This window comes from Plectropomus leopardus, unplaced genomic scaffold, assembly GCF_026936395.1.
Source record: "Plectropomus leopardus strain MGB_pleo_1.0 unplaced genomic scaffold, ASM2693639v1 Contig25, whole genome shotgun sequence".
NCBI lineage: Eukaryota > Metazoa > Chordata > Actinopteri > Perciformes > Serranidae > Plectropomus > Plectropomus leopardus.
This window is the reverse complement of record NW_028274699.1, coordinates 11457-83545: the sequence shown is the minus strand read 5'-3', so window position 1 is coordinate 83545 and position 72089 is coordinate 11457. Positions and strand designations below refer to the sequence as shown.

Sequence of the window (72089 nt, the reverse complement as noted above, 5' to 3'; positions counted from 1 at the left end):
ACCTCTGAGAGGAGACGTTCTGCAGCATCTGCACGAAGGCCATCAAGGGATCTCGAAATGCAGGGCTAGAGCCAAGGAGTCAGTCTGGTGGCCCGGCATCGCAGCACAGATAGGCCAAATGGTGGACAAGTGTGAAACATGTCAAAAATACAGACTACAGAACCGTGAACCACTGTTACCCACTCCACTTCCACACCGCCCATGGCAGAAGGTAGGCATGGATCTGTTTGAGTGGTCAAAGAAACAGTACCTTTTGATCATTGACTTTTTCTCAAGATATATTGAAGTAGCACAACTCAAATACATGTCGGCAGAGGTCACTATCAGTGCTGTTAAAGAGGCCTTTGCTAGACATGGAACTGCAGAGACTGTGATATCAGATAACGGGCCGCAGTTTTAATCAGAACAGTTCAAGCAGTTTGCGAAGGAGTACCAGTTCAGGCACATCACGAGCAGCCCCTGGTACCCCCAGGCCAAAGGGGAGGCTAAACATACTGTTCATATCATCAAGGACTTGTGGGGAAAAGGACAATGACTTCAACAGAGCACTGCTGGTGTACAGAGGCATCCCGGTGGAACATGGATTCTCACCAGCTCAGGTGCTAATGGGAGATACCTGCACACCTCTACCTCAGCCCACACCCAAGCTGGATCCTAAGTGGCTGGACTTGCAAGGTTTACAAAAGAAGGATGAGGAGGGGAGGTGAGTGCAGGCAAAACACTACAACCTGAACCACCGTACCAGAAAACTTCCAAAACTTAACAACTGGGACAGAAAGTTTGGATTATTACAGAAGGAACTACAGGAGCAGTAGTTAGACCTGCCAGTAATCCCAGATTTTACATGGTTGAGACTGATAGAGGTTTTCTAAGAAGAAACAGGAGTCACCTTAGAGCTACAGATTTCTTTCCACGGTTTGGTCAAGTTGTAAGACCTCCTTATAGGCTAGATTGGTGAAATAGAGGACACCTGTTTGTTCAAGTGACAAAACGAATGTTCAAAATGCTGTTTATGAAGTTCTGGGACAGTTTGTGTTTATGGTGTTAACAGAAAGAAAACGGAGAAGCATTACAATGTTTATGTTGAAATGAGTATACAGTACATTAATGTTCATACAAGCTGTCAAATGCTTTATTGTTGTTTGGTTGAAAATGAGTATTACTTTAGCTAAAAGGAGGAGGTGTAATGGTAGGATTGTTACACTAGACGTCCCATAATGCTTTCTTTCATCTCACCTTCCTCCTTTATCCTTCTTTCATTCCCTCCTCCTTCTCTCTTTCCTTCCTCCTTTGATACCCCCCTCTTTCCTTCATCCCTTTCCTTCTTTATTTCATCCTTCTTTCCTTTCCTCCCTTCCTCTCTTTTTTCCTTCTTCCCTAACAACAGGAGAGTTAATTTGATATAAAAGGTCATATTTTTGTTTGTTTATTCTCAGACCTGCTGTGCTTTCCTATGGACTATGGGACCAGGTCAGAGTTGACTGTGGGAGAGAGTTTTACCTGATGTTATTCATCCAGGAAATGCTGGCAGAGCACAGACACAATCTTCAAAGGCAGCCCTACATTCAGACACCTTCTACAAGGGTAAGTGTGTCAAGCTGTCCTGGTGTCTTGGAATTGATGCATACTTCTAATGAGAGCATGCAGACTGACACTGTCCTTAAAACCCACACAGAACCATGTGATAGAGAGAATGTGGGTTGAGGTGAATCTGTGAGTCAACTACCCATTGAAGACGGCTTTGGTACAGCTGTTGGACCAGGAAGAACTGGATATGGAGGACAACTTATCAAAGTATTGCGTATCAAACCTCACCTGCCAGATGGCTAGGATTGGCCTCACAAATGTCGTAGAAGCATGGAATGCACACAGCATCCCTGGTATGATTCTGCTAGAGATCCAATTATGTTTTCAGCTCCCATCCAATCCCAGAATTTGGATCTCTGCCAATACTGACACAAGAGCTTTTTTTTTCTTGAATATAGAAGAGTTTTGCAGTTCAACTGTATTCTCAAAAACAGATGGGCCTCGAAACATCTGAACAAGAATAAAATAACACAAAATTACGTTCAAATTCAGTATTGACAACTCAAATTTCTAAAATGCTGATGATTGCTCAAACAATTTTGCCATTCAAGTTTTGACCCATCACTGTAATTCCTTCAATCTCACTACTCATTGCCCTGTCTTGCAGGTAAGGGAATCCCAAATGAGCTGGCTAAAGAAGGGTGTCCTGCCAAACTTCCCGAGGATCTCCTGCCTGTTGGTGGTGTTGCAGCTGATCTGTATCAGCAGGAGTTGGGATCCGCCTTGAAAAGAGAATCCATTTTGGGATGTGTCCCTTTCACCTCTGAAGAAGCTCAACAAATGGCTGAAACTGAGTTTAATTCCCACTTTGACTTGCTGTCACTACACCAAAATGTGGTTCACAATAACTATGGCCCTTTCAAAGATGCAGTTAAGTGTCTTATTGCAATCACCAGAAGATGTGTGTGACCTGTTACAGTGAAATGCATTGTGAATTTTTTCTTTAGAAAAGTATTTATTTCACACAGTAAACGCTCTGTTAAACAGTACACTGAACTGTACATAAAGTGCACTACAAATTTTAAAATAAACAAATGGCACTTACAATCTCACAGTTCTCAAAGTTCTTTTTGTTCATGTAACCAGGTTGTGCTCAAAATCAGATATACTGTACAGACTGTAGCATCTGAATCGGTTTTAACTATTCCCTTTATAAACTTACATGGAGGACAGCTTAGAGGTAGCTGATGTGATTTAACATTTAGTGCAGATCCAGAATAGGTTACTCCTCTTCATGGAAAGCTGCAGACACTGTGTACAAGACAGCAGAAAGACCCTTGACCTGGTTGAGCTTGGAGGCAAACCCATCTTGTCTGCATTTCAGACAGAGATCTGAAGTTAACAGCCAATGCTCCACACATGTACGGCATCCAAGCAGAGACTCACAGCAGGTGGAAAACATGGGCTCCTTCATCACAGCTGTAAGGTTTAAACAAAGAAAACATATGCAGAAAACAGATATGAATGGTTACTTTGAATAAAAATAAGAATATTATCTGAAGGCTGTATTGTGTTCTGTTGTGTATTGTTACATAATCATACCTCGACAAACCATACAGGTGAAGGCATCCTTAATAGGGTGCAGAGAGGCAGCAGCTACTGCTGCACTTTTGGCCTTGACAAGCTCAGACAGCTGGTTTATTGTTGAGGTGATGACAGGGAGGCTCTCAGCAGCTTGCTTCAGGTGCTCAATGTTACTAATGACTTCTTCTAGGCTTGAACTGTCTTGAGATTTTGAACTACCTTGGGACCTTCGACTTAACAGAAAAATAACAGACTCAAGATTTCTCAATGGTGCACACCAACAAATGTTTGAAAAATCTTTCTGAATATTTACTCATTAAAGGCATCAACTTAGGAGTTTTCCAGACAAAATACAGTAAGTTTGGCAAACTGCCTCAAATCATAATGACTTCATACAGGATCAACACAAACAAATTCTACCAAAATAGGTTTAAATACTAACTAGGGCTGCGAGCTTAGAGGCTGAAATCTGGTATGGTGGCGTGTGTGTGTGTTTGTGGATGCAGGAACCTGAAATTTGGCATGAAGGTCAAGTGTGTGAAGTCGAAATGGCTAAAAGGGGTGTTGGAAATTTCAAAATGTAGGGTGGCTGAGCAGGCTGGGCTGGCCCTACCATCCTGCATTTCAGAAATGTGCATATCATGTGGTTGCAGCTATTGCAAATTAACACTTGCTTTGTTTAAAATGATATGATTTCATCTTCACATCAAATGTTGTATGACCTTACTTTGGCTCTTCTTCCATTCTGTAACTCCACAAAGTCATAGTCAGTGATGGCATAGACTTTCCTGGAGTTTGAGATCCAGTACTTGGAACCTAAAGAGTCAGACAACATTAACTTCACTTAATGTATTTCAAATCTTTAAAGTTCATTAAAACACACACACACACACAATTTCTGATCATACAACTTACTTCTTATGCCTTCGCAGTCCAAGATTTCATTTCCTTGGCTGTCTGTTAGGGTAAGTGACTCATCAGAGTTTATGGCAGCCTGCACCTTTGCAGTTCTTCCTTCAACATTTGCCTCAGCTTCCGAAAAGCGAATGGCCATTGTCATGGAAGTACTGAGCTTGCCATTCACTATTTCACCAATATGGACTGACCTGGGTATAAATCACAGATGGTTCAAAATCACTATTGAGTTCATCCCTAAAGAAAATCTGGTTAAATGTCTGACTTGAAGGCAGTGTTCTTTTTTGTAACAGTAAATATATCATAGGATAAAAGTTTAGCAGCAGGGATCAGCTGCATATTGTATGTACTGTAGCTATGGAATGATTTTGCTGGGATCTTGGCACCAGCTCGTGGAATTCCATGTGAAGTTTCACTTTCATTAGACGTAGAAGCAGAAGATGATGAGGCTCGGTGCATGAAGTGAAAAGAGGGACAGCAGCAATGGGTGGAGGTGCTCTGCTTGCAGGTGGCTGGCTTTGCTCTGGCTCTCCATGGAGCTCATAATGCATGCGATTGTTAAGATCGAAGGTGGAAAAATGCCCGCTGCCTCTGGCAGAATGGCTCTGTTTGCATCATCTGTAATGTACAGACTACTGGCACTGACCTGTTTAACCGGATAGAATGAAAAATGCAATTTATTAAAAGTAACACAAATGCTACGTACCACGTCATTACAGTGTAACATGTTCACACATAAGATAAAATGTATCCCCAAGGTACTTTTGTTTTGTTTTTTTCCCTTTTTTTTGAACAATTAGAAACACAAACTCTCAATGAGGACAGTAAACACAGATTGAAATCAAATACAGCACAAGAAACAAAAAGGTCATTCATGCAAGGACAACTAAATACCGCACCACAACGAAGTAAAGTGCATCCAGGCTACTGTGGGAATTCAACCTATCAGAAGACAAGCCTAAACAGTAGCCTATATAGATGAGGACATTTCAATACTTATGACTTTGACTCCCAAAAATATCTATGTATATTTACACTGTTATCTATGAAGTTGACTTTTTTTCTCCAAATCTGTATGACGTTTCTCATGAAAGGAGACAGACTTGTGATACCATCACCTCTGAGAGGAGACGTTCTGCAGCGTCTGCACGAAGGCCATCAAGGGATCTCGAAATGCAGGGCTCGAGCCAAGGAGTCAGTCTGGTGGCCCGGCATCGCAGCACAGATAGGCCAAATGGTGGACAAGTGTGAAACATGTCAAAAATACAGACTACACAACCGTGAACCACTGTTACCCACTCCACTTCCACACCGCCCATGGCAGAAGGTAGGCATGGATCTGTTTGAGTGGTCAAAGAAACAGTACCTTTTGATCATTGACTTTTTCTCAAGATATATTGAAGTAGCACAACTCAAATACATGTCGGCAGAGGTCACTATCAGTGCTGTTAAAGAGGCCTTTGCTAGACATGGAACTGCAGAGACTGTGATATCAGATAACGGGCCGCAGTTTTCATCAGAACAGTTCAAGCAGTTTGCGAAGGAGTACCAGTTCAGGCACATCACGAGCAGCCCCTGGTACCCCAGGCCAAAGGGAGGCTAAACATACTGTTCATATCATCAAGGACTTGTGGGAAAAAGGACAATGACTTCAACAGAGCACTGCTGGTGTACAGAGGCATCCCGGTGGAACATGGATCCTCGCCAGCTCAGCTGCTAATGGGGAGAAACCTGCACACCTCTCTACCTCAGCCCACACCCAAGCTGCATCCTAAGTGACCAGACTTGCAAGGTTTACGAAAGAAGGATGAGGAGGGGAGGTGAGGGCAGGCAAAACAATACAACCTGAACCACCATACCAGACCACTTCCAAAACTAACAACTGGGACAGAAAGTTTGGATTATTACAGAAGGAACTACAGGAGCAGTAGTTAGACCTGCCAGTAATCCCAGATCTTACATGGTTGAGACTGACAGGTTTTCTAAGAAGAAACAGGAGTCACCTTAGAGCTACAGATTTCTTTCCACGGTTTGGTCAAGTTGTAAGACCTCCTTATAGGCTAGATTGGTGAAATAGAGGACACCTGTTTGTTTAAGTGATAAAACAAATGTTCAAAATGCTGTTTATGCAGTTCTGAGACAGTTTGTGTTTATGGTGTTAACAGAAAGAAAACGGAGAAGCATTACAATGTTTATGTTGAAATGAGTATACAGTACATTAATGTTCATACAAGCTGTCAAATGCTTTATTGTTGTTTGGTTGAAAATGAGTATGACTTTAGCTAAAAGGAGGAGGTGTAATGGTAGGATTGTTACACTAGACGTCCCATAATGCTTTGTGCCCTACGGGGGCACTCCTGGTTTTGGATGAATACAGACATTCTGACAGAAGTCCAGCGAGTCCCATGACATTCTTATACAGTCACATAAGGTTCCATCAAAAGTTGATAGGGCAGATATTTGAATGAAACATCACCACCAAGAGTGTCAGCGATCAGCTCAAGGTCATCTAGAGTCACCAAAGCCACCAGGGCACCTCAAGGGGCGACCTCGCATGGGTTTTAGGTCTGATAAATGCACGCATCCCCAGGGGTCAGCACTTGTTGGCATGTATTGCTCTGGAATTGCCACAGTTATCCAGGAAAAGTTGGAGCGATCAAAGGAACCATAACTGATTTAATGAGCCATTCACAGTGTCACTGTACTGGCCATGTGTATTTAAACTTGAATGGCTTAACCTTTGAGACAAGCATATGCTACTGGCAGGATCAACCAAGTCGCCCTCTGGCCAGGCAAGGGTGCTCTGAGGTCACCCTGTCTCTATCTGGCAGAGGAGCCAGAGAAGCCAAGTCTTGGCCATTTTGGTTTCATTATGCACCAGCTGGATGTGGTCAGTTTCCCAGCAAGAGCTCATGCTTCCCAGATCTCCATCGCGCAGGCAATGGAGACTGGCATAGGACAAATGGGACTTCTTGATTCTGCTTAGGATGGGGCCTGCATGGCAGGAGCGTGGAGGGGTGTTACACCTCACACGCTAAACCCTCCCAGCCATAGAGGTGAACCCGCTGGCCAAAGGAACCGCCGCCCAAACTCCGCGCTAGGCCGGTCGGGCGGGGCCCTCCAAAGACAGGTCACATATGACAGTCGGTCAGTATGACCACAAATAGGTGGTGGTGGTGGTGGTGGTGGTGCTGGTGCCACAGCTTAACCGAGACTGCCTCCCTGATATTGTGCAGGTACGAGCCCTAAAGACCCGGAGCTGAGAAATGCAGATTGCATGGTGTTCAGCTAACAGTCTATGGGTATGTCATTATGGAGCAGTGCATCTGCGGAGTTAACAACCCTGTCAACGTGCAATATTATGCTGTTTTGGCCATTATACTGACTTTCCTCGTCTCTGTCCCTGAGACACCATCTCGCACCCCTGGTACACTGCAGAGAGATTTGTACCCTGGTACACCGCAGACCGTTTCTTCCCGTGGAGAGTTTCTTGCCCTGGTACACCGCAGAGAGTTTCTCAGAGCAGCAGAGGCGTTCCAGAGCTCTCTGTCGAGAAAGTACCATCGAAAGTTGATAGGGCAGACATTACATTATATATTGTAATGTCTGTTAATATTATCAAATGTAATCATTAACCATTTTCAAATATATTTTTCCTTATTGAAAGACTGACTGAGGAGCTGGAGCGTCATCACTTGATTGTGACTGGAGCTCCTCAAAATTCTCTTATTTGGGGAAGACTCTGCACATATGGTGAGGCTTCCCCAAATGAGTGAATTGGAGCCCTAAATGTTAAGACTGTAGGTTAGGGGATTCCTTCCTTCAGACAGCTTTAAAACCTGTCAATATATTTTATGAACGCCCAGGACCTGTAGATGTGATTTAATATTTAAATGGGCATGGTACTCCCTTCTAGTGAGATTTTTCATGACAAATGGACATGCTTTCTAAATTTACCATCACAAATTTGAATAGTCTGCCCATAGTTTTAGGGTCCAGCTTCATTCAGAAAGCTTTAAAACCTGTCTATATTTATATTTTCTGAAAGCCCACCACCTGTAGATGTGATTTAAATTAAAATATTTCATGGTAAACCCTCCTAGTGAGATTATTTATTTCAGAAATCTCAATAGTCAGAATGTAGTTTTAGACTAATCCTTCATTGAGAAAAACTTTTAAACCTGTCTCTACTAATATTTCCTGAGAGCCCAGGACCTGGGTGGGTGGGGAGTTACCTGTTAATGTGAAATGTGGGTGGGGCTGTAAGGTGCACAGTACAAATACAGGAGAAACTTGGTCACTCACACAGACCTAGAGTCAGACCTCTAGCTGTAAACTACACTGCACCAGAGATTTTCATTTTCTTGCTACTGAAATGGCTCCAAGGTAAGTAACATTAATACTTGCTTAGATACTGGATTGTAAAAATAGGTGAAGATGGTTCTGCCTTTTATTTGTCAAGGAAACCTACATCCAGACACTATCTGCTGTGCCCATTGTGTCTGCTTTTGCAAAGTTCAGAGTGCATGCTTAGCTTTTGAGTTAGACCAACTGTGTTTTTCAGATTGTATATTTCATGCACCTTAATTAGTGCATGTTAAGTAAACTATTTTTATTCTTATATTAACCACACTATCCTTACTGTCTTTTTGTCCAGGAAACCTTCAAACCGACACTGCCTGCTGTGCCCAAAGTGTATGAGGACTCAGGAGGCCCTCTCAGTCCATCTGCGGAGGACTTGCATGAAGAACAGCACTGAAGCAGCCATTGAAGCTGTGGTGAAAAAGGCCAAGTTAGACGTTGTTGACCTCCTGAAGAATGGCAGGTCTTTTAATTATAAAGTCCTCAGACAAATTCTGGCAGATGCATGCCCATTGCAAAGGTAGGTGGCTTTACTTCCATCTTACCTCCTCCTTCCTCACTGATCATGGCCCCACTACCCATTTTCAAATCATTTGTTATGATATTTCTTTGAGTTTTAGTTTCACAAAGTTTATTTCATTAACCATTTCCAAAAACCTGAGGCATGAGGATGAGGCACTGCATACAGAGTGCAAGCATTTCATTGATTTCATTGGTTCTCTGCAGAAAGTCACATCCAAGCAAGTCAGCAAAGAGATCGCCCGGAAGAGGTAAATTTAAGTGTTTGTCCCCATGTAAATGGATTACACTACAGAACTGGCAGTCCTCTCTCTCCCTGCTGCAATATGATTTCTTAACACAGTTGATTTTTTTTTTTTTCTCATAGGTATAACATGTTGATTGTGAGCAACAATTAACACCGGGTGACTGCCGAGCTGTGCTGGTGAGGCCAAGCCGCACTTTTGGAGATTATGAAAGAGCTGTCTGACAGTTGTTCTGGCACCCTGGAGCCTGCCCAGGCCATCTTTGTGGTGTACTACCTCGATGCAATAATCATCCTGCATCACCTCCAACGACCGGGCGTGGTGGCGTCTCAACCATAGAAAGATAATCCAGAATACGTAAACCAAAAGCGAACATGCAAAACAACCCAAACATAAAGCAAAAAAATAAAGCAACAACTATCAGAAGTAACTAAACCCCAATACACATGCAACACAATAGTAAAGAAAAGAAACTAGATAAGATTGACAAGAGCCAATGTTGATGATGACCGCAAAACTTTATGAAAAGCACACAGAACCATGCAGCACTGCACATACCGGGATCGGCGAGCAGCGATCGGGTCATGAGGCGATCAGGTGAAGCTACTGGTGGAAGCTTCGAGGAAAGAGAGCTCCCAGGGCACAACCACCCACCTTTATAGACTGCGCCCCCAGCAGAGACATGCTGACCCTGCGGCACTAATTAAGACACCGCACAGCTACAGCCATACTGCTACATTCTACCCCCATCAATTGCGTCGTCGCCCCGACGATGAACAACTAATCCAAAGGATCACCCAACTAGCTCCACGGCCTAAAGAGTGCGTTAACAGTGTTCGGCACTGAGCCAGAAGGATTTTCAACCCCAGATGCTGCGGCCCCTACAGGCCTCGGGAGGTGATGGATGTTGGGGTGCTGGCCAGCATTCGACCTTGTCGACCGTCGTAATCCACTGTCACCAGAATAACGGTTGGTGGAACAGTCAGAGAAACAGAGGTAAGTCTGCCGCTCCAATGGAGGGAGCGTCCAAACTACAGTAGGAACAAAACACAGAGGAGGGAGTCGCTGCTACTGCGCCGCGTGGTCATCTGCACGACCATCACTTCAGAGGGAAGAGTATGCCTTTGATTGCACATATATATATTATTTTTTCTAGGTCATATGACATATCTTTTGACATTAAATGGAGAGTAATTGCTGTTTATAAGATTTTTTTTTTTAATGGATATTTTTAACTTTTGATCATAGATAGATTTGGTCTCATACCCGCTAACCGTAGACAGTACTGTCCACTGTGACTAACCTTCGCCGGTGTGTCCGTCCTGCCGACAACAACTCATCCTCTGATGGAGGCCGGAAGGTCAGAAGTCACTGGTGGCCGATTACCTGACTCATTCGAGTGCGACTGCTGAGAAGCATTTCCGCATGAAGCGACGTGACCTCACTGTGAAGACTTCTCAGCTGTTGAGCACGATGAGCAAAGTTTCAAGGTGAGCATGTTTTATATTTGCCAACACAATGCAAACATAACCAAACACACCATAATCTATATTTAGACAATCTGAGAGTCTAATGTTTTTCTTATAATCTCAGTAATTTCTTTTGTTTCATGTAGTGCTGAGGCTTCTGGGGAAGGTACTGGATGTGAGCTTTCTGATGCCTGTTCCAGCCATGCTGTCCAAGACTCACCAACCAAACAGCCAGTGATCTGTCTGCCAAGGCTCCCTGCTGATAATGAGAAGGTCAAATTCTTCACCGCATTTGAAACCCTACTGAAAGCGTACCCTCTGTCACTGTCTGGGAAAGGGCCACACGTGAAACACCGGCAGGATGTGTCTGCAGAATCTGAGCGGAAACTTTACACATACTGGAGGAGGAAGCAGTTTGAAAAGCGTGTTGAACATGTCCGCTGTAAGTAGTTTTCTTACCATATTTCACATTATTTTCAAGCAAAAATGATTGCTATTCAAAGTTTTCAATGATTGTATTCATGACTAACAAAACTTTTGTTATTTATTTTGACAGCACAATTCAGTCGGCGATGCGCCAACAAGAGATCGTCTCGAGGCTTGGATAAAGAAGCAGGGATGGAAAAACACTGGCTGCATCGCTGATGAAGTACTATGGGGTAAGGTTACTGTCAAAAGTTTCATGCGTGTACACATAAAAATCGTGCACGTATTAAAAAAATGTGTGCGTGTTAGTCTGTAGTTGTGCATAAATAAAAATTGTAAACTCTTAGATTATAGATAGATTATCTAAGATTATTATAGATTATGCAGTGTATAAATTATCTGTGAGATGCAACTCATAAAGTTACAACTTTCCAATATTGCAAATACGGATTGCAGTTTACGGACGTACGCTTTCTTCAGAATGAACACGAATCTGACAAGTGTGAAATAACTGTCAAAACTACGTCACAAGGTCACAGGCATTCAAGAGCACCAAAGCCTTCCGGTACTTCACCTCAGGATGGTTAATGATCTGAAAGTATTTCATCTCGATGACAACAAACTTTCCTCCATCACAGGAAGGTTCAGCAGTTAATTAAGCAATATTACATGAAAGTGTATTGTTTTGGCCCAGTTTGAGTCTGACTAATACCTGCAGTCTGAATACCTGGGGTCTGATTAATAACTGCAATCAGTTATTTCAGTAATCATGTCAGTAATGTAAACATAATATCTTAAACCACATGTTGTGACCTAGTGAACCTATTACTATTACTATTTGTATACGTACCTTGCAGGGGAAGGATTCACAAAGCCTCAGTGTCACACCAACACACCCCTGGATTACAGTGCATGAAGATGGGACTGCATATTGATACAACATATATACAGAATATTGACCACATGTTGACATTTGGTCCTACAGATGGCGCTGTGTCTGCTTTGTGACATCACATGAAACCCATGGATTAAGAATATTTGACCAGAATAAGCAAATAAGATAATAGTAATAATAATAAGCAATGAATTTGACATAAAAAGTTATAATTATGGTTTTCTTATTCAAAATTATGATAAAATGTGATTAATGTAAAGATTCGAAATTATGAGACAAACTCAAAAATATACAATAAAAAGTCATTATTATTTGAAAAAGGCAATGAATGAGATAAAACATTAAAAATGCGTTTGACATCCCTGTGTGAACAGTACCCCAGTGGGTGATACTGGTTAATAAAAGATATTTGTGTTGCTTATTTGGACGTCTGCATCAACTGTCCTTCGCATACCAACAGATGTTGTGGAGTGTCTTCTGAGTCTTCAGACAAAAATTACCGCAGCCCTTTCTCCAGAGAAACCCCTTGCTCTTATTACAGAAGTGAGCAGTGGAGGGGGGGCGGCCCAGATTAAAGGTTTCTGAAGACCTGCTCACCCAGCTGATTGACAGTGTCGTGTATTGCACACCTGCTGGGAGTCAGTGAATCTACAATCTTCAGACGCATGCGTGAACTTGGGTTGTCAACAAGAGCTTCTTACAGCACCATGTCTGACACAGAGCTTGACAATGCTGTGTTGTCAATAAAAAACAGACTACCAAATGTGGGATACAGAATAGTAAAAGGTTGCCTGCAAGCAGATGGACACAGAGTTCAGTGGGAACGCATCAAAGAGTCGTTGCACAGAGTTGACGCCGCTGGAGTTCTGGAAAGACACAAATCACAAGCTAATAAGGTAACTTATTTTTTAAAAAAGTGAACATTACTGCAGCTTTAATTGAAAACACATAGAGAAAGTTATGAGGAACATTTTTCTTTCCAGGTACAACCTCTGCCTTCCTGATCAGTTTGTTCAGTCTGTTTGCATCCTTTGCCTTGATGCCTGCCCCCCCAGCACACCACAGCAAAGAAGATGGTGCTCACAACAACAGACTGATAAAACATCAGGAGCATCCTGTTGCAGACATTGAAGGACCTGAGTCTCCTCAGGAAGTAAAGCCGACTCAGGCCCTTCTTGTAGGCTGCCTCAGTGTTGGTGGACCACTCCAGTTTGTTGTCCAGAAGGACGCCCAGGTACTTGTATGATGTGACAATTTCCACATCAGTCCCACTGATGCAGACAGGAGAGGGTGGGGGCCTGTTCCTCCTGAAGTCCACCACCATCTCTTTAGTCTTTGTCACATTCAGCTGCAGGTGATTCTCCCCACACCACCTGACAAAGCGGTCCACCAGGTCCCTGTACTCGTCCCTGTGCAGTACTTGAAGTCAGCAGTGTAGGCGGTGAAGAGGAAGGGGGACAGCACCGTTCCCTGGGGGGCCCGGCGTTGCTGGTCAGTCGCTCAGACACGCAGCTCTGCAGTTTCACAAACTGCGGTCTGCCTGTCAGGGAGTCACCCATCCATGTGACCAGGGGCGTCCACCTGCATGTCCTCCAGTTTGGCCTTCAACAGTCTGGGCTGGATGGTATTAAAGGCACTGGAGAAGTCGAAGAACAGGACGCGACAACTGTTTTGTAGACAATTTTGATAGTATTTTGGAGTTTGTTTGTGCAAACATGGGTTTACATCTTGCCAGATTAGCAGTTCACAGTCAGACATGCTAACAAACAGCACGTTTACAATGAATAACTCCAGACCGCAGCAACACACAGCCTTCAACAGCGATGACAGAGATCATTACAGTACCGAGGTGATTCCTGGTGACTGACTGCAGCAGCTTCATTACTGAACTGAGAGCTAACTGCAGCTAAATGCAGCCGTCGTCGCTGACATTAGTTAGCGCCGACAGCTAAATGTAGCCGCTGTCGCTAATGTTAGTTAGCTCTGTGAGCACTCCTCTTTCCTGACTCAGCTCTGAGTTGTCCGGAGCCAAACTCGGCAAGAAATCCTCCTCGGCTCTGTATTACCTTGTCATCAAGATCAGAGCCAGCGCTGCAGCTACATGACAAACATACCTAGCCATTTCCTGGCGCATTGACACTCCGGAGCCATTGCGCTGGGGACACCTTGCTTGTGGACCTGGCAGCTGAGATGTCTGTGATTGACCTCTCTGTCCCTCAGCAGGCTGTGATGTATTTCCCTGTGTAACTGGCCTGACATTCCCTGCAGAACTTAACCTGCTGGTCAACATGGACACTAGACTGTGTGCCGTGTTGAGTATATCGGCTAACTGCACCTAGCACAAAGAAACCGATGAAGTTACGTAATTAGAAACAAAGACTACATCAACGAAAGTAAAGCCGCTTCATTGCCGACTCTGTAATTTTTGCGGATATCATGTTAGAACAAAGTCAAAAGTGATTAACATTACCTGACTCCTTGCTGTGTCCACGCTGTTTCGCCATCTTGGCGCCATGAACCCACGATCGAATTTCTGACACCTACGCAGTTTGTGGAATCGATGTTATCTTCCACTCGATACATAATGCCTGTGACCTTGTGACGTAGTTTTGACAGTTATTTCACACTTGTCAGATTCGTATTCATTCTGAAGAAAGCGTACGTCCGTACACTGCAATCCATATTTGTAATTTTGGAAAGTTGTAACTTTATGAGTTGCATTCTCACAGATAATTTATACACTGCAAAATCTATAATAATCTTAGATAATCTATATATAATCTAAGAGTTTACAATTTTTTTATTTATGCACAACTACAGACTGCGTGCATACGTTACACGATTTTTATGGGTACACGCATGAAACTTTTGACAGTAACCTTACCCCATAGTTACAGTTCTAGAATGTTATGATGTAACTGTAGAATGTTAATATTCTAGAATGTTGCTGTTACCCTACATCTACATACAAACACCTTCACATGCATACACCCTGCATCCATGTTGGACGGGGGATCGGCAGGGGCAGGGTGGGGTTTCACTGCCTCCGTCCCTGGCCCTGCAGGGCTGGACGGGGGTCTGTGGTCTGGGGAGTGGCGTCAGTTCTGCTCTTGGGGGTGTCGCCGGTGGCTCTGGGTTGGTGGTCGGCCTCTCTGTGCGGGACTGGGCTGGGTGGTTGCTTGGACCCTGCTGCTGTGTGGCAGTTGCCCTGCCGGTGGTTTGGGTAGCTCTGGGATGGTCTGGACCCTGTCTGACCCTGTGAAGGGTTTGGATTCTGGCTGGGCTGGGGCCTGCTCTCCCTGGTCTCCCTGGGGTTTCGCCCCTGGCTGGGGTGGGGTGGGGGGCGCTGTGGCCCCGCCGTCTTCCCACGGGGTATATGGGTTGGCCTGGGGGCGGTGGGCTGGGTTGTCATGGTGGGCCGTGGCCCGCCCCGTTGGGGCCGAGGGTTGGGGGGCCTCTGGCCTCTCTGGTGTGGCGGGCTCCCGCTTGGGTCAGGGCGGTCTCGGGTTGGTGGGGCCCTGTGGCTGTGGGCACAGATCGTGCCGGGGTTGGTGGCCCCTTGGGCTGGTCCCGGGGGCCTCCTGTCCCTTGTCCCTCTGGCTTCCCCCGGCCGGGGGGGTGTTGCCTCTGTGCTCCCTTGCTTGTTCCCCCTTGGGTGGGGCGCGTGGCTGTCTCTGGGGCACGTGGTGTTGGGTCTATCATGTTCTGGACGGCATTTGCGTGCTCTGGTGGCTTGGGTCTTGGCCTGCTTGCCCCTGGGAGTTTTGGGGGTGTTGTTACGCCCCCCCGTCAACTCCAAATCTACTACATCCAATGACAAACCCTCACACACAGACACACACAGACACAGACACACACACACACACACACACGCGCACACACACACACACACACACACACACAGCACACAACTGTTATACAATCACACACGTACAACAGTTACAAATATGGATGTTATCCATGTCAGGGTTATGCTGGGTAAGATATGCAGTCTGTGTTTTTTGTGGGGGGTGCTTTTATTTGTTTGTTTAATTTTTTTTTATTATTTTCTTTATTCTATTTTTATTTCTATCTCTAAAAACTTAATTATTTATTATTATAATTTCCTTATCGTAGCGATAAGAATCCCGGCGTTAACGCAGCACGTTAACGGCGTTAATTGCCCAGCACTATATGATGTAACTGTAGAATGTTACAGTTCTACAATGTTGATGTAACTGTAGAATGTCACAGTTCTACATATTTTATGATGTATCTGTAGAATGTTACAGTTCCAGAATGTTATGATGTCAGTGTAGAATGTTACAGTTCTAGAATGTTATGATGTAACTGTAGAATGTTACAGTTCAAGAATGTTGATGTTACTGTAGAATGTCACAGTTCTAGAATGTTGATGTACCTGAAGAATGTTACAGTTCTAGAATGTTATGATGTTACTGTGGAATGTTAAAGTTCTAGAATGTTATGATGTAACTAGAATGTCACAGTTGTAGAATGTTGCTGTTACTGTAGAATGTTACAGTTCTAGAATGTTATGCTATAACCGTGGAATGTAAAAGTGATAGAATGTTATGATGTAAGTGTAGAATGTTAAAGTTCTAGAATGTAATGATGTAACTAGAATGTTACAGTTGTAGAATGTTGCTGTTACTGTAGAATGTTACAGTTCTACAATGTTGTGATGTAACTGTAGAATGTTACAGTTCTAGACTGTTCATGTGACTGTAGAATATTACAGTTTTAGAATGTTGGACTGTAACTGTAGAATGTTACAGTTCTAGAAAGTTATGATGTATCTTTAGAATGTTACAGTTCTAGAATGTTGATGTTACTGTAGAATGTCACAGTTCTAGAATGTTGATGTAACTGAAGAATGTTGCAGTTCTAGAATGTTATGATGTAACTGTGGAACGTAAAAGTAATAGAATGTTATGATGTAAGTGTCGAATGTTAAAGTTCTAGAATGTTATGATGTAACTGTAGAATGTTAATATTCTAGAATGTTGCTGTTAAGCTACATCTACATACACAATGTTACAGTTGTAGAATGTTGCTTTCACTGTAGAACGTTACAGTTCTAGAATGTTATGATGTATCTTTATAATGTTACAGTTGTAGAATGTTGATGTAACTGTAGAATCTTATAGTTCTAGACTGTTCATGTGACTGTAGAATATTACCGTTTTAGAATGTTGGAATGTAACTGTAGAATGTAAAAGTAATAGAATGCAAACAAACAATGCATTACTGTTTGTCGTACTGTGTTCATTCAGATCACACAGAAACTTGACCATGCCTTCATGCCGGTTCCCATCAACATGATCTTGTAGCTCAGCAGAATCTCCAGGGCCACAAGCACCAGTGTCATCATCTTACCCCACATCCTAAACATAATCAAAAGGATCAGTTAATTGGTGTTTGTATTGAATAAACAGTTTAGAAAAAAGAACACCTCAATGTGCTTTGAATCAAAGCAAAGCAACAAAGTAAAACACTAAACTCTGACTAGGCAGCTGTGATCTATTCTGCCCTCCTGTTCATTCATATTGTGTCTGTGTGTGTCTGTGTGTGTGTGTGTGTGTGTGTGTGTGTGTGTGTGTGTGTGTGTGTGTGGCGAGGGGTTCTTTTGTTTCTTTATTTGTTTTTATTATTTACTTTATTCTATTTTATTTTTTTTCTCTCTCTAATTATTTATTTATTTTTCTTTTCCTCTTTTTACTCACTCGTTTCCTGCCTGCTTCCACCGTTAATACTGTTGTAAATTCTTGCAGCTGTCATTATTGGTCCGTGTACGTCATGACCATTCATTTTCCTATTTTGAGATTTCAAAATAAAAACGAAAAATAAACCGTTTCCCGTTTTTTTCTGTGATAATACAAAATGAAAAGCGGAAAACGGGCCGTAATACATTATCCATTATCCGTTATCCGATTTAATTAGGTGTGTTTGTAAATGGAAATCACAATTAAAATACACCCGTGGAAAACTTATTCTCGATTTCCTGTTCATTTTGGTTCCGTGACCGGAAGTTGTACCACGAGCTAGCCAGAAAGAGAGGGCACGTCATCAGAGGGCGTCAGAAAACTCAGACCCACCGGGCTCACACTTTTAAATATGTCTCTGGATGGATATGCAGATTTTCTTGTGGAAAATAGAAGAAATGGAATGTCCTGTTGTGATGTCGCTACTGCGTTATGTACCCAGTTTGGAAGGAGACGGGGTTTTTCAGAGAGGAATGTGTGGAGGTGGTGCGCTGAGCACGGGCTTGTCAGGGACTTTTGTCCTGATAGCCAACTTGCAGTTGAAGTCGCTCAAGGTATTGCTGAGGTAAGACTGTTTTTTTTTTAATTATCCACCGTACATGATCACAGTTTTTTTTTTAAAGTGTATAAATGAATGATACCCTATAAAAACTTGATCACAGGTAAGCATAGAAACACGTAGGCTATCACATGGTTGTGCTCAAGGGTGTAGGTGTAGATAATAAGCTAGCTTTTGAAGACTGACTTTGTGCCATCTTTTCTTGGATGAATAATGCAATATAAAACTCTCACCTGCTCCCATAGTCCATAACGTTACAAAGGAAAGCACAACAGGACTGACACTAATGTTTTAATTGTCATAATCATCACAATCTTTCCATGCAGTTTGTGACTCTATGTATTATGCATTCTATAGAGTTCAAATGATGACTGGACATCTCTCCACAAAAGGAGTTAAAGCTTCAGAGGGCAGAGTGGGCAAAATTTTGAGAAGTGTTCATCAACCCTATCACACTGAAAGACAGCGAGTAAGATCAATTAGTGTTGTCCTTTTCTGCATTTTAATCAAACATGGACTCTACCATTACAGGATTTTTAAAATGTATTTATTTTTTATATTTTAGGGTGCCAAAAATCTGAAACCTGTAGCCTACAATGCTGAATATATGGGCCACAAGCTGCATGTCGATCAAAATGAAAAGCTTGTTATGTTTGGGGTGACCCGTGTTATGGCTATCGATGGTTTCAGTAAGAAGGTTGTCAGTCACTCCACCATGCCAGTAAAGAACAACATCATCATTTATGAAGAAGTGTACAGGTAAAATAATCTAACTAGTGTTTTATTGCTATAGTGTAACTATTGCTATCATTCAATTTTGACAAAAATATTTTTTTGTGCCTTTGTTTTAGAAATGGTCACTTTAGGGATCTATGGGTTAATACTGTTTGACTCTCCTGTTGTCCTCTTGGGTCAAATTGACCCAATCTATTTTGACTGTTCTTTCCTTCCTCCATCCTCCTTCCCCTGCATCCCTTTTTCCTCCTTTCATACCTCCTTCTCCCTTCCCTCCCGCCTTCTTCTTTCTATCCTTTCTTTTTTCCTTCTTTCCTTCTTGCTTCATTTCTTTCATCTCACCTTCCTCCTTTATCCTTCTTTCATTCCCTCCTCCTTCTCTCTTTCCTTCCTCCTTTGATACCCCCCTCTTTCCTTCATCCCTTTCCTTCTTTATTTCATCCTTCTTTCCTTTCCTCCCTTCCTCTCTTTTTTCCTTCTTCCCCTAACAACAGGAGAGTTAATTTGATATAAAAGGTCATATTTTTGTTTGTTTATTCTCAGACCTGCTGTGCTTTCCTATGGACTATGGGACCAGGTCAGAGTTGACTGTGGGAGAGAGTTTTACCTGATGTTATTCATCCAGGAAATGCTGGCAGAGCACAGACACAATCTTCAAAGGCAGCCCTACATTCAGACACCTTCTACAAGGGTAAGTGTGTCAAGCTGTCCTGGTGTCTTGGAATTGATGCATACTTCTAATGAGAGCATGCAGACTGACACTGTCCTTAAAACCCACACAGAACCATGTGATAGAGAGAATGTGGGTTGAGGTGAATCTGTGAGTCAACTACCCATTGAAGACGGCTTTGGTACAGCTGTTGGACCAGGAAGAACTGGATATGGAGGACAACTTATCAAAGTATTGCGTATCAAACCTCACCTGCCAGATGGCTAGGATTGGCCTCACAAATGTCGTAGAAGCATGGAATGCACACAGCATCCCTGGTATGATTCTGCTAGAGATCCAATTATGTTTTCAGCTCCCATCCAATCCCAGAATTTGGATCTCTGCCAATACTGACACAAGAGCTTTTTTTTTTTTTCTTGAATATAGAAGAGTTTTGCAGTTCAACTGTATTCTCAAAAACAGATGGGCCTCGAAACATCTGAACAAGAATAAAATAACACAAAATTACGTTCAAATTCAGTATTGACAACTCAAATTTCTAAAATGCTGATGATTGCTCAAACAATTTTGCCATTCAAGTTTTGACCCATCACTGTAATTCCTTCAGTCTCACTACTCATTGCCCTGTCTTGCAGGTAAGGGAATCCCAAATGAGCTGGCTAAAGAAGGGTGTCCTGCCAAACTTCCCGAGGATCTCCTGCCTGTTGGTGGTGTTGCAGCTGATCTGTATCAGCAGGAGTTGGGATCCGCCTTGAAAAGAGAATCCATTTTTGGATGTGTCCTTTCACCTCTCAAGAAGCTCAACAAATGGCTGAAACTGAGTTTAATTCCCACTTTGACTTGCTGTCACTACACCAAAATGTGGTTCACAATAACTATGGCCCTTTCAAAGATGCAGTTAAGTGTCTTATTGCAATCACCAGAAGATGTGTGTGACCTGTTACAGTGAAATGCATTGTGAATTTTTTCTTTAGAAAAGTATTTATTTCACACAGTAAACGCTCTGTTAAACAGTACACTGAACTGTACATAAAGTGCACTACAAATTTTAAAATAAACAAATGGCACTTACAATCTCACAGTTCTCAAAGTTCTTTTTTGTTCATGTAACCAGGCTGTGCTCAAAATCAGATATACTGTACAGACTGTAGCATCTGAATCGGTTTTAACTATTCCCTTTATAAACTTACATGGAGGACAGCTTAGAGGTAGCTGATGTGATTTAACATTTAGTGCAGATCCAGAATAGGTTACTCCTCTTCATGGAAAGCTGCAGACACTGTGTACAAGACAGCAGAAAGACCCTTGACCTGGTTGAGCTTGGAGGCAAACCCATCTTGTCTGCATTTCAGACAGAGATCTGAAGTTAACAGCCAATGCTCCACACATGTACGGCATCCAAGCAGAGACTCACAGCAGGTGGAAAACATGGGCTCCTTCATCACAGCTGTAAGGTTTAAACAAAGAAAACATATGCAGAAAACAGATATGAATGGTTACTTTGAATAAAAAATAAGAATATTATCTGAAGGCTGTATTGTGTTCTGTTGTGTATTGTTACATAATCATACCTCGACAAACCATACAGGTGAAGGCATCCTTAATAGGGTGCAGAGAGGCAGCAGCTACTGCTGCACTTTTGGCCTTGACAAGCTCAGACAGCTGGTTTATTGTTGAGGTGATGTCAGGGAGGCTCTCAGCAGCTTGCTTCAGGTGCTCAATGTTACTAATGACTTCTTCTAGGCTTGAACTGTCTTGAGATTTTGAACTACCTTGGGACCTTCGACTTAACAGAAAAATAACAGACTCAAGATTTCTCAATGGTGCACACCAACAAATGTTTGAAAATCTTTCTGAATATTTACTCATTAAAGGCATCAACTTAGGAGTTTTCCAGACAAAATACAGTAAGTTTGGCAAACTGCCTCAAATCATAATGACTTCATACAGGATCAACACAAACAAATTCTACCAAAATAGGTTTAAATACTAACTAGGGCTGCGAGCTTAGAGGCTGAAATCTGGTATGGTGGCGTGTGTGTGTGTTTGTGGATGCAGGAACCTGAAATTTGGCATGAAGGTCAAGTGTGTGAAGTCGAAATGGCTAAAAGGGGTGTTGGAAATTTCAAAATGTAGGGTGGCTGAGCAGGCTGGGCTGGCCCTACCATCCTGCATTTCAGAAATGTGCATATCATGTGGTTGCAGCTATTGCAAATTAACACTTGCTTTGTTTAAAATGATATGATTTCATCTTCACATCAAATGTTGTATGACCTTACTTTGGCTCTTCTTCCATTCTGTAACTCCACAAAGTCATAGTCAGTGATGGCATAGACTTTCCTGGAGTTTGAGATCCAGTACTTGGAACCTAAAGAGTCAGACAACATTAACTTCACTTAATGTATTTCAAATCTTTAAAGTTCATTAAAAAACACACAAACAATTTCTGATCATACAACTTACTTCTTATGCCTTCGCAGTCCAAGATTTCATTTCCTTGGCTGTCTGTTAGGGTAAGTGACTCATCAGAGTTTATGGCAGCCTGCACCTTTGCAGTTCTTCCTTCAACATTTGCCTCAGCTTCCGAAAAGCGAATGGCCATTGTCATGGAAGTACTGAGCTTGCCATTCACTATTTCACCAATATGGACTGACCTGGGTATAAATCACAGATGGTTCAAAATCACTATTGAGTTCATCCTTAAAGAAAATCTGGTTAAATGTCTGACTTGAAGGCAGTGTTCTTTTTTGTAACAGTAAATATATCATAGGATAAAAGTTTAGCAGCAGGGATCAGCTGCATATTGTATGTACTGTAGCTATGGAATGATTTTGCTGGGATCTTGGCACCAGCTCGTGGAATTCCATGTGAAGTTGCACTTTCATTAGACGTAGAAGCAGAAGATGATGAGGCTCGGTGCATGAAGTGAAAAGAGGGGACAGCAGCAATGGGTGGAGGTGCTCTGCTTGCAGGTGGCTGGCTTTGCTCTGGCTCTCCATGGAGCTCATAATGCATGCGATTGTTAAGATCGAAGGTGGAAAAATGCCCCGCTGCCTCTGGCAGAATGGCTCTGTTTGCATCATCTGTAATGTACAGACTACTGGCACTGACCTGTTTAACCGGATAGAATGAAAAATGCAATTTATTAAAAGTAACACAAATGCTACGGCCACGTCATTACAGTGTAACATGTTCACACATAAGATAAAATGTATCCCCAAGTTACTTTTGTTTGGTTTTTCCCTTTTTTGAACAATTAGAAACACAAACTCTCAATGAGGGCAGTAAACACAGATTGAAATCAAATACAGCACAAGAAACAAAAAAGGTCATTCATGCAAGGACAACTAAATACCGCACCACAACAAATTAAAGTGCATCCAGGCTACAGTGGAATTCAACCTATCAGAAGACAAGCCTAAACAGTAGCCTATATAGATGAGGACATTTCAATACTTATGACTTTGACTCCCAAAAATATCTATGTATATTTACACTGTTATCTATGAAGTTGACTTTTTTTCTCCAAATCTGTATGACGTTTCTCATGAAAGGAGACAGACTTGTGATACCATCACCTCTGAGAGGAGACGTTCTGCAGCATCTGCACGAAGGCCATCAAGGGATCTCGAAATGCAGGGCTAGAGCCAAGGAGTCAGTCTGGTGGCCCGGCATCGCAGCACAGATAGGCCAAATGGTGGACAAGTGTGAAACATGTCAAAAATACAGACTACAGAACCGTGAACCACTGTTACCCACTCCACTTCCACACCGCCCATGGCAGAAGGTAGGCATGGATCTGTTTGAGTGGTCAAAGAAACAGTACCTTTTGATCATTGACTTTTCTCAAGATATATTGAAGTAGCACAACTCAAATACATGTCGGCAGAGGTCACTATCAGTGCTGTTAAAGAGGCCTTTGCTAGACATGGAACTGCAGAGACTGTGATATCAGATAACGGGCCGCAGTTTTAATCAGAACAGTTCAAGCAGTTTGCGAAGGAGTACCAGTTCAGGCACATCACGAGCAGCCCCTGGTACCCCCAGGCCAAAGGGGAGGCTAAACATACTGTTCATATCATCAAGGACTTGTGGGGAAAAAGGACAATGACTTCAACAGAGCACTGCTGGTGTACAGAGGCATCCCGGTGGAACATGGATTCTCACCAGCTCAGGTGCTAATGGGAGATACCTGCACACCTCTACCTCAGCCCACACCCAAGCTGGATCCTAAGTGGCTGGACTTGCAAGGTTTACAAAAGAAGGATGAGGAGGGGAGGTGAGTGCAGGCAAAACACTACAACCTGAACCACCGTACCAGAAAACTTCCAAAACTTAACAACTGGGACAGAAAGTTTGGATTATTACAGAAGGAACTACAGGAGCAGTAGTTAGACCTGCCAGTAATCCCAGATTTTACATGGTTGAGACTGATAGAGGTTTTCTAAGAAGAAACAGGAGTCACCTTAGAGCTACAGATTTCTTTCCACGGTTTGGTCAAGTTGTAAGACCTCCTTATAGGCTAGATTGGTGAAATAGAGGACACCTGTTTGTTCAAGTGACAAAACGAATGTTCAAAATGCTGTTTATGAAGTTCTGGGACAGTTTGTGTTTATGGTGTTAACAGAAAGAAAACGGAGAAGCATTACAATGTTTATGTTGAAATGAGTATACAGTACATTAATGTTCATACAAGCTGTCAAATGCTTTATTGTTGTTTGGTTGAAAATGAGTATGACTTTAGCTAAAAGGAGGAGGTGTAATGGTAGGATTGTTACACTAGACGTCCCATAATGCTTTCTTTCATCTCACCTTCCTCCTTTATCCTTCTTTCATTCCCTCCTCCTTCTCTCTTTCCTTCCTCCTTTGATACCCCCCTCTTTCCTTCATCCCTTTCCTTCTTTATTTCATCCTTCTTTCCTTTCCTCCCTTCCTCTCTTTTTTCCTTCTTCCCCTAACAACAGGAGAGTTAATTTGATATAAAAGGTCATATTTTTGTTTGTTTATTCTCAGACCTGCTGTGCTTTCCTATGGACTATGGGACCAGGTCAGAGTTGACTGTGGGAGAGTTTTACCTGATGTTATTCATCCAGGAAATGCTGGCAGAGCACAGACACAATCTTCAAAGGCAGCCCTACATTCAGACACCTTCTACAAGGGTAAGTGTGTCAAGCTGTCCTGGTGTCTTGGAATTGATGCATACTTCTAATGAGAGCATGCAGACTGACACTGTCCTTAAAACCCACACAGAACCATGTGATAGAGAGAATGTGGGTTGAGGTGAATCTGTGAGTCAACTACCCATTGAAGACGGCTTTGGTACAGCTGTTGGACCAGGAAGAACTGGATATGGAGGACAACTTATCAAAGTATTGCGTATCAAACCTCACCTGCCAGATGGCTAGGATTGGCCTCACAAATGTCGTAGAAGCATGGAATGCACACAGCATCCCTGGTATGATTCTGCTAGAGATCCAATTATGTTTTCAGCTCCCATCCAATCCCAGAATTTGGATCTCTGCCAATACTGACACAAGAGCTTTTTTTTTTTTTCTTGAATATAGAAGAGTTTTGCAGTTCAACTGTATTCTCAAAAACAGATGGGCCTCGAAACATCTGAACAAGAATAAAATAACACAAAATTACGTTCAAATTCAGTATTGACAACTCAAATTTCTAAAATGCTGATGATTGCTCAAACAATTTTGCCATTCAAGTTTTGACCCATCACTGTAATTCCTTCAGTCTCACTACTCATTGCCCTGTCTTGCAGGTAAGGGAATCCCAAATGAGCTGGCTAAAGAAGGTGTCCTGCCAAACTTCCCGAGGATCTCCTGCCTGTTGGTGGTGTTGCAGCTTATCTGTATCAGCAGGAGTTGGGATCCATTTGAAAAGAGAATCCATTTTTGGATGTGTCCCTTTCACCTCTCAAGAAGCTCAACAAATGGCTGAAACTGAGTTTAATTCCCACTTTGACTTGCTGTCACTACACCAAAATGTGGTTCACAATAACTATGGCCCTTTCAAAGATGCAGTTAAGTGTCTTATTGCAATCACCAGAAGATGTGTGTGACCTGTTACAGTGAAATGCATTGTGAATTTTTTTCTTTAGAAAAGTATTTATTTCACACAGTAAACGCTCTGTTAAACAGTACACTGAACTGTACATAAAGTGCACTACAAATTTTAAAATAAACAAATGGCACTTACAATCTCACAGTTCTCAAAGTTCTTTTTTGTTCATGTAACCAGGCTGTGCTCAAAATCAGATATACTGTACAGACTGTAGCATCTGAATCGGTTTTAACTATTCCCTTTATAAACTTACATGGAGGACAGCTTAGAGGTAGCTGATGTGATTTAACATTTAGTGCAGATCCAGAATAGGTTACTCCTCTTCATGGAAAGCTGCAGACACTGTGTACAAGACAGCAGAAAGACCCTTGACCTGGTTGAGCTTGGAGGCAAACCCATCTTGTCTGCATTTCAGACAGAGATCTGAAGTTAACAGCCAATGCTCCACACATGTACGGCATCCAAGCAGAGACTCACAGCAGGTGGAAAACATGGGCTCCTTCATCACAGCTGTAAGGTTTAAACAAAGAAAACATATGCAGAAAACAGATATGAATGGTTACTTTGAATAAAAATAAGAATATTATCTGAAGGCTGTATTGTGTTCTGTTGTGTATTGTTACATAATCATACCTCGACAAACCATACAGGTGAAGGCATCCTTAATAGGGTGCAGAGAGGCAGCAGCTACTGCTGCACTTTTGGCCTTGACAAGCTCAGACAGCTGGTTTATTGTTGAGGTGATGTCAGGGAGGCTCTCAGCAGCTTGCTTCAGGTGCTCAATGTTACTAATGACTTCTTCTAGGCTTGAACTGTCTTGAGATTTTGAACTACCTTGGGACCTTCGACTTAACAGAAAAATAACAGACTCAAGATTTCTCAATGGTGCACACCAACAAATGTTTGAAAATCTTTCTGAATATTTACTCATTAAAGGCATCAACTTAGGAGTTTTCCAGACAAAATACAGTAAGTTTGGCAAACTGCCTCAAATCATAATGACTTCATACAGGATCAACACAAACAAATTCTACCAAAATAGGTTTAAATACTAACTAGGGCTGCGAGCTTAGAGGCTGAAATCTGGTATGGTGGCGTGTGTGTGTGTTTGTGGATGCAGGAACCTGAAATTTGGCATGAAGGTCAAGTGTGTGAAGTCGAAATGGCTAAAAGGGGGTGTTGGAAATTTCAAAATGTAGGGTGGCTGAGCAGGCTGGGCTGGCCCTACCATCCTGCATTTCAGAAATGTGCATATCATGTGGTTGCAGCTATTGCAAATTAACACTTGCTTTGTTTAAAATGATATGATTTCATCTTCACATCAAATGTTGTATGACCTTACTTTGGCTCTTCTTCCATTCTGTAACTCCACAAAGTCATAGTCAGTGATGGCATAGACTTTCCTGGAGTTTGAGATCCAGTACTTGGAACCTAAAGAGTCAGACAACATTAACTTCACTTAATGTATTTCAAATCTTTAAAGTTCATTAAAAAACACACAAACAATTTCTGATCATACAACTTACTTCTTATGCCTTCGCAGTCCAAGATTTCATTTCCTTGGCTGTCTGTTAGGGTAAGTGACTCATCAGAGTTTATGGCAGCCTGCACCTTTGCAGTTCTTCCTTCAACATTTGCCTCAGCTTCCGAACAGCGTAATGGCCATTGTCATGGAAGTACTGAGCTTGCCATTCACTATTTCACCAATATGGACTGACCTGGGTATAAATCACAGATGGTTCAAAATCACTATTGAGTTCATCCTTAAAGAAAATCTGGTTAAATGTCTGACTTGAAGGCAGTGTTCTTTTTTGTAACAGTAAATATATCATAGGATAAAAGTTTAGCAGCAGGGATCAGCTGCATATTGTATGTACTGTAGCTATGGAATGATTTTGCTGGGATCTTGGCACCAGCTCGTGGAATTCCATGTGAAGTTGCACTTTCATTAGACGAGAAGCAGAAGATGATGAGGCTCGGTGCATGAAGCGAAAAGAGGGGACAGCAGCAATGGGTGGAGGTGCTCTGCTTGCAGGTGGCTGGCTTTGCTCTGGCTCTCCATGGAGCTCATAATGCATCACGATTGTTAAGATCGAAGGTGGAAAAATGCCCCGCTGCCTCTGGCAGAATGGCTCTGTTTGCATCATCTGTAATGTACAGACTACTGGCACTGACCTGTTTAACCGGATAGAATGAAAAATGCAATTTATTAAAAGTAACACAAATGCTACGGCCACATCATTACAGTGTAACATGTTCACACATAAGATAAAAATGTATCCCCAAGTTACTTTTGTTTGGGTTTTTTTTTCCTTTTTTTGAACAATTAGAAACACAAACTCTCAATGAGGACAGTAAACACAGATTGAAATCAAATACAGCACAAGAAAAAAAAAGGTCATTCATGCAAAGACAACTAAATACCGCACCACAACAAATTAAAGTGCATCCAGGCTACAGTGGGAATTCAACCTATCAGAAGACAAGCCTAAACAGTAGCCTATATAGATGAGGACATTTCAATACTTATGACTTTGACTCCCAAAAATATCTATGTATATTTACACTGTTATCTATGAAGTTGACTTTTTTCTCCAAATCTGTATGACGTTTCTCATGAAAGGAGACAGACTTGTGATACCATCACCTCTGAGAGGAGACGTTCTGCAGCGTCTGCACGAAGGCCATCAAGGGATCTCGAAATGCTGGGCTCGAGCCAAGGAGTCAGTCTGGTGGCCCGGCATCGCAGCACAGATAGGCCAAATGGTGGACAAGTGTGAAACATGTCAAAAATACAGACTACAGAACCGTGAACCACTGTTACCCACTCCACTTCCACACCGCCCATGGCAGAAGGTAGGCATGGATCTGTTTGAGTGGTCAAAGAAACAGTACCTTTTGATCATTGACTTTTTCTCAAGATATATTGAAGTAGGACAACTCAAATACATGTCGGCAGAGGTCACTATCAGTGCTGTTAAAGAGGCCTTTGCTAGACATGGAACTGCAGAGACTGTGATATCAGATAACGGACCGCAGTTTTCATCAGAACAGTTCAAGCAGTTTATGAAGGAGTACCAGTTCAGGCACATCACGAACAGCCCCTGGTACCCCCAGGCCAAAGGGAGGCTAAACACACTGTTCATATCATCAAGGACTTGTGGGGAAAAAGGACAATGACTTCAACAGAGCACTGCTGGTGTACAGAGGCATCCCGGTGGAACATGGATCCTCGCCAGCTCAGCTGCTAATGGGGAGAAACCTGCACACCTCTCTACCTCAGCCCACACCCAAGCTGGATCCTAAGTGACCAGACTTGCAAGGTTTACTGAAAGAAGGATGAGGAGGGAGGCGTGAGCAGGCAAAACACTACAACCTGAACCACCGTGCCAGACCACTTCCAAAACTAACAACTGGGACAGAAAGTTTGGATTATTACAGAAGGAACTACAGGAGCAGTAGTTAGACCTGCCAGTAATCCCAGATCTTACATGGTTGAGACTGACAGGTTTTCTAAGAAGAAACAGGAGTCACCTTAGAGCTACAGATTTCTTTCCACGGTTTGGACAAGTTGTAAGACCTCCTTATAGGCTAGATTGGTGAAATAGAGGACACCTGTTTGTTTAAGTGACAAAACGAATGTTCAAAATGCTGTTTATGCAGTTCTGAGACAGTTTGTGTTTATGGTGTTAACAGAAAGAAAACGGAGAAGCATTACAATGTTTATGTTGAAATGAGTATACAGTACATTAATGTTCATACAAGCTGTCAAATGCTTTATTGTTGTTTGGTTGAAAATGAGTATGACTTTAGCTAAAAGGAGGAGGTGTAATGGTAGGATTGTTACACTAGACGTCCCATAATGCTTTCTTTCATCTCACCTTCCTCCTTTATCCTTCTTTCATTCCCTCCTCCTTCTCTCTTTCCTTCCTCCTTTGATACCCCCCTCTTTCCTTCATCCCTTTCCTTCTTTATTTCATCCTTCTTTCCTTTCCTCCCTTCCTCTCTTTTTCCTTCTTCCCTAACAACAGGAGAGTTAATTTGATATAAAAGGTCATATTTTTTGTTTGTTTATTCTCAGACCTGCTGTGCTTTCCTATGGACTATGGGACCAGGTCAGAGTTGACTGTGGAGAGAGTTTTACCTGATGTTATTCATCCAGGAAATGCTGGCAGAGCACAGACACAATCTTCAAAGGCAGCCCTACATTCAGACACCTTCTACAAGGGTAAGTGTGTCAAGCTGTCCTGGTGTCTTGGAATTGATGCATACTTCTAATGAGAGCATGCAGACTGACACTGTCCTTAAAACCCACACAGAACCATGTGATAGAGAGAATGTGGGTTGAGGTGAATGCTGTGAGTCAACTACCCATTGAAGACGGCTTTGGTACAGCTGTTGGACCAGGAAGAACTGGATATGGAGGACAACTTATCAAAGTATTATGTATCAAACCTCACCTGCCAGATGGCTAGGATTGGCCTCACAAATGTCGTAGAAGCATGGAATGCACACAGCATCCCTGGTATGATTCTGCTAGAGATCCAATTATGTTTTCAGCTCCCATCCAATCCCAGAATTTGGATCTCTGCCAATACTGACACAAGAGCTTTTTTTTTTTTTCTTGAATATAGAAGAGTTTTGCAGTTCAACTGTATTCTCAAAAACAGATGGGCCTCGAAACATCTGAACAAGAATAAAATAACACAAAATTACGTTCAAATTCAGTATTGACAACTCAAATTTCTAAAATGCTGATGATTGCTCAAACAATTTTGCCATTCAAGTTTTGACCCATCACTGTAATTCCTTCAGTCTCACTACTCATTGCCCTGTCTTGCAGGTAAGGGAATCCCAAATGAGCTGGCTAAAGAAGGGTGTCCTGCCAAACTTCCCGAGGATCTCCTGCCTGTTGGTGGTGTTGCAGCTGATCTGTATCAGCAGGAGTTGGGATCCGCCTTGAAAAGAGAATCCATTTTTGGATGTGTCCCTTTCACCTCTGAAGAAGCTCAACAAATGGCTGAAACTGAGTTTAATTCCCACTTTGACTTGCTGTCACTACACCAAAATGTGGTTCACAATAACTATGGCCCTTTCAAAGATGCAGTTAAGTGTCTTATTGCAATCACCAGAAGATGTGTGTGACCTGTTACAGTGAAATGCATTGTGAATTTTTTTTCTTTAGAAAAGTATTTATTTCACACAGTAAACGCTCTGTTAAACAGTACACTGAACTGTACATAAAGTGCACTACAAATTTTAAAATAAACAAATGGCACTTACAATCTCACAGTTCTCAAAGTTCTTTTTTGTTCATGTAACCAGGCTGTGCTCAAAATCAGATATACTGTACAGACTGTAGCATCTGAATCGGTTTTTAACTATTCCCTTTATAAACTTACATGGAGGACAGCTTAGAGGTAGCTGATGTGATTTAACATTTAGTGCAGATCCAGAATAGGTTACTCCTCTTCATGGAAAGCTGCAGACACTGTGTACAAGACAGCAGAAAGACCCTTGACCTGGTTGAGCTTGGAGGCAAACCCATCTTGTCTGCATTTCAGACAGAGATCTGAAGTTAACAGCCAATGCTCCACACATGTACGGCATCCAAGCAGAGACTCACAGCAGGTGGAAAACATGGGCTCCTTCATCACAGCTGTAAGGTTTAAACAAAGAAAACATATGCAGAAAACAGATATGAATGGTTACTTTGAATAAAAATAAAGATATTATCTGAAGGCTGTATTGTGTTCTGTTGTGTATTGTTACATAATCATACCTCGACAAACCATACAGGTGAAGGCATCCTTAATAGGGTGCAGAGAGGCAGCAGCTACTGCTGCACTTTTGGCCTTGACAAGCTCAGACAGCTGGTTTATTGTTGAGGTGATGTCAGGGAGGCTCTCAGCAGCTTGCTTCAGGTGCTCAATGTTACTAATGACTTCTTCTAGGCTTGAACTGTCTTGAGATTTTGAACTACCTTGGGACCTTCGACTTAACAGAAAAATAACAGACTCAAGATTTCTCAATGGTGCACACCAACAAATGTTTGAAAATCTTTCTGAATATTTACTCATTAAAGGCATCAACTTAGGAGTTTTCCAGACAAAATACAGTAAGTTTGGCAAACTGCCTCAAATCATAATGACTTCATACAGGATCAACACAAACAAATTCTACCAAAATAGGTTTAAATACTAACTAGGGCTGCGAGCTTAGAGGCTGAAATCTGGTATGGTGGCGTGTGTGTGTGTTTGTGGATGCAGGAACCTGAAATTTGGCATGAAGGTCAAGTGTGTGAAGTCGAAATGGCTAAAAGGGGGTGTTGGAAATTTCAAAATGTAGGGTGGCTGAGCAGGCTGGGCTGGCCCTACCATCCTGCATTTCAGAAATGTGCATATCATGTGGTTGCAGCTATTGCAAATTAACACTTGCTTTGTTTAAAATGATATGATTTCATCTTCACATCAAATGTTGTATGACCTTACTTTGGCTCTTCTTCCATTCTGTAACTCCACAAAGTCATAGTCAGTGATGGCATAGACTTTCCTGGAGTTTGAGATCCAGTACTTGGAACCTAAAGAGTCAGACAACATTAACTTCACTTAATGTATTTCAAATCTTTAAAGTTCATTAAAAAACACACAAACAATTTCTGATCATACAACTTACTTCTTATGCCTTCGCAGTCCAAGATTTCATTTCCTTGGCTGTCTGTTAGGGTAAGTGACTCATCAGAGTTTATGGCAGCCTGCACCTTTGCAGTTCTTCCTTCAACATTTGCCTCAGCTTCCTAAAAGCGAATGGCCATTGTCATGGAAGTACTGAGCTTGCCATTCACTATTTCACCAATATGGACTGACCTGGGTATAAATCACAGATGGTTCAAAATCACTATTGAGTTCATCCTTAAAGAAAATCTGGTTAAATGTCTGACTTGAAGGCAGTGTTCTTTTTTTTGTAACAGTAAATATATCATAGGATAAAAGTTTAGCAGCAGGGATCAGCTGCATATTGTATGTACTGTAGCTATGGAATGATTTTGCTGGGATCTTGGCACCAGCTCGTGGAATTCCATGTGAAGTTGCACTTTCATTAGACGTAGAAGCAGAAGATGATGAGGCTCGGTGCATGAAGTGAAAAGAGGGGACAGCAGCAATGGGTGGAGGTGCTCTGCTTGCAGGTGGCTGGCTTTGCTCTGGCTCTCCATGGAGCTCATAATGCATGCGATTGTTAAGATCGAAGGTGGAAAAATGCCCCGCTGCCTCTGGCAGAATGGCTCTGTTTGCATCATCTGTAATGTACAGACTACTGGCACTGACCTGTTTAACCGGATAGAATGAAAATGCAATTTATTAAAAGTAACACAAATGCTACTGCCACGTCATTACAGTGTAACATGTTCACACATAAGATAAAAATGTATCCCCAAGTTACTTTTGTTTGGTTTTTTTTCCCTTTTTTTGAACAATTAGAAACACAAACTCTCAATGAGGGCAGTAAACACAGATTGAAATCAAATACAGCACAAGAAACAAAAAAGGTCATTCATGCAAGGACAACTAAATACCGCACCACAACAAATTAAAGTGCATCCAGGCTACAGTGGAATTCAACCTATCAGAAGACAAGCCTAAACAGTAGCCTATATAGATGAGGACATTTCAATACTTATGACTTTGACTCCCAAAAATATCTATGTATATTTACACTGTTATCTATGAAGTTGACTTTTTTCTCCAAATCTGTATGACGCTTTCTCATGAAAGGAGACAGACTTGTGATACCATCACCTCTGAGAGGAGACGTTCTGCAGCATCTGCACGAAGGCCATCAAGGGATCTCGAAATGCAGGGCTAGAGCCAAGGAGTCAGTCTGGTGGCCCGCATCGCAGCACAGATAGGCCAAATGGTGGACAAGTGTGAAACATGTCAAAAATACAGACTACAGAACCGTGAACCACTGTTACCCACTCCACTTCCACACCGCCCATGGCAGAAGGTAGGCATGGATCTGTTTGAGTGGTCAAAGAAACAGTACCTTTTGATCATTGACTTTTTCTCAAGATATATTGAAGTAGCACAACTCAAATACATGTCGGCAGAGGTCACTATCAGTGCTGTTAAAGAGGCCTTTGCTAGACATGGAACTGCAGAGACTGTGATATCAGATAACGGACGCAGTTTTAATCAGAACAGTTCAAGCAGTTTGCGAAGGAGTACCAGTTCAGGCACATCACGAGCAGCCCCTGGTACCCCCAGGCCAAAGGGGAGGCTAAACATACTGTTCATATCATCAAGGACTTGTGGGGAAAAAGGACAATGACTTCAACAGAGCACTGCTGGTGTACAGAGGCATCCCGGTGGAACATGGATTCTCACCAGCTCAGGTGCTAATGGGAGATACCTGCACACCTCTACCTCAGCCCACACCCAAGCTGGATCCTAAGTGGCTGGACTTGCAAGGTTTACAAAAGAAGGATGAGGAGGGGAGGTGAGTGCAGGCAAAACACTACAACCAGAACCACTGCACCAGAAAACTTCCAAAACTTAACAACTGGGACAGAAAGTTTGGATTATTACAGAAGGAACTACAGGAGCAGTAGTTAGACCTGCCAGTAATCCCAGATTTTACATGGTTGAGACTGATAGAGGTTTTCTAAGAAGAAACAGGAGTCACCTTAGAGCTACAGATTTCTTTCCACGGTTTGGTCAAGTTGTAAGACCTCCTTATAGGCTAGATTGGTGAAATAGAGGACACCTGTTTGTTCAAGTGACAAAACGAATGTTCAAAATGCTGTTTATGAAGTTCTGGGACAGTTTGTGTTTATGGTGTTAACAGAAAGAAAACGGAGAAGCATTACAATGTTTATGTTGAAATGAGTATACAGTACATTAATGTTCATACAAGCTGTCAAATGCTTTATTGTTGTTTGGTTGAAAATGAGTATGACTTTAGCTAAAAGGAGGAGGTGTAATGGTAGGATTGTTACACTAGACGTCCCATAATGCTTTCTTTTCATCTCACCTTCCTCCTTTATCCTTCTTTCATTCCCTCCTCCTTCTCTCTTTCCTTCCTCCTTTGATACCCCCCTCTTTCCTTCATCCCTTTCCTTCTTTATTTCATCCTTCTTTCCTTTCCTCCCTTCCTCTCTTTTTTCCTTCTTCCCTAACAACAGGAGAGTTAATTTGATATAAAAGGTCATATTTTTGTTTGTTTATTCTCAGACCTGCTGTGCTTTCCTATGGACTATGGGACCAGGTCAGAGTTGACTGTGGGAGAGAGTTTTACCTGATGTTATTCATCCAGGAAATGCTGGCAGAGCACAGACACAATCTTCAAAGGCAGCCCTACATTCAGACACCTTCTACAAGGGTAAGTGTGTCAAGCTGTCCTGGTGTCTTGGAATTGATGCATACTTCTAATGAGAGCATGCAGACTGACACTGTCCTTAAAACCCACACAGAACCATGTGATAGAGAGAATGTGGGTTGCGGTGAATCTTGAGTCAACTACCCATTGAAGACGGCTTTGGTACAGCTGTTGGACCAGGAAGAACTGGATATGGAGGACAACTTATCAAAGTATTGCGTATCAAACCTCACCTGCCAGATGGCTAGGATTGGCCTCACAAATGTCGTAGAAGCATGGAATGCACACAGCATCCCTGGTATGATTCTGCTAGAGATCCAATTATGTTTTCTGCTCCCATCCAATCCCAGAATTTGGATCTCTGCCAATACTGACACAAGAGCTTTTTTTTTCTTGAATATAGAAGAGTTTTGCAGTTCAACTGTATTCTCAAAAACAGATGGGCCTCAAACATCTGAACAAGAATAAAATAACACAAAATTACGTTCAAATTCAGTATTGACAACTCAAATTTCTAAAATGCTGATGATTGCTCAAACAATTTTGCCATTCAAGTTTTGACCCATCACTGTAATTCCTTCAGTCTCACTACTCATTGCCCTGTCTTGCAGGTAAGGGAATCCCAAATGAGCTGGCTAAAGAAGGGTGTCCTGCCAAACTTCCGAGGATCTCCTGCCTGTTGGTGGTGTTGCAGCTTATCTGTATCAGCAGGAGTTGGGATCCGCCTTGAAAAGAGAATCCATTTTTGGATGTGTCCCTTTCACCTCTCAAGAAGCTCAACAAATGGCTGAAACTGAGTTTAATTCCCACTTTGACTTGCTGTCACTACACCAAAATGTGGTTCACAATAACTATGGCCCTTTCAAAGATGCAGTTAAGTGTCTTATTGCAATCACCAGAAGATGTGTGTGACCTGTTACAGTGAAATGCATTGTGAATTTTTTCTTTAGAAAAGTATTTATTTCACACAGTAAACGCTCTGTTAAACAGTACACTGAACTGTACATAAAGTGCACTACAAATTTTAAAATAAACAAATGGCACTTACAATCTCACAGTTCTCAAAGTTCTTTTTGTTCATGTAACCAGGCTGTGCTCAAAATCAGATATACTGTACAGACTGTAGCATCTGAATCGGTTTTTAACTATTCCCTTTATAAACTTACATGGAGGACAGCTTAGAGGTAGCTGATGTGATTTAACATTTAGTGCAGATCCAGAATAGGTTACTCCTCTTCATGGAAAGCTGCAGACACTGTGTACAAGACAGCAGAAAGACCCTTGACCTGGTTGAGCTTGGAGGCAAACCCATCTTGTCTGCATTTCAGACAGAGATCTGAAGTTAACAGCCAATGCTCCACACATGTACGGCATCCAAGCAGAGACTCACAGCAGGTGGAAAACATGGGCTCCTTCATCACAGCTGTAAGGTTTAAACAAAGAAAACATATGCAGAAAACAGATATGAATGGTTACTTTGAATAAAAAATAAGAATATTATCTGAAGGCTGTATTGTGTTCTGTTGTGTATTGTTACATAATCATACCTCGACAAACCATACAGGTGAAGGCATCCTTAATAGGGTGCAGAGAGGCAGCAGCTACTGCTGCACTTTTGGCCTTGACAAGCTCAGACAGCTGGTTTATTGTTGAGGTGATGTCAGGGAGGCTCTCAGCAGCTTGCTTCAGGTGCTCAATGTTACTAATGACTTCTTCTAGGCTTGAACTGTCTTGAGATTTTGAACTACCTTGGGACCTTCGACTTAACAGAAAAATAACAGACTCAAGATTTCTCAATGGTGCACACCAACAAATGTTTGAAAATCTTTCTGAATATTTACTCATTAAAGGCATCAACTTAGGAGTTTTCCAGACAAAATACAGTAAGTTTGGCAAACTGCCTCAAATCATAATGACTTCATACAGGATCAACACAAACAAATTCTACCAAAATAGGTTTAAATACTAACTAGGGCTGCGAGCTTAGAGGCTGAAATCTGGTATGGTGGCGTGTGTGTGTGTTTGTGGATGCAGGAACCTGAAATTTGGCATGAAGGTCAAGTGTGTGAAGTCGAGATGGCTAAAAGGGGGTGTTGGAAATTTCAAAATGTAGGGTGGCTGAGCAGGCTGGGCTGGCCCTACCATCCTGCATTTCAGAAATGTGCATATCATGTGGTTGCAGCTATTGCAAATTAACACTTGCTTTGTTTAAAATGATATGATTTCATCTTCACATCAAATGTTGTATGACCTTACTTTGGCTCTTCTTCCATTCTGTAACTCCACAAAGTCATAGTCAGTGATGGCATAGACTTTCCTGGAGTTTGAGATCCAGTACTTGGAACCTAAAGAGTCAGACAACATTAACTTCACTTAATGTATTTCAAATCTTTAAAGTTCATTAAAAAACACACAAACAATTTCTGATCATACAACTTACTTCTTATGCCTTCGCAGTCCAAGATTTCATTTCCTTGGCTGTCTGTTAGGGTAAGTGACTCATCAGAGTTTATGGCAGCCTGCACCTTTGCAGTTCTTCCTTCAACATTTGCCTCAGCTTCCTAAAAGCGAATGGCCATTGTCATGGAAGTACTGAGCTTGCCATTCACTATTTCACCAATATGGACTGACCTGGGTATAAATCACAGATGGTTCAAAATCACTATTGAGTTCATCCTTAAAGAAAATCTGGTTAAATGTCTGACTTGAAGGCAGTGTTCTTTTTTTGTAACAGTAAATATATCATAGGATAAAAGTTTAGCAGCAGGGATCAGCTGCATATTGTATGTACTGTAGCTATGGAATGATTTTGCTGGGATCTTGGCACCAGCTCGTGGAATTCCATGTGAAGTTGCACTTTCATTAGACGTAGAAGCAGAAGATGATGAGGCTCGGTGCATGAAGCGAAAAGAGGGGACAGCAGCAATGGGTGGAGGTGCTCTGCTTGCAGGTGGCTGGCTTTGCTCTGGCTCTCCATGGAGCTCATAATGCATGCGATTGTTAAGATCGAAGGTGGAAAAATGCCCCGCTGCCTCTGGCAGAATGGCTCTGTTTGCATCATCTGTAATGTACAGACTACTGGCACTGACCTGTTTAACCGGATAGAATGAAAAATGCAATTTATTAAAAGTAACACAAATGCTACGGCCACGCCATTACAGTGTAACATGTTCACACATAAGATAAAAATGTATCCCCAAGTTACTTTTGTTTGGGTTTTTTTTTCCTTTTTTTGAACAATTAGAAACACAAACTCTCAATGAGGACAGTAAACACAGATTGAAATCAAATACAGCACAAGAAAAAAAAAAGGTCATTCATGCAAAGACAACTAAATACCGCACCACAACAAATTAAAGTGCATCCAGGCTACAGTGGGAATTCAACCTATCAGAAGACAAGCCTAAACAGTAGCCTATATAGATGAGGACATTTCAATACTTATGACTTTGACTCCCAAAAATATCTATGTATATTTACACTGTTATCTATGAAGTTGACTTTTTTCTCCAAATCTGTATGACGCTTCTCATGAAAGGAGACAGACTTGTGATACCATCACCTCTGAGAGGAGACGTTCTGCAGCGCCTGCACGAAGGCCATCAAGGGATCTCGAAATGCTGGGCTCGAGCCAAGGAGTCAGTCTGGTGGCCCGGCATCGCAGCACAGATAGGCCAAATGGTGGACAAGTGTGAAACATGTCAAAATACAGACTACAGAACCGTGAACCACTGTTACCCACTCCACTTCCACACCGCCCATGGCAGAAGGTAGGCATGGATCTGTTTGAGTGGTCAAAGAAACAGTACCTTTTGATCATTGACTTTTCTCAAGATATATTGAAGTAGGACAACTCAAATACATGTCGGCAGAGGTCACTATCAGTGCTGTTAAAGAGGCCTTTGCTAGACATGGAACTGCAGAGACTGTGATATCAGATAACGGACCGCAGTTTTCATCAGAACAGTTCAAGCAGTTTGCTAAGGAGTACCAGTTCAGGCACATCACGAACAGCCCCTGGTACCCCAGGCCAAAGGGGAGGCTAAACACACTGTTCATATCATCAAGGACTTGTGGGGAAAAGGACAATGACTTCAACAGAGCACTGCTGGTGTACAGAGGCATCCCGGTGGAACATGGATCCTCGCCAGCTCAGCTGCTAATGGGGAGAAACCTGCACACCTCTACCTCAGCCCACACCCAAGCTGGATCCTAAGTGACCAGACTTGCAAGGTTTGAAAAGAAGGATGAGGAGGGAGGCGTGAGCAGGCAAAACACTACAACCTGAACCACCGTACCAGACCACTTCCAAAACTAACAACTGGGACAGAAAGTTTGGATTATTACAGAAGGAACTACAGGAGCAGTAGTTAGACCTGCCAGTAATCCCAGATCTTACATGGTTGAGACTGACAGGTTTTCTAAGAAGAAACAGGAGTCACCTTAGAGCTACAGATTTCTTTCCACGGTTTGGACAAGTTGTAAGACCTCCTTATAGGCTAGATTGGTGAAATAGAGGACACCTGTTTGTTTAAGTGACAAAACGAATGTTCAAAATGCTGTTTATGCAGTTCTGAGACAGTTTGTGTTTATGGTGTTAACAGAAAGAAAACGGAGAAGCATTACAATGTTTATGTTGAAATGAGTATACAGTACATTAATGTTCATACAAGCTGTCAAATGCTTTATTGTTGTTTGGTTGAAAATGAGTATGACTTTAGCTAAAAGGAGGAGGTGTAATGGTAGGATTGTTACACTAGACGTCCCATAATGCTTTCTTTCATCTCACCTTCCTCCTTTATCCTTCTTTCATTCCCTCCTCCTTCTCTCTTTCCTTCCTCCTTTGATACCCCCCTCTTTCCTTCATCCCTTTCCTTCTTTATTTCATCCTTCTTTCCTTTCCTCCCTTCCTCTCTTTTTCCTTCTTCCCTAACAACAGGAGAGTTAATTTGATATAAAAGGTCATATTTTTGTTTGTTTATTCTCAGACCTGCTGTGCTTTCCTATGGACTATGGGACCAGGTCAGAGTTGACTGTGGGAGAGAGTTTTACCTGATGTTATTCATCCAGGAAATGCTGGCAGAGCACAGACACAATCTTCAAAGGCAGCCCTACATTCAGACACCTTCTACAAGGGTAAGTGTGTCAAGCTGTCCTGGTGTCTTGGAATTGATGCATACTTCTAATGAGAGCATGCAGACTGACACTGTCCTTAAAACCCACACAGAACCATGTGATAGAGAGAATGTGGGTTGAGGTGAATGGCGAGTCAACTACCCATTGAAGACGGCTTTGGTACAGCTGTTGGACCAGGAAGAACTGGATATGGAGGACAACTTATCAAAGTATTATGTATCAAACCTCACCTGCCAGATGGCTAGGATTGGCCTCACAAATGTCGTAGAAGCATGGAATGCACACAGCATCCCTGGTATGATTCTGCTAGAGATCCAATTATGTTTTCAGCTCCCATCCAATCCCAGAATTTGGATCTCTGCCAATACTGACACAAGAGCTTTTTTTTCTTGAATATAGAAGAGTTTTGCAGTTCAACTGTATTCTCAAAAACAGATGGGCCTCAAACATCTGAACAAGAATAAAATAACACAAAATTACGTTCAAATTCAGTATTGACAACTCAAATTTCTAAAATGCTGATGATTGCTCAAACAATTTTGCCATTCAAGTTTTGACCCATCACTGTAATTCCTTCAATCTCACTACTCATTGCCCTGTCTTGCAGGTAAGGGAATCCCAAATGAGCTGGCTAAAGAAGGGTGTCCTGCCAAACTTCCCGAGGATCTCCTGCCTGTTGGTGGTGTTGCAGCTGATCTGTATCAGCAGGAGTTGGGATCCGCCTTGAAAAGAGAATCCATTTTGGATGTGTCCCTTTCACCTCTGAAGAAGCTCAACAAATGGCTGAAACTGAGTTTAATTCCCACTTTGACTTGCTGTCACTACACCAAAATGTGGTTCACAATAACTATGGCCCTTTCAAAGATGCAGTTAAGTGTCTTATTGCAATCACCAGAAGATGTGTGTGACCTGTTACAGTGAAATGCATTGTGAATTTTTTTCTTTAGAAAAGTATTTATTTCACACAGTAAAAGCTCTGTTAAACAGTACACTGAACTGTACATAAAGTGCACTACAAATTTTAAAATAAACAAATGGCACTTACAATCTCACAGTTCTCAAAGTTCTTTTTGTTCATGTAACCAGGTTGTGCTCAAAATCAGATATACTGTACAGACTGTAGCATCTGAATCGGTTTTTAACTATTCCCTTTATAAACTTACATGGAGGACAGCTTAGAGGTAGCTGATGTGATTTAACATTTAGTGCAGATCCAGAATAGGTTACTCCTCTTCATGGAAAGCTGCAGACACTGTGTACAAGACAGCAGAAAGACCCTTGACCTGGTTGAGCTTGGAGGCAAACCCATCTTGTCTGCATTTCAGACAGAGATCTGAAGTTAACAGCCAATGCTCCACACATGTACGGCATCCAAGCAGAGACTCACAGCAGGTGGAAAACATGGGCTCCTTCATCACAGCTGTAAGGTTTAAACAAAGAAAACATATGCAGAAAACAGATATGAATGGTTACTTTGAATAAAAAATAAGAATATTATCTGAAGGCTGTATTGTGTTCTGTTGTGTATTGTTACATAATCATACCTCGACAAACCATACAGGTGAAGGCATCCTTAATAGGGTGCAGAGAGGCAGCAGCTACTGCTGCACTTTTGGCCTTGACAAGCTCAGACAGCTGGTTTATTGTTGAGGTGATGACAGGGAGGCTCTCAGCAGCTTGCTTCAGGTGCTCAATGTTACTAATGACTTCTTCTAGGCTTGAACTGTCTTGAGATTTTGAACTACCTTGGGACCTTCGACTTAACAGAAAAATAACAGACTCAAGATTTCTCAATGGTGCACACCAACAAATGTTTAAAAATCTTTCTGAATATTTACTCATTAAAGGCATCAACTTAGGAGTTTTCCAGACAAAATACAGTAAGTTTGGCAAACTGCCTCAAATCATAATGACTTCATACAGGATCAACACAAACAAATTCTACCAAAATAGGTTTAAATACTAACTAGGGCTGCGAGCTTAGAGGCTGAAATCTGGTATGGTGGCGTGTGTGTGTGTTTGTGGATGCAGGAACCTGAAATTTGGCATGAAGGTCAAGTGTGTGAAGTCGAAATGGCTAAAAGGGGGTGTTGGAAATTTCAAAATGTAGGGTGGCTGAGCAGGCTGGGCTGGCCCTACCATCCTGCATTTCAGAAATGTGCATATCATGTGGTTGCAGCTATTGCAAATTAACACTTGCTTTGTTTAAAATGATATGATTTCATCTTCACATCAAATGTTGTATGACCTTACTTTGGCTCTTCTTCCATTCTGTAACTCCACAAAGTCATAGTCAGTGATGGCATAGACTTTCCTGGAGTTTGAGATCCAGTACTTGGAACCTAAAGAGTCAGACAACATTAACTTCACTTAATGTATTTCAAATCTTTAAAGTTCATTAAAAAACACACACACACACACAATTTCTGATCATACAACTTACTTCTTATGCCTTCGCAGTCCAAGATTTCATTTCCTTGGCTGTCTGTTAGGGTAAGTGACTCATCAGAGTTTATGGCAGCCTGCACCTTTGCAGTTCTTCCTTCAACATTTGCCTCAGCTTCCGAAAAGCGAATGGCCATTGTCATGGAAGTACTGAGCTTGCCATTCACTATTTCACCAATATGGACTGACCTGGGTATAAATCACAGATGGTTCAAAATCACTATTGAGTTCATCCTTAAAGAAAATCTGGTTAAATGTCTGACTTGAAGGCAGTGTTCTTTTTTTTGTAACAGTAAATATATCATAGGATAAAAGTTTAGCAGCAGGGATCAGCTGCATATTGTATGTACTGTAGCTATGGAATGATTTTGCTGGGATCTTGGCACCAGCTCGTGGAATTCCATGTGAAGTTTCACTTTCATTAGACGTAGAAGCAGAAGATGATGAGGCTCGGTGCATGAAGTGAAAAGAGGGGACAGCAGCAATGGGTGGAGGTGCTCTGCTTGCAGGTGGCTGGCTTTGCTCTGGCTCTCCATGGAGCTCATAATGCATGCGATTGTTAAGATCGAAGGTGGAAAAATGCCCCGCTGCCTCTGGCAGAATGGCTCTGTTTGCATCATCTGTAATGTACAGACTACTGGCACTGACCTGTTTAACCGGATAGAATGAAAAATGCAATTTATTAAAAGTAACACAAATGCTACGGCCACGTCATTACAGTGTAACATGTTCACACATAAGATAAAAATGTATCCCCAAGTTACTTTTGTTTGTTTTTTTTCCCTTTTTTTGAACAATTAGAAACACAAACTCTCAATGAGGACAGTAAACACAGATTGAAATCAAATACAGCACAAGAAACAAAAAAGGTCATTCATGCAAGGACAACTAAATACCGCACCACAACAAATTAAAGTGCATCCAGGCTACAGTGGGAATTCAACCTATCAGAAGACAAGCCTAAACAGTAGCCTATATAGATGAGGACATTTCAATACTTATGACTTTGACTCCCAAAAATATCTATGTATATTTACACTGTTATCTATGAAGTTGACTTTTTTTCTCCAAATCTGTATGACGTTTCTCATGAAAGGAGACAGACTTGTGATACCATCACCTCTGAGAGGAGACGTTCTGCAGCGTCTGCACGAAGGCCATCAAGGGATCTCGAAATGCAGGGCTCGAGCCAAGGAGTCAGTCTGGTGGCCCGGCATCGCAGCACAGATAGGCCAAATGGTGGACAAGTGTGAAACATGTCAAAAATACAGACTACACAACCGTGAACCACTGTTACCCACTCCACTTCCACACCGCCCATGGCAGAAGGTAGGCATGGATCTGTTTGAGTGGTCAAAGAAACAGTACCTTTTGATCATTGACTTTTTCTCAAGATATATTGAAGTAGCACAACTCAAATACATGTCGGCAGAGGTCACTATCAGTGCTGTTAAAGAGGCCTTTGCTAGACATGGAACTGCAGAGACTGTGATATCAGATAACGGGCCGCAGTTTTCATCAGAACAGTTCAAGCAGTTTGCGAAGGAGTACCAGTTCAGGCACATCACGAGCAGCCCCTGGTACCCCCCAGGCCAAAGGGGAGGCTAAACATACTGTTCATATCATCAAGGACTTGTGGGAAAAGGACAATGACTTCAACAGAGCACTGCTGGTGTACAGAGGCATCCCGGTGGAACATGGATCCTCGCCAGCTCAGCTGCTAATGGGGAGAAACCTGCACACCTCTCTACCTCAGCCCACACCCAAGCTGCATCCTAAGTGACCAGACTTGCAAGGTTTACGAAAGAAGGATGAGGAGGGGAGGTGAGGGCAGGCAAAACAATACAACCTGAACCACCATACCAGACCACTTCCAAAACTAACAACTGGGACAGAAAGTTTGGATTATTACAGAAGGAACTACAGGAGCAGTAGTTAGACCTGCCAGTAATCCCAGATCTTACATGGTTGAGACTGACAGGTTTTCTAAGAAGAAACAGGAGTCACCTTAGAGCTACAGATTTCTTTCCACGGTTTGGTCAAGTTGTAAGACCTCCTTATAGGCTAGATTGGTGAAATAGAGGACACCTGTTTGTTTAAGTGATAAAACAAATGTTCAAAATGCTGTTTATGCAGTTCTGAGACAGTTTGTGTTTATGGTGTTAACAGAAAGAAAACGGAGAAGCATTACAATGTTTATGTTGAAATGAGTATACAGTACATTAATGTTCATACAAGCTGTCAAATGCTTTATTGTTGTTTGGTTGAAAATGAGTATGACTTTAGCTAAAAGGAGGAGGTGTAATGGTAGGATTGTTACACTAGACGTCCCATAATGCTTTGTGCCTACGGGGGGGGGGGGAACTCCTGGGTTTGGGATGAATACAGACATTCTGACAGAAGTCCAGCGAGTCCCATGACATTCTTATACAGTCACATAAGGTTCCATCAAAAGTTGATAGGGCAGATATTTGAATGAAACATCACCACCAAGAGTGTCAGCGATCAGCTCAAGGTCATCTAGAGTCACCAAAGCCACCAGGGCACCTCAAGGGGCGACCTCGCATGGGTTTTAGGTCTGATAAATGCACGCATCCCCAGGGGTCAGCACTTGTTGGCATGTATTGCTCTGGAATTGCCACAGTTATCCAGGAAAAGTTGGAGCGATCAAAGGAACCATAACTGATTTAATGAGCCATTCACAGTGTCACTGTACTGGCCATGTGTATTTAAACTTGAATGGCTTAACCTTTGAGACAAGCATATGCTACTGGCAGGATCAACCAAGTCGCCCTCTGGCCAGGCAAGGGTGCTCTGAGGTCACCCTGTCTCTATCTGGCAGAGGAGCCAGAGAAGCCAAGTCTTGGCCATTTTGGTTTCATTATGCACCAGCTGGATGTGGTCAGTTTCCCAGCAAGAGCTCATGCTTCCCAGATCTCCATCGCGCAGGCAATGGAGACTGGCATAGGACAAATGGGACTTCTTGATTCTGCTTAGGATGGGGCCTGCATGGCAGGAGCGTGGAGGGGGGTGTTACACCCTCATACGCTAAACCCTCCCAGCCATAGAGGTGAACCCGCTGGCCAAAGGAACCGCCCGCCCAAACTCCGCGCTTAGGCCGGTCGTATGGGGGCCCTCCAAAGACAGGTCACATATGACAGTCGGTCAGTATGACCACAAATAGGTGGTGGTGGTGGTGGTGGTGGTGCTGGTGCCACAGCTTAACCGAGACTGCCTCCCTGATATTGTGCAGGTACGAGCCCTAAAGACCCGGAGCTGAGAAATGCAGATTGCATGGTGTTCAGCTAACAGTCTATGGGTATGTCATTATGGAGCAGTGCATCTGCGGAGTTAACAACCCTGTCAACGTGCAATATTATGCTGTTTTTGGCCATTATACTGACTTTCCTCGTCTCTGTCCCTGAGACACCATCTCGCACCCCTGGTACACCGCAGAGAGATTTGTACCCCTGGTACACCGCAGACCGTTTCTTCCCGTGGAGAGTTTCTTGCCCCTGGTACACCGCAGAGAGTTTCTCAGAGCAGCAGAGGCGTTCCAGAGCTCTCTGTCGAGAAAGTACCATCGAAAGTTGATAGGGCAGACATTACATTATATATTGTAATGTCTGTTAATATTATCAAATGTAATCATTAACCATTTTCAAATATATTTTTCCTTATTGAAAGACTGACTGAGGAGCTGGAGCGTCATCACTTGATTGTGACTGAGCTCCTCAAAATTCTCTTATTTGGGGAAGCCTCTGCACATATGGTGAGGCTTCCCCAAATGAGTGAATTGGAGCCCTAAATGTTCAGCCTGTAGGTTAGGGGATTCCTTCCTTCAGACAGCTTTAAAACCTGTCAATATATTTTATGAACGCCCAGGACCTGTAGATGTGATTTAATATTTAAATGGGCATGGTACTCCCTTCTAGTGAGATTTTTCATGACAAATGGACATGCTTTCTAAATTTACCATCACAAATTTGAATAGTCTGCCCATAGTTTTAGGGTCCAGCTTCATTCAGAAAGCTTTAAAACCTGTCTATATTTATATTTTCTGAAAGCCCACCACCTGTAGATGTGATTTAAATTAAAATATTTCATGGTAAACCCTCCTAGTGAGATTATTTATTTCAGAAATCTCAATAGTCAGAATGTAGTTTTAGACTAATCCTTCATTGAGAAAACTTTTAAACCTGTCTCTACTAATATTTCCTGAGAGCCCAGGACTTGGTGGGGTGGGGAGGTTACCGTTTATGTGGAATTTGGGTGGGGCTGTAAGGTGCACAGTACAAATACAGGAGAAACTTGGTCACTCACACAGACCTAGAGTCAGACCTCTAGCTGTAAACTACACTGCACCAGAGATTTTCATTTTCTTGCTACTGAAATGGCTCCAAGGTAAGTAACATTAATACTTGCTTAGATACTGGATTGTAAAAATAGGTGAAGATGGTTCTGCCTTTTTATTTGTCAAGGAAACCTACATCCAGACACTATCTGCTGTGCCCATTGTGTCTGCTTTTGCAAAGTTCAGAGTGCATGCTTAGCTTTTGAGTTAGACCAACTGTGTTTTTCAGATTGTATATTTCATGCACCTTAATTAGTGCATGTTAAGTAAACTATTTTTATTCTTATATTAACCACACTATCCTTACTGTCTTTTGTCCAGGAAACCTTCAAACCGACACTGCCTGCTGTGCCCAAAGTGTATGAGGACTCAGGAGGCCCTCTCAGTCCATCTGCGGAGGACTTGCATGAAGAACAGCACTGAAGCAGCCATTGAAGCTGTGGTGAAAAAGGCCAAGTTAGACGTTGTTGACCTCCTGAAGAATGGCAGGACTTTTAATTATAAAGTCCTCAGACAAATTCTGGCAGATGCATGCCCATTGCAAAGGTAGGTGGCTTTACTTCAATATTACCTCCTCCTTCCTCACTGCTCATGCCCCCACTCCCCATTTTCAAATATTTTGTTTTACTATTTCTTTGAGTTTTAGTTTCACAAAGTTTATTTCATTAACCATTTCCAAAAACCTGAGGCATGAGGATGAGGCACTGCATACAGAGTGCAAGCATTTCATTGATTTCATTGGTTCTCTGCAGAAAGTCACATCCAAGCAAGTCAGCAAAGAGATCGCCCGGAAGAGGTAAATTTAAGTGTTTGTCCCCATGTAAATGGATTACACTACAGAACTGGCAGTCCTCTCTCTCCCTGCTGCAATATGATTTCTTAACACAGTTGATGGGTTTTTTTTCTCATAGGTATAACATGTTGATTGACGAGCAACAATTAACACCGGGTGACTGCCGAGCTGTGCTGGTGAGGGCCAAGCCGCACTTTTGGAGATTATGAAAGAGCTGTCTGACAGTTGTTCTGGCACCCTGGAGCCTGCCCAGGCCATCTTTGTGGTGTACTACCTCGAGGCAATAATCATCCTGCAACACCTCCAACGACCGGGCGTGGTGGCGTCTCAACCAAAGAAAGATAATCCAGAATACGTAAACCAAAACGAACATGCAAAACAACCCAAACATAAAGCAAAAAAAATAAAGCAACAACTATCAGAAGTAACTAAACCCCAATACACATGCAACACAATAGTAAAGAAAAAGAAACTAGATAAGATTGACAAGAGCCAATGTTGATGATGACCGCAAAACTTTATGAAAAGCACACAGAACCATGCAGCACTGCACATACCCGGGATCGGCGAGCCGAAGCGATCGGGTCATGAGGCGATCAGGTGAAGCTACTGGTGGAAGCTTCGAGGAAAGAGAGCTCCCAGGGCACAACCACCCACCTTTATAGACTGCGCCCCAGCAGAGACATGCTGACCCTGCGGCACTAATTAAGACACCGCACAGCTACAGCCATACTGCTACATTCTACCCCCATCAATTGCGTCGTCGCCCCGACGATGAACAACTAATCCAAAGGATCACCCAACTAGCTCCACGGCCTAAAGAGTGCGTTAACAGTGTTCGGCACTGAGCCAGAAGGATTTTCAACCCCAGATGCTGCGGCCCCTACAGGCCTCGGGAGGTGATGGATGTTGGGGTGCTGGCCAGCATTCGACCTTGTCGACCGTCGTAATCCACTGTCACCAGAATAACCGGTTGGTGGAACAGTCAGAGAAACAGAGGGTAAGTCTGCCGCTCCAATGGAGGGAGCGTCCCAAACTACAGTAGGAACAAAACACAGAGGAGGGAGTCGCTGCTACTGCGCCGCGTGGTCATCTGCACGACCATCACTTCAGAGGGAAGAGTATGCCTTTGATTGCACATATATATATTATTTTTTTCTAGGTCATATGACATATCTTTTTGACATTAAATGGAGAGTAATTGCTGTTTATAAGATTTTTTTTTTAATGGATATTTTTAACTTTTGATCATAGATAGATTTGGTCTCATACCCGCTAACCGTAGACAGTACTGTCCACTGTGACTAACCTTCGCCGGTGTGTCCGTCCTGCCGACAACAACTCATCCTCTGATGGAGGCCGGAAGGTCAGAAGTCACTGGTGGCCGATTACCTGACTCATTCGAGTGCGACTGCTGAGAAGCATTTCCGCATGAAGCGACGTGACCTCACTGTGAAGACTTCTCAGCTGTTGAGCACGATGAGCAAAGTTTCAAGGTGAGCATGTTTTATATTTGCCAACACAATGCAAACATAACCAAACACACCATAATCTATATTTAGACAATCTGAGAGTCTAATGTTTTTCTTATAATCTCAGTAATTTCTTTTGTTTCATGTAGTGCTGAGGCTTCTGGGAAGGTACTGGATGTGAGCTTTCTGATGCCTGTTCCAGCCATGCTGTCCAAGACTCACCAACCAAACAGCCAGTGATCTGTCTGCCAAGGCTCCCTGCTGATAATGAGAAGGTCAAATTCTTCACCGCATTTGAAACCCTACTGAAAACGTACCCTCTGTCACTGTCTGGGAAAGGGCCACACGTGAAACACCGGCAGGATGTGTCTGCAGAATCTGAGCGGAAACTTTACACATACTGGAGGAGGAAGCAGTTTGAAAAGCGTGTTGAACATGTCCGCTGTAAGTAGTTTTCTTACCATATTTCACATTATTTTCAAGCAAAAATGATTGCTATTCAAAGTTTTCAATGATTGTATTCATGACTAACAAAACTTTTGTTATTTATTTTGACAGCACAATTCAGTCGGCGTATGCCAACAAGAGATCGTCTCGAGGCTTGGATAAAGAAGCAGGGATGGAAAAACACTGGCTGCATCGCTGATGAAGTACTATGGGGTAAGGTTACTGTCAAAAGTTTCATGCGTGTACACATAAAAATCGTGTACGTATTAAAAAAATGTGCGTGTTAGTCTGTAGTTGTGCATAAATAAAAAAATTGTAAACTCTTAGATTATAGATAGATTATCTAAGATTATTATAGATTATGCAGTGTATAAATTATCTGTGAGATGCAACTCATAAAGTTACAACTTTCCAATATTGCAAATACGGATTGCAGTTTACGGACGTACGCTTTCTTCAGAATGAACACGAATCTGACAAGTGTGAAATAACTGTCAAAACTACGTCACAAGGTCACAGGCATTCAAGAGCACCAAAGCCTTCCGGTACTTCACCTCAGGATGGTTAATGATCTGAAAGTATTTCATCTCGATGACAACAAACTTTCCTCCATCACAGGAAGGTTCAGCAGTTAATTAAGCAATATTACATGAAAGTGTATTGTTTTGGCCCAGTTTGAGTCTGACTAATACCTGCAGTCTGAATACCTGGGGTCTGATTAATAACTGCAATCAGTTATTTCAGTAATCATGTCAGTAATGTAAACATAATATCTTAAACCACATGTTGTGACCTAGTGAACCTATTACTATTACTATTTGTGTCGTACCTTGCAGGGGAAGGATTCACAAAGCCTCAGTGTCACACCAACACACCCCTGGATTACAGTGCATGAAGATGGGACTGCATATTGATACAACATATATACAGAATATTGACCACATGTTGACATTTGGTCCTACAGATGGCGCTGTGTCTGCTTTGTGACATCACATGAAACCCATGGATTAAGAATATTTGACCAGAATAAGCAAATAAGATAATAGTAATAATAATAAGCAATGAATTTGACATAAAAAGTTATAATTATGGTTTTCTTATTCAAAATTATGATAAAATGTGATTAATGTAAAGATTCGAAATTATGAGACAAACTCAAAAATATACAATAAAAAGTCATTATTATTTGAAAAAGGCAATGAATGAGATAAAACATTAAAAATGCGTTTGACATCCCTGTGTGAACAGTACCCCAGTGGGTGATACTGGTTAATAAAAGATATTTGTGTTGCTTATTTGGACGTCTGCATCAACTGTCCTTCGTGATACCAACAGATGTTGTGGAGTGTCTTCTGAGTCTTCAGACAAAAATTACCGCAGCCCTTTCTCCAGAGAAACCCCTTGCTCTTATTACAGAAGTGAGCAGTGGAGGGGGGGCGGCCCAGATTAAAGGTTTCTGAAGACCTGCTCACCCAGCTGATTGACAGTGTCGTGTATTGCACACCTGCTGGGAGTCAGTGAATCTACAATCTTCAGACGCATGCGTGAACTTGGGTTGTCAACAAGAGCTTCTTACAGCACCATGTCTGACACAGAGCTTGACAATGCTGTGTTGTCAATAAAAAACAGACTACCAAATGTGGGATACAGAATAGTAAAAGGTTGCCTGCAAGCAGATGGACACAGAGTTCAGTGGGAACGCATCAAAGAGTCGTTGCACAGAGTTGACGCCGCTGGAGTTCTGGAAAGACACAAATCACAAGCTAATAAGGTAACTTATTTTTTAAAAAAGTGAACATTACTGCAGCTTTAATTGAAAACACATAGAGAAAGTTATGAGGAACATTTTTCTTTCCAGGTACAACCTCTGCCTTCCTGATCAGTTTGTTCAGTCTGTTTGCATCCTTTGCCTTGATGCCTGCCCCCCCAGCACACCACAGCAAAGAAGATGGTGCTCACAACAACAGACTGATAAAACATCAGGAGCATCCTGTTGCAGACATTGAAGGACCTGAGTCTCCTCAGGAAGTAAAGCCGACTCAGGCCCTTCTTGTAGGCTGCCTCAGTGTTGGTGGACCACTCCAGTTTGTTGTCCAGAAGGACGCCCAGGTACTTGTATGATGTGACAATTTCCACATCAGTCCCACTGATGCAGACAGGAGAGGGTGGGGGCCTGTTCCTCCTGAAGTCCACCACCATCTCTTTAGTCTTTGTCACATTCAGCTGCAGGTGATTCTCCCCACACCACCTGACAAAGCGGTCCACCAGGTCCCTGTACTCGTCCCTGTGCAGTACTTGAAGTCAGCAGTGTAGGCGGTGAAGAGGAAGGGGGACAGCACCGTTCCCTGGGGGGCCCCGACGTTGCTGGTCAGTCGCTCAGACACGCAGCTCTGCAGTTTCACAAACTGCGGTCTGCCTGTCAGGGAGTCACCCATCCATGTGACCAGGGGAGCGTCCACCTGCATGTCCTCCAGTTTGGCCTTCAACAGTCTGGGCTGGATGGTATTAAAGGCACTGGAGAAGTCGAAGAACAGGACGCGACAACTGTTTTGTAGACAATTTTGATAGTATTTTGGAGTTTGTTTGTGCAAACATGGGTTTACATCTTGCCAGATTAGCAGTTCACAGTCAGACATGCTAACAAACAGCACGTTTACAATGAATAACTCCAGACCGCAGCAACACACAGCCTTCAACAGCGATGACAGAGATCATTACAGTACCGAGGTGATTCCTGGTGACTGACTGCAGCAGCTTCATTACTGAACTGAGAGCTAACTGCAGCTAAATGCAGCCGTCGTCGCTGACATTAGTTAGCGCCGACAGCTAAATGTAGCCGCTGTCGCTAATGTTAGTTAGCTCTGTGAGCACTCCTCTTTCCTGACTCAGCTCTGAGTTGTCCGGAGCCAAACTCGGCAAGAAATCCTCCTCGGCTCTGTATTACCTTGTCATCAAGATCAGAGCCAGCGCTGCAGCTACATGACAAACATACCTAGCCATTTCCTGGCGCATTGACACTCGAGCCATTGCGCTGGGGACACCTTGCTTGTGGACCTGGCAGCTGAGATGTCTGTGATTGACCTCTCTGTCCCTCAGCAGGCTGTGATGTATTTCCCTGTGTAACTGGCCTGACATTCCCTGCAGAACTTAACCTGCTGGTCAACATGGACACTAGACTGTGTGCCGTGTTGAGTATATCGGCTAACTGCACCTAGCACAAAGAAACCGATGAAGTTACGTAATTAGAAACAAAGACTACATCAACGAAAGTAAAGCCGCTTCATTGCCGACTCTGTAATTTTTTGCGGATATCATGTTAGAACAAAGTCAAAAGTGATTAACATTACCTGACTCCTTGCTGTGTCCACGTCGTTCGCCATCTTGGCGCCATGAACCCACGATCGAATTTCTGACACCTACGCAGTTTGTGGAATCGATGTTATCTTCCACTCGATACATAATGCCTGTGACCTTGTGACGTAGTTTTGACAGTTATTTCACACTTGTCAGATTCGTATTCATTCTGAAGAAAGCGTACGTCCGTACACTGCAATCCATATTTGTAATTTTGGAAAGTTGTAACTTTATGAGTTGCATTCTCACAGATAATTTATACACTGCAAAATCTATAATAATCTTAGATAATCTATATATAATCTAAGAGTTTACAATTTTTTTATTTATGCACAACTACAGACTGCGTGCATACGTGCACGATTTTTATGGGTACACGCATGAAACTTTTGACAGTAACCTTACCCCATAGTTACAGTTCTAGAATGTTATGATGTAACTGTAGAATGTTAATGTTCTAGAATGTTGCTGTTACCCTACATCTACATACACACACCTTAACATGCATACACCCTGCATCCATGTTGGACGGGGGGTCGGCAGGGGCGGGGTGGGGGTTTCCCACTGCCTCCGTCCCTGGCCCTGCAGGGCTGGACGGGGGGTCTGTGGTCTGGGGGAGTGGCGTCAGTTCTGCTGCGGGGGTGTCGCCGGTGGCTCTGGGTTGGTGGTCGGCCTCTCTGTGCGGGACTGGGCTGGGTGGTTGCTTGGACCCTGCTGCTGTGTGGCAGTTGCCCTGCCGGTGGTTTGGGTAGCTCTGGGATGGTCTGGACCCCGTCTGCGCCTGTGGAGGGTTTGGCTTCTGGCTGGGCTGGGGGCCTGCTCTCCCTGGTCTCCCTGGGGTTTCGCCCCTGGCTGGGGTGGGGGTGGGGGGCCGCTGTGGCCCCCCGCCGTCTTCCCCACGGGGTATATGGGTTGGCCTGGGGGCGGTGGGCTGGGTCGTCATGGTGGGCCGTGGCCCGCCCCGTTGGGGCCGAGGGTTGGGGGGACTCTGGCCTCTCTGGTGTGGCGGGCTCCCACTTGAGGTCAAGGCGGAGTCTCGGGTTGGTGGGGCCCTGTGGCTGTGGGCTCAGATCGTGCCGGGATTGGTGGCCTTGGGCTGGGCCAGGCGGCCTCCTGTCCCTTGTCCCTCTCTGGGCTTCCACCGGCCGGAGGTGTTGCCTCTGTGCTCCCTTGCTTGTTCCCCCCCTTGGGTGGGGCGCGTGGCTGTCTCTGGGGCACGTGGTGTTGGGTCTATCATGTTCTGGACGGCATTTGCGTGCTCTGGTGGCTTGGGTCTTGGCCTGCTTGCCCCTGGGAGTTTTGGGGGTGTTGTTACGCCCCCCCCTCCCCGTCAACTACAAATCTACTACATCCAATGACAAACCCTCACACACAGACACACACAGACACAGACACACACACACACACACACACGCGCACACACACACACACACACACACACACAGCACACAACTGTTATACAATCACACACGTACAACAGTTACAAATATGGATGTTATCCATGTCAGGGTTATGCTGGGTAAGTTATGCAGTCTGTGTTTTTTGTGGGGGTTCTTTTGTTTGTTTGTTTATTTTTTTTTTATTATTTACTTTATTCTATTTTTTTTTCTCTCTCTAATAACTTATTTATTTATTGTTATAATTTCCTTATCGCGCGATAAGAATCCCGCGTTAACGCAGCACGTTAACGGCGTTAATTGCCCAGCACTATATGATGTCAGTGTAGAATGTTACAGTTCTAGAATGTTTATGTAACTGTAGAATGTCACAGTTCTACATATTTTATGATGTATCTGTAGAATGTTACAGTTCCAGAATGTTATGATGTCAGTGTAGAATGTTACAGTTCTAGAATGTTATGATGTAACTGTAGAATGTTACAGTTCAAGAATGTTGATGTTACTGTAGAATGTCACAGTTCTAGAATGTTGATGTACCTGAAGAATGTTACAGTTCTAGAATGTTATGATGTTACTGTGGAATGTTAAAGTTCTAGAATGTTATGATGTAACTAGAATGTCACAGTTGTAGAATGTTGCTGTTACTGTAGAATGTTACAGTTCTAGAATGTTATGCTATAACCGTGGAATGTAAAAGTGATAGAATGTTATGATGTAAGTGTAGAATGTTAAAGTTCTAGAATGTAATGATGTAACTAGAATGTTACAGTTGTAGAATGTTGCTGTTACTGTAGAATGTTACAGTTCTACAATGTTATGATGTAACTGTGGAATGTTATAGTTCTAGACTGTTCATGTGACTGTAAAATATTACAGTTTTAGAATGTTGGACTGTAACTGTAGAATGTTACAGTTCTCGAATGTTATGATTTATCTTTAGAATGTTACAGTTCTAGAATGTTATGATGTAACTGTAGAATGTCACAGTTCTAGAATGTTGATGTGACTGAAGAATGTTGCAGTTCTAGAATGTTATGATGTAACTGTGGAACGTAAAAGTAATAGAATGTTATGATGTAAGTGTCGAATGTTAAAGTTCTAGAATGTTATGATGTAACTGTAGAATGTTAATATTCTAGAATGTTGCTGTTAAGCTACATCTACATACACAATGTTACAGTTGTAGAATGTTGCTTTCACTGTAGAACGTTACAGTTCTAGAATGTTATGATGTATCTTTATAATGTTACAGTTGTAGAATGTTGATGTAACTGTAGAATCTTATAGTTCTAGACTGTTCATGTGACTGTAGAATATTACCGTTTTAGAATGTTGGAATGTAACTGTAGAATGTAAAAGTAATAGAATGCAAACAAACAATGCATTACTGTTTGTCGTACTGTGTTCATTCAGATCACACAGAAACTTGACCATGCCTTCATGCCGGTTCCCATCAACATGATCTTGTAGCTCAGCAGAATCTCCAGGGCCACAAGCACCAGTGTCATCATCTTACCCCACATCCTAAACATAATCAAAAGGATCAGTTAATTGGTGTTTGTATTGAATAAACAGTTTAGAAAAAAAAAGAACACCTCAATGTGCTTTGAATCAAAGCAAAGCAACAAAGTAAAACACTAAACTCTGACTAGGCAGCTGTGATCTATTCTGCCCTCCTGTTCATTCATATTGTGTCTGTGTGTGTCTGTGTGTGTGTGTGTGTGTGTGTGTGTGTGTGTGTGTGTGTGTGTGTGTGTGGATGGGGGTTCTTTTGTTTTTTTTTTTGTTTTTATTATTTACTTTATTCTATTTTATTTTTTTTCTCTCTCTAATTATTTATTTATTTTTTCTTTTCCTCTTTTTTACTCACTCGTTTCCTGCCTGCTTCCACCGTTAATACTGTTGTAAATTCTTGCAGCTGTCATTATTGGTCCGTGTACGTCGCGGCCATTCATTTTCCTATTTTGAGATTTCAAAATAAAAACGAAAAATAAACCGTTTCTGTTTTTTTCTGTGATAATACAAAATGAAAAACGGAAAACGGGCCGTAATACATTATCCATTATCCGTTATCCGATTTAATTAGGTGTGTTTGTAAATGGAAATCACAATTAAAATACACCCGTGGAAAACTTATTCTCGATTTCCTGTTCATTTTGGTTCCGTGACCCGGAAGTTGTACCACGAGCTAGCCAGAAAGAGAGGGCACGTCATCAGAGGGCGTCAGAAAACTCAGACCCACCGGGCTCACACTTTTAAATATGTCTCTGGATGGATATGCAGATTTTCTTGTGGAAAATAGAAGAAATGGAATGTCCTGTTGTGATGTCGCTACTGCGTTATGTACCCAGTTTGGAAGGAGACGGGGTTTTTCAGAGAGGAATGTGTTGAGGTGGTGCGCTGAGCACGGGCTTGTCAGGGACTTTTGTCCTGATAGCCAACTTGCAGTTGAAGTCGCTCAAGGTATTGCTGAGGTAAGACTGTTTTTTTTTTTTTTAATTATCCACCGTACATGATCACAGTTTTTTTTTTTTTTAAAGTGTATAAATGAATGATACCCCTATAAAAACTTGATCACAGGTAAGCATAGAAACACGTAGGCTATCACATGGTTGTGCTCAAGGGTGTAGGTGTAGATAATAAGCTAGCTTTTGAAGACTGACTTTGTGCCATCTTTTCTTGGATGAATAATGCAATATAAAACTCTCACCTGCTCCCATAGTCCATAACGTTACAAAGGAAAGCACAACAGGACTGACACTAATGTTTTAATTGTCATAATCATCACAATCTTTCCATGCAGTTTGTGACTCTATGTATTATGCATTCTATAGAGTTCAAATGATGACTGGACATCTCTCCACAAAAGGAGTTAAAGCTTCAGAGGGCAGAGTGGGCAAAATTTTGAGAAGTGTTCATCAACCCTATCACACTGAAAGACAGCGAGTAAGATCAATTAGTGTTGTCCTTTTCTGCATTTTAATCAAACATGGACTCTACCATTACAGGATTTTTAAAATGTATTTATTTTTATATTTTTGGGTGCCAAAAATCTGAACCCTGTAGCCTACAATGCTGAATATATGGGCCACAAGCTGCATGTCGATCAAAATGAAAAGCTTGTTATGTTTGGGGTGACCCGTGTTATGGCTATCGATGGTTTCAGTAAGAAGGTTGTCAGTCACTCCACCATGCCAGTAAAGAACAACATCATCATTTATGAAGAAGTGTACAGGTAAAATAATCTAACTAGTGTTTTATTGCTATAGTGTAACTATTGCTATCATTCAATTTTGACAAAAATATTTTTTTGTGCCTTTGTTTTAGAAATGGTCACTTTAGGGATCTATGGGTTAATACTGTTTGACTCTCCTGTTGTCCTCTTGGGTCAAATTGACCCAATCTATTTTGACTGTTCTTTCCTTCCTCCATCCTCCTTCCCTGCATCCCTTTTTCCTCCTTTCATACCTCCTTCTCCCTTCCCTCCCGCCTTCTTCTTTCTATCCTTTCTTTTTTCCTTCTTTCCTTCTTGCTTCATTTCTTTCATCTCACCTTCCTCCTTTATCCTTCTTTCATTCCCTCCTCCTTCTCTCTTTCCTTCCTCCTTTGATACCCCCCTCTTTCCTTCATCCCTTTCCTTCTTTATTTCATCCTTCTTTCCTTTCCTCCCTTCCTCTCTTTTTTCCTTCTTCCCCTAACAACAGGAGAGTTAATTTGATATAAAAGGTCATATTTTTTGTTTGTTTATTCTCAGACCTGCTGTGCTTTCCTATGGACTATGGGACCAGGTCAGCGTTGCCTGTGGAGAGAGTTTTACCTGATGTTATTCATCCAGGAAATGCTGGCAGAGCACAGACACAATCTTCAAAGGCAGCCCTACATTCAGACACCTTCTACAAGGGTAAGTGTGTCAAGCTGTCCTGGTGTCTTGGAATTGATGCATACTTCTAATGAGAGCATGCAGACTGACACTGTCCTTAAAACCCACACAGAACCATGTGATAGAGAGAATGTGGGTTGAGGTGAATCTGTGAGTCAACTACCCATTGAAGACGGCTTTGGTACAGCTGTTGGACCAGGAAGAACTGGATATGGAGGACAACTTATCAAAGTATTGCGTATCAAACCTCACCTGCCAGATGGCTAGGATTGGCCTCACAAATGTCGTAGAAGCATGGAATGCACACAGCATCCCTGGTATGATTCTGCTAGAGATCCAATTATGTTTTCAGCTCCCATCCAATCCCAGAATTTGGATCTCTGCCAATACTGACACAAGAGCTTTTTTTTTTTTCTTGAATATAGAAGAGTTTTGCAGTTCAACTGTATTCTCAAAAACAGATGGGCCTCGAAACATCTGAACAAGAATAAAATAACACAAAATTACGTTCAAATTCAGTATTGACAACTCAAATTTCTAAAATGCTGATGATTGCTCAAACAATTTTGCCATTCAAGTTTTGACCCATCACTGTAATTCCTTCAGTCTCACTACTCATTGCCCTGTCTTGCAGGTAAGGGAATCCCAAATGAGCTGGCTAAAGAAGGGTGTCCTGCCAAACTTCCGAGGATCTCCTGCCTGTTGGTGGTGTTGCAGCTGATCTGTATCAGCAGGAGTTGGGATCCGCCTTGAAAAGAGAATCCATTTTTGGATGTGTCCCTTTCACCTCTCAAGAAGCTCAACAAATGGCTGAAACTGAGTTTAATTCCCACTTTGACTTGCTGTCACTACACCAAAATGTGGTTCACAATAACTATGGCCCTTTCAAAGATGCAGTTAAGTGTCTTATTGCAATCACCAGAAGATGTGTGTGACCTGTTACAGTGAAATGCATTGTGAATTTTTTTCTTTAGAAAAGTATTTATTTCACACAGTAAACGCTCTGTTAAACAGTACACTGAACTGTACATAAAGTGCACTACAAATTTTAAAATAAACAAATGGCACTTACAATCTCACAGTTCTCAAAGTTCTTTTTTGTTCATGTAACCAGGCTGTGCTCAAAATCAGATATACTGTACAGACTGTAGCATCTGAATCGGTTTTAACTATTCCCTTTATAAACTTACATGGAGGACAGCTTAGAGGTAGCTGATGTGATTTAACATTTAGTGCAGATCCAGAATAGGTTACTCCTCTTCATGGAAAGCTGCAGACACTGTGTACAAGACAGCAGAAAGACCCTTGACCTGGTTGAGCTTGGAGGCAAACCCATCTTGTCTGCATTTCAGACAGAGATCTGAAGTTAACAGCCAATGCTCCACACATGTACGGCATCCAAGCAGAGACTCACAGCAGGTGGAAAACATGGGCTCCTTCATCACAGCTGTAAGGTTTAAACAAAGAAAACATATGCAGAAAACAGATATGAATGGTTACTTTGAATAAAAAATAAGAATATTATCTGAAGGCTGTATTGTGTTCTGTTGTGTATTGTTACATAATCATACCTCGACAAACCATACAGGTGAAGGCATCCTTAATAGGGTGCAGAGAGGCAGCAGCTACTGCTGCACTTTTGGCCTTGACAAGCTCAGACAGCTGGTTTATTGTTGAGGTGATGTCAGGGAGGCTCTCAGCAGCTTGCTTCAGGTGCTCAATGTTACTAATGACTTCTTCTAGGCTTGAACTGTCTTGAGATTTTGAACTACCTTGGGACCTTCGACTTAACAGAAAAATAACAGACTCAAGATTTCTCAATGGTGCACACCAACAAATGTTTGAAAATCTTTCTGAATATTTACTCATTAAAGGCATCAACTTAGGAGTTTTCCAGACAAAATACAGTAAGTTTGGCAAACTGCCTCAAATCATAATGACTTCATACAGGATCAACACAAACAAATTCTACCAAAATAGGTTTAAATACTAACTAGGGCTGCGAGCTTAGAGGCTGAAATCTGGTATGGTGGCGTGTGTGTGTGTTTGTGGATGCAGGAACCTGAAATTTGGCATGAAGGTCAAGTGTGTGAAGTCGAAATGGCTAAAAGGGGGTGTTGGAAATTTCAAAATGTAGGGTGGCTGAGCAGGCTGGGCTGGCCCTACCATCCTGCATTTCAGAAATGTGCATATCATGTGGTTGCAGCTATTGCAAATTAACACTTGCTTTGTTTAAAATGATATGATTTCATCTTCACATCAAATGTTGTATGACCTTACTTTGGCTCTTCTTCCATTCTGTAACTCCACAAAGTCATAGTCAGTGATGGCATAGACTTTCCTGGAGTTTGAGATCCAGTACTTGGAACCTAAAGAGTCAGACAACATTAACTTCACTTAATGTATTTCAAATCTTTAAAGTTCATTAAAAACACACAAACAATTTCTGATCATACAACTTACTTCTTATGCCTTCGCAGTCCAAGATTTCATTTCCTTGGCTGTCTGTTAGGGTAAGTGACTCATCAGAGTTTATGGCAGCCTGCACCTTTGCAGTTCTTCCTTCAACATTTGCCTCAGCTTCCTAAAAGCGAATGGCCATTGTCATGGAAGTACTGAGCTTGCCATTCACTATTTCACCAATATGGACTGACCTGGGTATAAATCACAGATGGTTCAAAATCACTATTGAGTTCATCCTTAAAGAAAATCTGGTTAAATGTCTGACTTGAAGGCAGTGTTCTTTTTTTGTAACGGTAAATATATCATAGGATAAAAGTTTAGCAGCAGGGATCAGCTGCATATTGTATGTACTGTAGCTATGGAATGATTTTGCTGGGATCTTGGCACCAGCTCGTGGAATTCCATGTGAAGTTGCACTTTCATTAGACGTAGAAGCAGAAGATGATGAGGCTCGGTGCATGAAGTGAAAAGAGGGGACAGCAGCAATGGGTGGAGGTGCTCTGCTTGCAGGTGGCTGGCTTTGCTCTGGCTCTCCATGGAGCTCATAATGCATGCGATTGTTAAGATTGAAGGTGGAAAAATGCCCGCTGCCTCTGGCAGAAATGGCTCTGTTTGCATCATCTGTAATGTACAGACTACTGGCACTGACCTGTTTAACAGGATAGAATGAAAAATGCAATTTATTAAAAGTAACACAAATGCTACTGACCACGTCATTACAGTGTAACATGTTCACACATAAGATAAAAATGTATCCCCAAGTTACTTTTTGTTTGTTTTTTTTTCCCTTTTTTTGAACAATTAGAAACACAAACTCTCAATGAGGGCAGTAAACACAGATTGAAATCAAATACAGCACAAGAAACAAAAAAGGTCATTCATGCAAGGACAACTAAATACCGCACCACAACAAATTAAAGTGCATCCAGGCTACAGTGGAATTCAACCTATCAGAAGACAAGCCTAAACAGTAGCCTATATAGATGAGGACATTTCAATACTTATGACTTTGACTCCCAAAAATATCTATGTATATTTACACTGTTATCTATGAAGTTGACTTTTTCTCCAAATCTGTATGACGTTTCTCATGAAAGGAGACAGACTTGTGATACCATCACCTCTGAGAGGAGACGTTCTGCAGCATCTGCACGAAGGCCATCAAGGGATCTCGAAATGCAGGGCTAGAGCCAAGGAGTCAGTCTGGTGGCCCGGCATCGCAGCACAGATAGGCCAAATGGTGGACAAGTGTGAAACATGTCAAAAATACAGACTACAGAACCGTGAACCACTGTTACCCACTCCACTTCCACACCGCCCATGGCAGAAGGTAGGCATGGATCTGTTTGAGTGGTCAAAGAAACAGTACCTTTTGATCATTGACTTTTTCTCAAGATATATTGAAGTAGCACAACTCAAATACATGTCGGCAGAGGTCACTATCAGTGCTGTTAAAGAGGCCTTTGCTAGACATGGAACTGCAGAGACTGTGATATCAGATAACGGGCCGCAGTTTTAATCAGAACAGTTCAAGCAGTTTGCGAAGGAGTACCAGTTCAGGCACATCACGAGCAGCCCCTGGTACCCCCAGGCCAAAGGGGAGGCTAAACATACTGTTCATATCATCAAGGACTTGTGGGGAAAAAGGACAATGACTTCAACAGAGCACTGCTGGTGTACAGAGGCATCCCGGTGGAACATGGATTCTCACCAGCTCAGGTGCTAATGGGAGATACCTGCACACCTCTACCTCAGCCCACACCCAAGCTGGATCCTAAGTGGCTGGACTTGCAAGGTTTACAAAAGAAGGATGAGGAGGGGAGGTGAGTGCAGGCAAAACACTACAACCTGAACCACCGTACCAGAAAACTTCCAAAACTTAACAACTGGGACAGAAAGTTTGGATTATTACAGAAGGAACTACAGGAGCAGTAGTTAGACCTGCCAGTAATCCCAGATTTTACATGGTTGAGACTGATAGAGGTTTTCTAAGAAGAAACAGGAGTCACCTTAGAGCTACAGATTTCTTTCCACGGTTTGGTCAAGTTGTAAGACCTCCTTATAGGCTAGATTGGTGAAATAGAGGACACCTGTTTGTTCAAGTGACAAAACGAATGTTCAAAATGCTGTTTATGAAGTTCTGGGACAGTTTGTGTTTATGGTGTTAACAGAAAGAAAACGGAGAAGCATTACAATGTTTATGTTGAAATGAGTATACAGTACATTAATGTTCATACAAGCTGTCAAATGCTTTATTGTTGTTTGGTTGAAAATGAGTATTACTTTAGCTAAAAGGAGGAGGTGTAATGGTAGGATTGTTACACTAGACGTCCCATAATGCTTTCTTTCATCTCACCTTCCTCCTTTATCCTTCTTTCATTCCCTCCTCCTTCTCTCTTTCCTTCCTCCTTAAATCCCCCCCTCTTTCCTTCATCCCTTTCCTTCTTTATTTCATCCTTCTTTCCTTTCCTCCCTTCCTCTCTTTTTTCCTTCTTCCCCTAACAACAGGAGAGTTAATTTGATATAAAAGGTCATATTTTTTGTTTGTTTATTCTCAGACCTGCTGTGCTTTCCTATGGACTATGGGACCAGGTCAGAGTTGACTGTGGGAGAGAGTTTTACCTGATGTTATTCATCCAGGAAATGCTGGCAGAGCACAGACACAATCTTCAAAGGCAGCCCTACATTCAGACACCTTCTACAAGGGTAAGTGTGTCAAGCTGTCCTGGTGTCTTGGAATTGATGCATACTTCTAATGAGAGCATGCAGACTGACACTGTCCTTAAAACCCACACAGAACCATGTGATAGAGAGAATGTGGGTTGAGGTGAATCTGTGAGTCAACTACCCATTGAAGACGGCTTTGGTACAGCTGTTGGACCAGGAAGAACTGGATATGGAGGACAACTTATCAAAGTATTGCGTATCAAACCTCACCTGCCAGATGGCTAGGATTGGCCTCACAAATGTCGTAGAAGCATGGAATGCACACAGCATCCCTGGTATGATTCTGCTAGAGATCCAATTATGTTTTCAGCTCCCATCCAATCCCAGAATTTGGATCTCTGCCAATACTGACACAAGAGCTTTTTTTTTTTTTCTTGAATATAGAAGAGTTTTGCAGTTCAACTGTATTCTCAAAAACAGATGGGCCTCGAAACATCTGAACAAGAATAAAATAACACAAAATTACGTTCAAATTCAGTATTGACAACTCAAATTTCTAAAATGCTGATGATTGCTCAAACAATTTTGCCATTCAAGTTTTGACCCATCACTGTAATTCCTTCAATCTCACTACTCATTGCCCTGTCTTGCAGGTAAGGGAATCCCAAATGAGCTGGCTAAAGAAGGGTGTCCTGCCAAACTTCCGAGGATCTCCTGCCTGTTGGTGGTGTTGCAGCTGATCTGTATCAGCAGGAGTTGGGATCCGCCTTGAAAAGAGAATCCATTTTGGATGTGTCCCTTTCACCTCTGAAGAAGCTCAACAAATGGCTGAAACTGAGTTTAATTCCCACTTTGACTTGCTGTCACTACACCAAAATGTGGTTCACAATAACTATGGCCCTTTCAAAGATGCAGTTAAGTGTCTTATTGCAATCACCAGAAGATGTGTGTGACCTGTTACAGTGAAATGCATTGTGAATTTTTTCTTTAGAAAAGTATTTATTTCACACAGTAAACGCTCTGTTAAACAGTACACTGAACTGTACATAAAGTGCACTACAAATTTTAAAATAAACAAATGGCACTTACAATCTCACAGTTCTCAAAGTTCTTTTTTGTTCATGTAACCAGGTTGTGCTCAAAATCAGATATACTGTACAGACTGTAGCATCTGAATCGGTTTTTAACTATTCCCTTTATAAACTTACATGGAGGACAGCTTAGAGGTAGCTGATGTGATTTAACATTTAGTGCAGATCCAGAATAGGTTACTCCTCTTCATGGAAAGCTGCAGACACTGTGTACAAGACAGCAGAAAGACCCTTGACCTGGTTGAGCTTGAGGCAAACCCATCTTGTCTGCATTTCAGACAGAGATCTGAAGTTAACAGCCAATGCTCCACACATGTACGGCATCCAAGCAGAGACTCACAGCAGGTGGAAAACATGGGCTCCTTCATCACAGCTGTAAGGTTTAAACAAAGAAAACATATGCAGAAAACAGATATGAATGGTTACTTTGAATAAAAAATAAGAATATTATCTGAAGGCTGTATTGTGTTCTGTTGTGTATTGTTACATAATCATACCTCGACAAACCATACAGGTGAAGGCATCCTTAATAGGGTGCAGAGAGGCAGCAGCTACTGCTGCACTTTTGGCCTTGACAAGCTCAGACAGCTGGTTTATTGTTGAGGTGATGACAGGGAGGCTCTCAGCAGCTTGCTTCAGGTGCTCAATGTTACTAATGACTTCTTCTAGGCTTGAACTGTCTTGAGATTTTGAACTACCTTGGGACCTTCGACTTAACAGAAAAATAACAGACTCAAGATTTCTCAATGGTGCACACCAACAAATGTTTAAAAATCTTTCTGAATATTTACTCATTAAAGGCATCAACTTAGGAGTTTTCCAGACAAAATACAGTAAGTTTGGCAAACTGCCTCAAATCATAATGACTTCATACAGGATCAACACAAACAAATTCTACCAAAATAGGTTTAAATACTAACTAGGGCTGCGAGCTTAGAGGCTGAAATCTGGTATGGTGGCGTGTGTGTGTGTTTGTGGATGCAGGAACCTGAAATTTGGCATGAAGGTCAAGTGTGTGAAGTCGAAATGGCTAAAAGGGGGTGTTGGAAATTTCAAAATGTAGGGTGGCTGAGCAGGCTGGGCTGGCCCTACCATCCTGCATTTCAGAAATGTGCATATCATGTGGTTGCAGCTATTGCAAATTAACACTTGCTTTGTTTAAAATGATATGATTTCATCTTCACATCAAATGTTGTATGACCTTACTTTGGCTCTTCTTCCATTCTGTAACTCCACAAAGTCATAGTCAGTGATGGCATAGACTTTCCTGGAGTTTGAGATCCAGTACTTGGAACCTAAAGAGTCAGACAACATTAACTTCACTTAATGTATTTCAAATCTTTAAAGTTCATTAAAAAACACACACACACACACAATTTCTGATCATACAACTTACTTCTTATGCCTTCGCAGTCCAAGATTTCATTTCCTTGGCTGTCTGTTAGGGTAAGTGACTCATCAGAGTTTATGGCAGCCTGCACCTTTGCAGTTCTTCCTTCAACATTTGCCTCAGCTTCCGAAAAGCGAATGGCCATTGTCATGGAAGTACTGAGCTTGCCATTCACTATTTCACCAATATGGACTGACCTGGGTATAAATCACAGATGGTTCAAAATCACTATTGAGTTCATCCCTAAAGAAAATCTGGTTAAATGTCTGACTTGAAGGCAGTGTTCTTTTTTTGTAACAGTAAATATATCATAGGATAAAAGTTTAGCAGCAGGGATCAGCTGCATATTGTATGTACTGTAGCTATGGAATGATTTTGCTGGGATCTTGGCACCAGCTCGTGGAATTCCATGTGAAGTTTCACTTTCATTAGACGTAGAAGCAGAAGATGATGAGGCTCGGTGCATGAAGTGAAAAGAGGGACAGCAGCAATGGGTGGAGGTGCTCTGCTTGCAGGTGGCTGGCTTTGCTCTGGCTCTCCATGGAGCTCATAATGCATGCGATTGTTAAGATCGAAGGTGGAAAAATGCCCCGCTGCCTCTGGCAGAATGGCTCTGTTTGCATCATCTGTAATGTACAGACTACTGGCACTGACCTGTTTAACCGGATAGAATGAAAAATGCAATTTATTAAAAGTAACACAAATGCTACGGCCACGTCATTACAGTGTAACATGTTCACACATAAGATAAAAATGTATCCCCAAGTTACTTTTGTTTGTTTTTTTTTTCCCTTTTTTTGAACAATTAGAAACACAAACTCTCAATGAGGACAGTAAACACAGATTGAAATCAAATACAGCACAAGAAACAAAAAAGGTCATTCATGCAAGGACAACTAAATACCGCACCACAACAAATTAAAGTGCATCCAGGCTACAGTGGGAATTCAACCTATCAGAAGACAAGCCTAAACAGTAGCCTATATAGATGAGGACATTTCAATACTTATGACTTTGACTCCCAAAAATATCTATGTATATTTACACTGTTATCTATGAAGTTGACTTTTTTTCTCCAAATCTGTATGACGTTTCTCATGAAAGGAGACAGACTTGTGATACCATCACCTCTGAGAGGAGACGTTCTGCAGCGTCTGCACGAAGGCCATCAAGGGATCTCGAAATGCAGGGCTCGAGCCAAGGAGTCAGTCTGGTGGCCCGGCATCGCAGCACAGATAGGCCAAATGGTGGACAAGTGTGAAACATGTCAAAAATACAGACTACACAACCGTGAACCACTGTTACCCACTCCACTTCCACACCGCCCATGGCAGAAGGTAGGCATGGATCTGTTTGAGTGGTCAAAGAAACAGTACCTTTTGATCATTGACTTTTTCTCAAGATATATTGAAGTAGCACAACTCAAATACATGTCGGCAGAGGTCACTATCAGTGCTGTTAAAGAGGCCTTTGCTAGACATGGAACTGCAGAGACTGTGATATCAGATAACGGGCCGCAGTTTTCATCAGAACAGTTCAAGCAGTTTGCGAAGGAGTACCAGTTCAGGCACATCACGAGCAGCCCCTGGTACCCCCAGGCCAAAGGGGAGGCTAAACATACTGTTCATATCATCAAGGACTTGTGGGAAAAAGGACAATGACTTCAACAGAGCACTGCTGGTGTACAGAGGCATCCCGGTGGAACATGGATCCTCGCCAGCTCAGCTGCTAATGGGGAGAAACCTGCACACCTCTCTACCTCAGCCCACACCCAAGCTGCATCCTAAGTGACCAGACTTGCAAGGTTTACGAAAGAAGGATGAGGAGGGGAGGTGAGGGCAGGCAAAACAATACAACCTGAACCACCATACCAGACCACTTCCAAAACTAACAACTGGGACAGAAAGTTTGGATTATTACAGAAGGAACTACAGGAGCAGTAGTTAGACCTGCCAGTAATCCCAGATCTTACATGGTTGAGACTGACAGGTTTTCTAAGAAGAAACAGGAGTCACCTTAGAGCTACAGATTTCTTTCCACGGTTTGGTCAAGTTGTAAGACCTCCTTATAGGCTAGATTGGTGAAATAGAGGACACCTGTTTGTTTAAGTGATAAAACAAATGTTCAAAATGCTGTTTATGCAGTTCTGAGACAGTTTGTGTTTATGGTGTTAACAGAAAGAAAACGGAGAAGCATTACAATGTTTATGTTGAAATGAGTATACAGTACATTAATGTTCATACAAGCTGTCAAATGCTTTATTGTTGTTTGGTTGAAAATGAGTATGACTTTAGCTAAAAGGAGGAGGTGTAATGGTAGGATTGTTACACTAGACGTCCCATAATGCTTTGTGCCTACGGGGGGGGGGGCACTCCCTGGTTTTGGATGAATACAGACATTCTGACAGAAGTCCAGCGAGTCCCATGACATTCTTATACAGTCACATAAGGTTCCATCAAAAGTTGATAGGGCAGATATTTGAATGAAACATCACCACCAAGAGTGTCAGCGATCAGCTCAAGGTCATCTAGAGTCACCAAAGCCACCAGGGCACCTCAAGGGGCGACCTCGCATGGGTTTTAGGTCTGATAAATGCACGCATCCCCAGGGTCAGCACTTGTTGGCATGTATTGCTCTGGAATTGCCACAGTTATCCAGGAAAAGTTGGAGCGATCAAAGGAACCATAACTGATTTAATGAGCCATTCACAGTGTCACTGTACTGGCCATGTGTATTTAAACTTGAATGGCTTAACCTTTGAGACAAGCATATGCTACTGGCAGGATCAACCAAGTCGCCCTCTGGCCAGGCAAGGGTGCTCTGAGGTCACCCTGTCTCTATCTGGCAGAGGAGCCAGAGAAGCCAAGTCTTGGCCATTTTGGTTTCATTATGCACCAGCTGGATGTGGTCAGTTTCCCAGCAAGAGCTCATGCTTCCCAGATCTCCATCGCGCAGGCAATGGAGACTGGCATAGGACAAATGGGACTTCTTGATTCTGCTTAGGATGGGGCCTGCATGGCAGGAGCGTGGAGGGGGGTGTTACACCCTCATACGCTAAACCCTCCCAGCCATAGAGGTGAACCCGCTGGCCAAAGGAACCGCCCGCCCAAACTCCGGCGCTAGGCCGGTCGGCGGGGGCCCTCCAAAGACAGGTCACATATGACAGTCGGTCAGTATGACCACAAATAGGTGGTGGTGGTGGTGGTGGTGGTGCTGGTGCCACAGCTTAACCGAGACTGCCTCCCTGATATTGTGCAGGTACGAGCCCTAAAGACCCGGAGCTGAGAAATGCAGATTGCATGGTGTTCAGCTAACAGTCTATGGGTATGTCATTATGGAGCAGTGCATCTGCGGAGTTAACAACCCTGTCAACGTGCAATATTATGCTGTTTTTGGCCATTATACTGACTTTCCTCGTCTCTGTCCCTGAGACACCATCTCGCACCCCTGGTACACCGCAGAGAGATTTGTACCCCTGGTACACCGCAGACCGTTTCTTCCCGTGGAGAGTTTCTTGCCCCTGGTACACCGCAGAGAGTTTCTCAGAGCAGCAGAGGCGTTCCAGAGCTCTCTGTCGAGAAAGTACCATCGAAAGTTGATAGGGCAGACATTACATTATATATTGTAATGTCTGTTAATATTATCAAATGTAATCATTAACCATTTTCAAATATATTTTTCCTTATTGAAAGACTGACTGAGGAGCTGGAGCGTCATCACTTGATTGTGACTGGAGCTCCTCAAAAATTCTCTTATTTGGGGAAGCCTCTGCACATATGGTGAGGCTTCCCCAAATGAGTGAATTGGAGCCCTAAATGTTCAGCCTGTAGGTTAGGGGATTCCCTTCCTTCAGACAGCTTTAAAACCTGTCAATATATTTTATGAACGCCCAGGACCTGTAGATGTGATTTAATATTTAAATGGGCATGGTACTCCCTTCTAGTGAGATTTTTCATGACAAATGGACATGCTTTCTAAATTTACCATCACAAATTTGAATAGTCTGCCCATAGTTTTAGGGTCCAGCTTCATTCAGAAAGCTTTAAAACCTGTCTATATTTATATTTTCTGAAAGCCCACCACCTGTAGATGTGATTTAAATTAAAATATTTCATGGTAAACCCTCCTAGTGAGATTATTTATTTCAGAAATCTCAATAGTCAGAATGTAGTTTTAGACTAATCCTTCATTGAGAAAACTTTTAAACCTGTCTCTACTAATATTTCCTGAGAGCCCAGGACCTGGGTGGGTGGGGGAGTTACCTGTTAATGTGAAATGTGGGTGGGGCTGTAAGGTGCACAGTACAAATACAGGAGAAACTTGGTCACTCACACAGACCTAGAGTCAGACCTCTAGCTGTAAACTACACTGCACCAGAGATTTTCATTTTTCTTGCTACTGAAATGGCTCCAAGGTAAGTAACATTAATACTTGCTTAGATACTGGATTGTAAAAATAGGTGAAGATGGTTCTGCCTTTTTATTTGTCAAGGAAACCTACATCCAGACACTATCTGCTGTGCCCATTGTGTCTGCTTTTGCAAAGTTCAGAGTGCATGCTTAGCTTTTGAGTTAGACCAACTGTGTTTTTCAGATTGTATATTTCATGCACCTTAATTAGTGCATGTTAAGTAAACTATTTTTATTCTTATATTAACCACACTATCCTTACTGTCTTTTTGTCCAGGAAACCTTCAAACCGACACTGCCTGCTGTGCCCAAAGTGTATGAGGACTCAGGAGGCCCTCTCAGTCCATCTGCGGAGGACTTGCATGAAGAACAGCACTGAAGCAGCCATTGAAGCTGTGGTGAAAAGGCCAAGTTAGACGTTGTTGACCTCCTGAAGAATGGCAGGACTTTTAATTATAAAGTCCTCAGACAAATTCTGGCAGATGCATGCCCATTGCAAAGGTAGGTGGCTTTACTTCAATATTACCTCCTCCTTCCTCACTGCTCATGCCCCCACTCCCCATTTTCAAATATTTTGTTTTACTATTTCTTTGAGTTTTAGTTTCACAAAGTTTATTTCATTAACCATTTCCAAAAACCTGAGGCATGAGGATGAGGCACTGCATACAGAGTGCAAGCATTTCATTGATTTCATTGGTTCTCTGCAGAAAGTCACATCCAAGCAAGTCAGCAAAGAGATCGCCCGGAAGAGGTAAATTTAAGTGTTTGTCCCCATGTAAATGGATTACACTACAGAACTGGCAGTCCTCTCTCTCCCTGCTGCAATATGATTTCTTAACACAGTTGATGTTTTTTTTTTTTTTCTCATAGGTATAACATGTTGATTGACGAGCAACAATTAACACCGGGTGACTGCCGAGCTGTGCTGGTGAGGGCCAAGCCGCACTTTTTGGAGATTATGAAAGAGCTGTCTGACAGTTGTTCTGGCACCCTGGAGCCTGCCCAGGCCATCTTTGTGGTGTACTACCTCGAGGCAATAATCATCCTGCAACACCTCCAACGACCGGGCGTGGTGGCGTCTCAACCAAAGAAAGATAATCCAGAATACGTAAACCAAAACGAACATGCAAAACAACCCAAACATAAAGCAAAAAAAATAAAGCAACAACTATCAGAAGTAACTAAACCCCAATACACATGCAACACAATAGTAAAGAAAAAGAAACTAGATAAGATTGACAAGAGCCAATGTTGATGATGACCGCAAAACTTTATGAAAAGCACACAGAACCATGCAGCACTGCACATACCCGGGATCGGCGAGCCGGCGATCGGGTCATGAGGCGATCAGGGTGAAGCTACTGGTGGAAGCTTCGAGGAAAGAGAGCTCCCAGGGCACAACCACCCACCTTTATAGACTGCGCCCCAGCAGAGACATGCTGACCCTGCGGCACTAATTAAGACACCGCACAGCTACAGCCATACTGCTACATTCTACCCCCATCAATTGCGTCGTCGCCCCGACGATGAACAACTAATCCAAAGGATCACCCAACTAGCTCCACGGCCTAAAGAGTGCGTTAACAGTGTTCGGCACTGAGCCAGAAGGATTTTCAACCCCAGATGCTGCGGCCCCTACAGGCCTCGGGAGGTGATGGATGTTGGGGTGC

General features: G+C 42.4%; 5 pseudogenes; all 5 read left to right on the top strand.

Annotated features, from left to right (window-relative positions):
* LOC148185430 (uncharacterized) overlaps positions 1–2496 on the top strand; it is a 7037-nt pseudogene extending 4541 nt beyond the window's left edge.
* Positions 2497–18630: 16134 nt separating this feature from the next.
* On the top strand, positions 18631–20604 carry LOC148185429 (uncharacterized; annotated as a pseudogene).
* A 2841-nt stretch (positions 20605–23445) lies between these two features.
* Positions 23446–30888, top strand: LOC148185428 (uncharacterized; annotated as a pseudogene).
* A 2849-nt stretch (positions 30889–33737) lies between these two features.
* LOC148185427 (uncharacterized) lies at positions 33738–36030 on the top strand (annotated as a pseudogene).
* A 21330-nt stretch (positions 36031–57360) lies between these two features.
* LOC148185426 (uncharacterized) lies at positions 57361–64482 on the top strand (annotated as a pseudogene).
* The last annotated feature ends 7607 nt before the right edge of the window (positions 64483–72089 follow it).